This window comes from Eubalaena glacialis, chromosome 1 (genome assembly GCF_028564815.1).
Source record: "Eubalaena glacialis isolate mEubGla1 chromosome 1, mEubGla1.1.hap2.+ XY, whole genome shotgun sequence".
Lineage (NCBI taxonomy): Eukaryota > Metazoa > Chordata > Mammalia > Artiodactyla > Balaenidae > Eubalaena > Eubalaena glacialis.
The window spans coordinates 178,408,629-178,480,717 of record NC_083716.1 but is presented as its reverse complement, the minus strand read 5'-3'; the positions used below and the strand labels follow the sequence as shown (position 1 = coordinate 178,480,717).

The 72,089-nt window shown below is 42.7% G+C and overlaps 1 protein-coding gene across 3 annotated transcripts; it reads right to left on the bottom strand.

Annotated features, from left to right (window-relative positions):
* Window positions 1-34,766: 34,766 nt before the first annotated feature.
* On the bottom strand, window positions 34,767-71,860 carry GAD1 (glutamate decarboxylase 1). Of its 3 annotated transcripts, none has more exons than XM_061201770.1 (16): window positions 71,755-71,860; window positions 68,311-68,373; window positions 62,518-62,676; window positions 60,953-61,195; window positions 56,273-56,363; window positions 49,340-49,452; window positions 48,077-48,192; window positions 47,916-47,995; window positions 47,634-47,688; window positions 46,246-46,362; window positions 44,978-45,042; window positions 41,667-41,745; window positions 40,279-40,428; window positions 38,077-38,184; window positions 36,520-36,609; window positions 34,767-34,940 (listed from the first exon to the last, which is right to left on the bottom strand). In XM_061201770.1, exons 1-16 carry the CDS (start codon window positions 71,834-71,836, stop codon window positions 34,767-34,769), a joined length of 1,785 nt encoding a protein of 594 aa, XP_061057753.1. In that variant the 5' UTR covers window positions 71,837-71,860. The 3 variants fall into 3 exon arrangements, with proteins under 3 accessions (XP_061057753.1, XP_061057745.1, XP_061057761.1); XM_061201762.1 differs by lacking the exon at window positions 71,755-71,860 and adding an exon at window positions 68,745-68,844; XM_061201778.1 differs by lacking the exons at window positions 34,767-34,940; window positions 36,520-36,609; window positions 38,077-38,184; ... (6 more) ...; window positions 48,077-48,192; window positions 49,340-49,452 and adding an exon at window positions 51,017-51,053 and having other exon boundaries at window positions 71,755-71,836.
* Window positions 71,861-72,089: the final 229 nt, after the last annotated feature.

The following is a 72,089-nucleotide window of genomic DNA, read 5'->3' as shown; positions in this document are numbered from 1 at the left end:
GAATTTGTGGATGTATTCTAAAAGCATCACCTAGGCCATGATAAGAGACCAGTTGAAGCAGAACTTAGGGCTTTGCTATAGGGCTGCAGGGGGAGCTCATGGAACCCTAGGGAAGGCAGAAATGAAGCTGAGCATCAGCCAGGGCTGAGCCCAGGGGCTGGAGCGCTCTCAGAACACTGCACCTTTATCTCTAGTCCTCTCCTGTTCACTTCATTCTCCTTTCTCTTCAGATTGGCTTTCTTGCTTCCCCTGTCCACAGGGTGGCATGTGACATGCACCTCCCACCCCCAACCCCTGCTCCTGAGATTGCAAAACATACACAGACCAACTAAGTTCTCAGTCTGAATTCCAAATTCCTGGGCCAGAGAACTGGATTAGCCCGACTTTGGTTAGATGTTTCCCTCAGGTCCAAGCAGCTGTGACCAGGCAGTGCAGACTTGTAGTATAAACATGGCTGCCAGTGCCCAGCTCTGTGAAAGGGGGTTCCTGAGAGAGGGAGAGCTGGGCGGCATCCCAGCAGTGTCTAACCGCAGCCTTTCTATCCGTCTTGTCAGTCTGTCATTTCATCCCACACAGCCAGTAGATTTTCTACAGGTGGTAGTTCCATCAGTTGGAGCCTTCTAGAAGTAGATGAGTTTGATCACAAGAATTTTGAAAGTGCAGTAGGTCCTGCTCATTAAAAAGGCCCCTAGAAAGGACTCATGAGCATTTTATGGGGTACTTTTGGAGACTGTTAAATAAAATGGTTTAGTCATAAAACAGTTGGAGTTAATCAGTTGAATAAAAATATAAGAGGGCTGTTTCAGTGAGTTAGCTAGTGTAAGTCTCATTAAAATTAGAAATGGGAGCCAATACCAGCAGCCAGACAGCACATGAACAAAGATCTTAGTAGACATATTAAAGTGGTTCCCAGGGCAACCTACCAGTGAAAGGCAGGAGCTTTTATTTTGGAATAGCTGCTGCAAAAAATGAGGGCACCAAAGACTCAATCTCAACGTCGTCACTGGGCTGTTTTCAGGCAGGGACTTCCATTCTTCCAGCAGGGAAGTTAGGATGGTGGGCAGTTTCACGGGCTACACACATATTAATAGTTGCAGGAAGGTAACTTGACATCAGATTTCAGAATTTCATGTGACCTCCCCATGGTTGAAGTACTTTTAGATGCGGAAAGAATCTTTTATTCACTCCCTAGAGGTAAATGTACAGAGCAATTACCACGAATAAAGGTAGCACAGGGCCTGGCACCAGAGACTATCATAAAAGCAAGCTTTGCTCAGATGTGCATTGAACGCATAAAGTTGAGAGGAGGAGAAGGCAGAAAAGGAGTTTAATGGGACTGAAAGCAAACTTTAAATTCCTAACACTTTAGCCTGGGGTCAGTTTTGAATGAGAAGTGTGTTTCCTTGCATAAAAAAATGTCTGGGGATAAAATAGGTAAACAACAGGAACCTACTGTATAGCACAGGGAACTATATTCAATATCTTGTAATAACCTATAATGGAAAAGAATCTGAAAAAGAATATATGTGTGTATATGTATAACTGAATCACTTTGCTGTATACCTGAAACACTGTAAATCAACTATACTTCAATAAAAAATGGAAAAATATATACATAATAAAAACATATGCAAATAAAAAATGTCTGGGGAGAGTCTACTACGGCCTAGTTTAAAAGGGAAAAAAGTAGAGGAGAAATATTGTTTTTGAGTACTTAAAAGTTAGAACTCTTTTAATGGGCTTCATCTATAGAAAATATTTTCTGAGATGTGGGCCGTAGTAATACATTCTAGTCTGGGGTCAGATAGCTGAAAGGAAATGGTGGTGGTAGGTGTGGGCACCATAGTCAAGGAACTTTGAAGGGAGGACAGGGCCAGGTTTGTTTTGGGTAAGGTAAGGGGAGCTGACTTAGTTTGAGTCATCTTTGTGGCCTATTGTGCTTTCACACGATAAACACAATCTCAGAACTCTTCCCTTTAATTTCACTGATTGTTCATCTAATGCCATTCACGAGTCAAGGCAATCCATCTAAAGGTAAGTGTACTTGTATAGGCAGGCGTTCCCATTAGAGAAATAAAAAACAATGGAAGAGTGTGTTAATTTTCACAGCCAACAATATTGGTCCACATTATTGGACTATTATTATAGTTAGTTTGCTGTCTATTTATGTGTTGGTTACTTTTAAAAAAAAATGATAGCATCAAGTATAATTATCAAGTAATCTTCAGGGCATAAAAAGGAGCTTCATTCAACTCCTCAATAATAACATTCATTACTGTACTCTCTAAAAACAATTGGCTAGCTACTTGCAGCTTCAAAAAAGCTCCCAAATCTGGAAAACTGCAAATTACATAGTAATGATTATTGAGGTTCTGTGGTAACTTCAGTCATAATTTCAATGTAATTGGTAGAGCACAAATGATTATGAATTATGTGATATATACAACCTATTTACAGGGAACTCACATAGTTATTTGTGGTATGAATAAAGCAAAGCTTAAACTGAATGTTAATTTTAATAAAAATCACTTTTAAACTTCATTTTCATTTGAATGGATACCATCTGTTTCAAGGTACTAGCACAGAGCAAAATAAAAATGAACTTCAAAAATACAATTATTTGTTATTTCCCACCTTCTCAAATCTAATGCTGAAAGCTCATGAATGAAACAAGAGACGTTGATCCAGCATTACTTTCCAGGGCAGGGGATTATCAAAGACATCAATAGGCACTCACTAAGAATATTAGGACAACAAAAAAGCAAACAACCCAATCGAAAAATGGGCAGAAGACCTTAATAGACATTTCTCCAAAGAAGACATATAGATGGCCAGTAGGCACATGAAAAGATGCTCAACATCACTAATTATTAGAGAAATGAAAATCAAAACTACGATGAGATACCACCTCACACTGGTCCGAATGGCCATCATTAAAAAGTCAACAAGTAACAAATGCTGGAGAGGGTGTGGAGAAAAGGGAACCTTCCTACACTGTTGGTGGGAATGTAAGCTGGTGCAGCCACTATGGAAAACAGTGTGGAGGTTCCTCAGAAAACTAAAAATAGAATTACCATATGATCCAGCAATTCTACTCCTCGGCATATACCCAGACAAAACTATAATTCAAAAAGATACATGCACCCCTATGTTCACAGCAGCACTATTCACAATAGCCAAGACATGGAAATAACCTAAATGTCCATCGACAGATGAATGCATAAAGAAGATGTGGTACATATATGCAATGGAATACTACTCAGCCATAAAAAAGAACAAAATAAGGCCATTTGCAGCAACATGGTTGCAACTAGAGATTATCATACTAAGTGAAGTGAGAAGGAGAAAGACAAATACCATATGATATCACTCATATGTGGAATCTAAAATATGACACAAATGAACTTATCTCTGAAACAGAAACAGACTTACGGACATAGAGAACAGACTGGTGGTTGCCAAGGGGAGGGGGTCAGGGAAGGGGTGGGGTGAGGAGTTGGGGTTAGCAGATGTAAATGATTATACATGGAATGGATAAACAACAAGGTCCTACTGTATAGCACAGAGAAGTATATTCAGTATCCAATGATAAACCATAATGGAAAAGATCAATAATATAAAAAAGAATATATATATATGTATAACTGAATCACTTTGCTGTACAGCAGAAATTAACACAATATTGTAAATCAACTATACTTCAATAAAAAAAAAATTAGAAAAAAAAGAATATCAGGACTTTTTCCTAAGCTTACTAAGCTAAGAAAGCTCTTGAATTCCAGCTTAAGTTTTCAGATTTTTGGTCATTGTTTAGCTTTAGAATCATCTGAGCAAACTCGAGACTGAGATCTGATCACAAGTAGTTTTCTTGTGAGGCAACTCCAGGAAACACCAGTGAGGGGCATGAGGTCAGGAGGGCAAGGAAGTGAAGGAAGTGGGCAATTGGGGGTTGATGCCGCTGAGGCATCTGGAGATGACAAGGAAGGAACCTCAAAGTTGTCCCAAACAGGGGGCAAGGAAGTTGGGGTATTTATTCACTAACACCTTATCTGGAAGTGTCTAAGGGATGTTTCCAGGGCATTAACTCTCCAGGCTTGCCTTGTGTAGAAGAGGACAAGCTGGCGAGATTGCTTCCTCAGACAGAGGATCCCATTCTCCAAAGCACCCCTAAACTGAATGTTGTTCATATGCAGCAGACTTTTTACTAACATTTTGGGGTAACAGAGGGGATTTATATCTAAATGAACATATTTATTCTAAATACACAGAACATTACACTGAATATTAAACACTGCTATTCTTAAAGGTCCTTGCTATCCGTCCCCAGAGAATTTCTCACCAGCCATCCTTTTCCTTACCATTTATTATATGTTGAATTGTGTCCCCCCCAAAAAAAAGATATGTTGGAGTCCTAATCCCCAGTACCTCAGAATGTAACCTTACTTGGAGATAATGTTTTTACAGAGTAAATCAAGTTGAGGTCATTGGGGTGGGTCCTAATCCAATATGTCTGGGTCCTTATAAGAAGGGGACATTTGGACACAGAGACGGATGCACATAGAGAGAAGATGATAAGAAGAGACACAGGCAGAAGATGACCATCTACAAGCTAAGGAGATAAGCCTGGAATGGATCCTTCCCTCAGAGCCCTCAGGAGGAACCAACCCTGCCAATGCCTTGATCTTGGACTTCAAGCCTCTAGAGCTGTGAGACAATAAATTTCTGTTGTTTAAGCCACTCAGTTTATGGTACTTTGTTAAGGCAGCCCTAGGAAACCAATACACCATGGTACCCAGATCCCCCCTCTACCAAGACTGTTCTCTTTCTCTCCTATATTCCTGCAATCTTGCTCTTTTGCACAACAGAGAAAGATTCTAATTTTCTCTGATTTTACTGTGAAAAGCAACTGAATTCTCTTTAACTAACTCTTCCCCATGTAGGTTAATCTGCAAGGAGCCTACTTGTTCATAACCAATTCCATCCATTAGGCTGTTTTTGTAAAACAAAAGAGTAGTTCTCTTCCTACCAGTCAACTTCTGGCCTACCAGAATAAAGACTTCTCTTTGCACCTAGATTTGGCCATATAACTATGTTCTGCCCAGTGGAATATAAACAGAAGTGTCCTCTGGTAGCTTCCAGGAACATTTCAAGGAAAATGACAGGAGGTATGAGCCCTCTATGCTCTTCTTTGTCCTGTCTTCCCTCTTATTAGTTAGATTATTGACTTTGGCTGGACATGGAATTGTCATTGAGGACCAGGAGGAAACCATTCCTTGGGAATGGAGGCCATGCCTTCTAAAACAAGATCGAAGGAGCCTGGATCCCTGAGGACTTTATGGAGCAGAACCTGGGCTGCTCATTTTGGGACTTTTACATATGAGAAATAAACTTTTTTTTTTAAGTTGCTATTTACCCACCCCTCTCCCTGCCATTCACAACTCAACCCAATCCCAACTGATACATTCCTTTAGCTACAGCTCTATCACAAATTAGAAAATTATTTAGTGTTCACCAGTTGGAATTTCTTAGAGAAAGATAGATCTGTCTGGCCTCCTCTTTTAATGCTTGCAGTAGAGGTGACTGGCTTCCACCAGAGATTTTGTTCCCTTTCCACTGTGTAAAGTTGTGGTTGGGAAGGAGCTGTACAGTCTGGACTACGTTTCCTAGTCTACCTTGCATATAAGTGAATCTGTGTGTGTCACTTATGAACCAAAGCTCTTAGGAAGCACCTGTTCTCACTTCTGCATCCTTTCTTTCCCTGTGAACCAGACAGAAGAGAACTCTGAGGCCACCGGAGAGGGTAATTATATGGGAGGAGACTGGTATCCTGAGTTACCATGTAGAAAGCTGCCTGCCAAATATCACATAGAATTGTAATATGAAAGAGAAATAATTAACACAAAATTGTAATCAACAATAAAATTTTTTTTAAAAAAGGAAGAGAAATAAGCATTCTGTGTGTTAAGCAACTGAAATTGAGAGGTTTATCTGTTACAGCAGTTAGCGTTACCCTACCACAATGCAAATCTGTACATCAGGGTCCCCCTTCCTGACTATGGATTGGCTGCCTGTGGTAGACTATATCACTGTTTAGCAATATCTGGTTTCCTTCCCCAAGGAAGGATTATACTTCCCACCCCCTTGATTCCAGGCTTGGCCATGTGACCTGCTTTGGCCAATGAAATGTGAATAGAACTGATATGCTTCATATCCAGATGGAAACCTTTTTAAGAGTCAAAGCAGGATTCATCACCAGAAAGGAAAAGATTAGCAGCTGGCCTGCGACCCATTCTCTTTCTCCTGGGGATACCAACAGGTAGTAGGGGGGATTCAAAGACAGAAACTATTCCTTGTAAATGTGCTAAGCACACCTCCTGATGGCAGATAATGGAGAGTCTTCACCTATAGAATGTTATTAGCAGGAGGGACTTGGTCTGTTTGGTTGCTTATGGTCAACAAATCTGGAATTTATGCATTCACAGGGCATGGCCCACTGGGAAACTCTCAGTCAGCTATGTCATGACTAGAGTATAAACTGGAGATATTTCATAGCTGAAAGGCTCCCTTTTTCCAAGTGATCCCTTCTTAAAACCTAGATTTAGATTTTAAATCTAAACAAGAATATTTTCTAATCCAGAAAGAAAGGGAGAACTGCAGTGACAGTCCCAAATTTCTCCATGTTCACTTGTATCTTAGAATTGCCTATATCTTTTTTTTTTTTGAATTTTAGAATTTTATTTATTTTTTATACAGCAGCTTCTTATTAGTTATCCATTTTATACATATTAGTGTATACATGTCAATCCCAATCTCCCAATTCATCCCACCACCACCCACCCCCGCCACTTTCCCCCCTTGGTGTCCATATGTTTGTTCTCTACATCTGTGTCTCACTTTCTGCCCTGCAAACCAGTTCATCTGTACCATTTTTCTAGGTTCCACACATATGTGTTAATATACGATATTTGTTTTTCTCTTTCAGACTCACTTCACTCTGTATGACAGTCTCTAGATCCATCCACATCTCTAAAAATTACCCAATTTCATTCCTATTTATGGCTGAGTAATATTCCATTGTATATATATACCACATCTTCTTTATCCATTCATCTGTCGATGGGCATTTAGGTTGCTTCCATGACCTGGCTATTGTAAATAGTGCTGCAATGAACATTGGGGTGCATGTGTCTTTTTGAATTATCGTTTTCTCTGGGTATATGCCCAGTAGTGGAATTGCTGGGTCATATGGTAATTCTCTTTTTAGTTTTTTAAGGAACCTCCATACTCTTCTCCATAGTGGCTGTATCAATTTACATTCCCACCAACAGTGCAAGAGGGTTCCCTTTTCTCCACACCCTCTCCAGCATTTGTTGTTTGTAGATATTCTGATGATGCCCATTCTAACTGGTGTGAGGTGATACCTCATTGTAGTTTTGATTTGCATTTCTCTAATAATTAGTGATGTTGAGCAGCTTTTCATGTGCTTCTTGGCCATCTGTATGTCTTCTTTGGAGAAATGTCTATTTAATGTCTATTTTTTTAATATTGAGCTGCATGAGCTGTTTATATATTTTGGAGATTAATCCTTTGTCCGTTGATTCATTTGCAAATATTTTCTCCCATTCTGAGGGTTGTCTTTTCATCCTGTTTGTAGTTTCCTTTGCTTTGCAAAAGCTTTGAAGTTTCATTAGGTCCCATTTGTTTATTTTCATTTTTATTTCCATTACTCTAGGAGATGGATCAAAAAAGATCTTGCTGTGCTTTATGTCAAAGAGTGTTCTTCCTATGTTTTCCTCTAAGAGTTTTATAGTGTCTGGTCTTACATTTAGGTCTCTAATCCATTTTGAGTTTATTTTTGTGTATGGTGTTAGGGAGTGTTCTAATTACATTCTTTTACCTGGAGCTGTCCAGTTTTCCCAGCACCACGTATTGAAGACACTGTCTTTTCTCCATTGTATATCCTTGCCTCCTTTGTCATAGATTAGTTTACCATAGGTGCGTGGGTTTATCTCTGGGCTTTCTATCCTGTTCCATTGATCTATATTTCTGTTTTTGTGCCAGTACCATAGTGTCTTGATGACTGTAGCTTTGTAGTATAGTCTGAAGTCAGGGAGTCTGATTCCTCCAGCTCCGTTTTTTCCCCTCAATGCTGCTTTGGCTATTCAGGGTCTTTTGTGTCTCCATACAAATTTTAAGATTTTTTGTTCTAGTTCTGTGAAAAATGCCACTGTTAATTTGATAGGGATTGCATTGAATCTGTAGATTGCTTTGGGTAGTATAGTCATTTTCACAATACTGATTCTTCCAATCCAAGAACATGGTATATCTCTCCATCTATTTGTGTTATCTTTGATTTCTTTCATCAGTGTCTTATAGTTTTCTGAGTACGGGTCTTTTACCTCCTTAGGTAGGTTTATTCCTAGGTATTTTATCTTTTTGTTGCAATGGTGAATGGGATTGTTTCCTTAATTTCTCTTTCCGATCTTTTGTTGTTAGTGTATAGGAATGCAGGAGATTTCTGTGCATTAATTCTGTATCCTGCAACTTTACCAAATTCATTGATTAGCTCTAGGAGTTTTCTGGTGGCGTCTTTAGGATTTTCTATGTATAGTATCATGTCATCTGCAAACAGTGACAGTTTTACTTTTTCTTTTCCAATTTGTATTCATTTCTTTTTCTTCTCTGATTGCCGTGGCTGGGACTTCCAAAACTATGTTGAATAATAGTGGCGATAGTGGACATCCTTGTCTTGCTCCTGATCTTAGAGGAAATGCTTTCAGTTTTTCACTATTGAGAATGATGTTTGCTGTGGGTTTGTCGTATATGGCCTTTATTATGTTGAGGTAGGTTCCCTCCATGCCCACTTTCTGGAGAGTTTTTATCATAAATGGGTGTTGAATTTTGTCACAAGCTTTTTCTGCATCTATTTGAGATGATCATATGGTTTTTATTCTTCAATTTGTTAATATGGTGTATCACATTGATTGATTTGCGTATACTGAAGAATCCTTGCATCCCTGGGATAAATCCCACTTGATCATGGTGTATGATCCTTTTAATGTGTTGTTGGATTCTGTTTCCTAGTATTTTTTTTTTTTTTTAACTTTGGGTTTATTTATTTAATTAATTAATTTATTTATGGCTGTGTTGGGTCTTTGTTTCTGTGCATGGGCTTTCCCTAGTTGTGGCAAGTGGGGGCCACTCTTCATCGCGGTGCGCGGGCCTCTCATTATCGCGGCCTCTCTTGTTGCGGAGCACAGGCTCCAGACACGCAGGCTCAGTAATTGTGGCTCATGGGCCTAGTTGCGCCGCGGCATGTGGGATCTTCCCAGACCAGGGCTCGAACCCATGTCCCCTGCATTGGCAGGCAGATTCTCAACCACTGCGCCACCAGGTAAGCCCTGTTTCCTAGTATTTTGTTGAGGATTTTTGCATCTGTATTTATCAGTGATATTGGTCTGTAATTTTCTTTTATTGTAGTATCTTTGTCTGGTTTTGGTATCAGGGTGATGGTGGCCTCATAGAATGAGTTTTGGAGTGTTCCCTCCTCTGCAATTTTTTGGAAGAGTATGAGAAGGATGGGTGTTAGCTCTTCTCTAAATGTTTGATAGAATTCACCTGTGAAGCCATCTGGTCCTGGACTTCTGTTTGTTGGAAGATTTTAAATCACAGTTTCAATTGCATTACTTGTGATTGGTCTGTTCATATTTTCTATTTCTTCCTGGTTCAGTCTTGGAATGTTATACCTTTCTAAGGATTTGTTCATTTCTTCCAGGCTGTCCATTTTATTGGCATAGAGTTGTTTGTAGTAGTCTCTTAGGATGCTTTTTATTTCTGTGGTGTCTGTTGTAACTTCTCCTTTTTCATTTCTAATTTTATTGATTTGAGTCCTCTTCCTCTTTTTCTTGATGAGTCTGGCTAAAGGTTTATCAATTTTGTTTATCTTCTCAAAGAACCAGCTTTTAGTTTTATTGACCTTTGCTATTCTTTTCTTTGTTTCTATTTCATTTATTTCTGCTCTGATCTTTATGATTTCTTTCCTTCTACTAACTTTGGGTTTTGTTTGTTCTTCTTTCTCTAGTTTCTTTAGGGGTAAGGTTAGATTGTTTATTTGAGATTTTTCTTGTTTCTTGAGGTAGACTTGTATTGCTATAAAGTTCCCTCTTAGAACTGCTTTTGCTGCATCCCATAGGCTTTGGATCATCGTGTTTTCATTGTAATTTGTCTCTAGGTATTTTTTGATTTCCTCTTTGATTTCTTCAGTGATCTCTTGGTTACTTAGTAACGTATTGTTTAGCCTCCATGTGTTCATGTTTTTTATGTTTTTTTCCCTGTAACTGATTTCTAATCTCATAGCACTGTGGTCGGAAAAGATGCTTGATATGATTTCAAATTTCTTAAATTTACTGAGGCTTGATTTGTGACCCAAGATGTGATCTATCCTACAGAATGTTGCGTGTGCACTTGAGAAAAAGTATAATCTGTTGTTTTCGGATGGAATGTCCTATAAGTATCAACTAAACCTATCTGGTCTATTGTGTCATTTAAAGCTTGTGTTTCCCTATTAATTTTCTGTCTGGATGATCTGTCCATTGGTGTGAGGTGCTAAAGTCCCCCACTATTATTGTGTTACTGTCGATTTCCTCTTTTAGAGCTGTTAGCAGTTGCCTTATGTATTGAGGTGTTCCTATGTTGGGCGCATATATCTTTATAATTGTTATACCTTCTTCTTGGATTGATCCCTTGATCATTATGTAGTGTCCTTCCTTGTCTCTTCTAACAGTCTTTATTTTAAAGTCTATTTTATCTGATATGAGTATTGCTACTCCAGCTTTCTTTTGATTTCCATTTGCATGGAATATCTTTTTCCATCCCCTCACTTTCAGTCTCTATGTGTCCCTAGGTCTGAAGTGGGTCTCTTGTAGACAGCATATATATATATGTCTTGTTTTTGTATCCATTCAGCGAGCCTGTGTCTTTTGGTTGGAGCATTTAATCCATTCATGTTTAAGGTAATCATCGATATGTGTGTCCCTATTACCATTTTCTTAGTTGTTATGGGTTTGTTTTTGTAGGTCCTTTTCTTCTCTTGTGTTTCCCACTTAGAGAAGTTCCTTTAGCATTTGTTGTAGAGCTGGTTTGGTGGTGCTGAATTCTCTTACCTTTTGCTTGTCTGTAAAGCTTTTGATTTCTCCATCAAATCTGAATGAGATCCTTGCCGGCTAGAGTAATCTTGGTTGTAGGTTCTTCCCTTTCATCACTTTAAGTATATCATGCCACTCCCTTCTGGCTTGTAGAGTTTCTGCTGAGAAATCAGCTGTTAACCTTATGGGAGTTCCCTTGTATGTTATTTGTTATTTTTCCCTTGTTGCTTTCAGTAATTTTTCTTTGTCTTTAATTTTTGTCAATTTGATTACTATGTGTCTCAGCGTGTTTCTCCTTGGGTTTATCCTACCTGGGACTCTCTGCGCTTCCTGGACTTGGGTGGCTATTTCCTTTCCCATGTTAGGGAAGTTTTCAACTATAATCTCTTCAAATATTTTCTTGGGTCCTTTCTCTCTCTCTTGTCCTTCTGGGAGCCTTATAATACAAATGTTGTTGCGTTTAATGTTGTCCCAGAGGTCTCTTAGGCTGTCTTCATTTCTTTTCATTCTTTTTTCTTTATTCTGTTTCACGGGGGTGAATTCCACCATTCTGTCTTCCAGGTCACTTATCCGTTCTTCTGCCTCAGTTATTCTGCTATTGATTCCTTCTAGTGTAGTTTTCATTTCAGTTATTGTATTGTTCATCTGTTTGTTTGTTCTTTAATTCTTCTAGGTCTTTGTTAAACATTTCTTGCATCTTCTCAATCTTTGCCTCCATTCTTTTTCCGAGGTCCTGGATCATCTTCACTATCATTATTCTGAATTCTTTTTCTGGAAGGTTGCCTATCTCCACTTCATTTAGTTGTTTTTCTGGGGTTTTATCTTGTTCCTTCATCTGGTACATAGCCCTCTGCCTTTTCATCTTGTCTTTCTGTGAATGTGGGTTTTGTTCCACAGGCTGCAGGATTGTACTTCTTCTTGCTTCTGCTGTCTACTTTCTGGTGGATAAGGCTATCTAAGAGGCTTGTGTAAGCTTCCTGATGGGAGGGACTGGTGGTGGGTAGAGCTGGGTGTTGCTCTGGTGGGCAGAGCTCAGTAAGACTTTAATCCGCTTGTCTGCTGATGGGTGGGGCTGGGTTCCCTCCCTGTTGGTTGTTTGGCCTGAGGTGATGCAGCACTGGAGCCTACCCAGCCCTTTGGTGGGGCTAAAGGCGGACTCTGGGAGGGCTCACGCCAAGGAGTACTTCCCAGAACTTCTGCTGCCAGTGTCCTTGTCCTCACAGTGAGCCACAGCCACCCACCGCCTCTGCAGGAGACCCTCCAACACTAGCAGGTAGGCCTGGTTCAGTCTCCTATGGGGTCACTGCTCCTTCCCCTGGGTCCCAATGCACACACTACTTTGTGTGTGCCCTCCAAGAGTGGAGTCTCTGTTTCCCCCAGTCCTGTCGAAGTCCTACAGTCAAATCCCGCTAGCCTTCAAAGTCTGATTCTCTAGGAATTCCTCCTCCCGTTGCCGGATCCCCAGGTTGGGAAGCCTGACGTGGGGCTCAGAACCTTCACTCCAGTGGGTGGACTTCTGTGGTATAAGTGTTCTCCAGATTGTGAATCACCCACCCAGCAGTTACGGGATTTGATTTTCTTGTGATTGCGCCCCTCCTACCGTCTCATTGTGGCATCTCCTTTGTCTTTGGACGTGGGGTATCTTTTTTGGTGAGTTCCAGTGTCTTCCTGTCGATGATTGTTCAGCAGTTAGTTGTGATTCCGGTGCTCTTGCAAGAGGGAGTGAGCACACATCCTTCTACTCCACCATCTTGAACCCATCTTGGAATTGCCTATATCTTTTTAATTATTAATACATTTTAGTATCAGGTAGGATCTGTGATCCCTGTGTGTTTGGTCTGACAATTCAACCCCTTGTATTATCTCAGCCATTTTCTTGTTTTTGTTTTTTTGGTTTTTGTTTTGTAGTGACCAGCAATGCTCCAGTAGGTGGTTGTCCCTGCAACCTCTCCTGGATTGAGGACAATCTGGAGAGGAACCCCCACCTGACATGTTATGGACAGGGAGTATGATCAGGAAATAAGCCTGTATTCTTCCCCCGTCCCATGTTCTTTTAAGCCACTAATAATGTGGGTGTTGTTTCTTAAGGTAGCATAACCTAAACTATCTAGACTGTCCTGGCATCAAGCACCTGCTCCTGGCCAAGTGCTGGGTTGGAATAACATGCTTAGGCCCATACCTTCATCAAGATTGTCTAGGCAGGACAGTCCCAGAGAAGGGGATGTGGGCAGGTAGGTATAGGTCATGTTTACTGCCTTACTGCCACTTTATTTCTGACCACTGGCACTCTCCAAAGTCTTCTGCAATAGGACTGAGCAGATGTATTAGTTAGGATTTTTTTGATTGTGAGTGTCATAAACTCAATTCAAATGAAACTGGACCACTATCTTACACCATACACAAAAATTAACTCAAAATGGATTAAATACTAATACATTAAATAATGTAAGAAACCATAAAACTCCTGGATGAAAATATGGGTGGTAAGCTCTTTGACATTGGTCTTGATGAGGATTTTTCGTATCTGACACCAAAAGCAAAGGCAACAAAAGCAAAAATAAACAAGAGGGACTATATCAAACTAAAAAGCTTCTGCACAGTGAAGGAAACCATCAACAAAATGAAAAAGCACCCTACTGAGTGGGAGAAAATATTGTGTATCTGATAGGGGATTAATATCCAAAAAAGTATAAAGAAGGCATACAACTCAACAGCAGAAAAGCAAGCAATTCGATTAAAAAATGGACAGAAGATCTGAACAGACATTTTTCCAAAGAAGATACACAGATGACCAACAGACACATGAAAAGATGCTCAACAACACTCTTCATCAGGGAAATGCAAATCAAAACCACAATGAGATATCACCTCATACCTGTGAGAACAGCTTTCATCAAAAAGATAAGAAGTAACAAGTGTTGGTGAGGATACAGCAAAAAGGGAACCTTTGTGCACTGTTGGTGGGAATGTAAATAGGTGCAGCCACTGTGGAGAGCAGTATTGAGGTTCCTCAAAAATTTAAAAATACAACTACCATATGATCCAGCAATTCCACTTCTGGGTACTTATCTGAAGAAAAGAAAACTAACTCAAAAAGATAAATGCTCCCCCATGTTCACTGCAGCATTACAATAGCCAAGACATGGAAGCAACTTACACGTCCATTGATGGATGAATGGACAAAGAAATTGTGATATATATATGACTATTATTTAGCAATAAAAAAGAAGGAAATCTTTCCATTTGCAACAACAAGGATGGATATTATGCTTGAGGGCATGAGGGCATTAACATGAGGGCATTATGCTAAGTGAAATCAGCCAGAGATAAGTCAGAGAAAGACAAATGCCACATTATCTCACTTATATGTGGAGTCTAAAAAACAAAAACAAAAAAATCCCTAAGCTCATAGATGCAGAGGACAGATTGGTGGTTGCCAGGGTTGGGGGTTGGGGAGTGGGAAAAATGGGTAAAGGGGGTCAAATGTACAAACTTCTAGTTCTAAAATAAATAAGTCATGTGGATGTAATGTACAACATGGCAACTATAGTTAATACTACTGTATTGCCTATTTGCAAGTTGCTAAGAGAGTAGATCTTAAAAGTCCTCATCACAAGAAAAAACATTTTTTTGTAACTATATATGGTGATGCATGTTAACTAAACTTATTGTGGTGATCATTTCACAGTATATCCAAATACGGCATCATTACGTTGTACACCTGAAACTAATATAATATGTCAACTATACCTCAGGAAAAAAACACCTCAATTCACACCGGCTGAAACATTCCTTATACCCACACTCCTATGGGCCCCAGAAGTTTTGGCCAGGCCCAGAATGTGCATGCAGTGGTATAAAATACAGAATGGGTCAGAGGACTGATGGTCCCTGGCTAGAATGAATATACTGTATTTCTGCTGGCCGGTGCCACTACCTTGAATAATAATGACCTTCTAAATGTCAGATCTCTGTCTTGAGGACCAATGAGTTCCAACCTGCCTCATCAAGCACCTCAGGTTCCAGACCCTCGGCTTGTTGCTGATCATAGCTAGCTGTAAGCCCCCGCCAGTCCGCAGCTTCTCTGGTTCCCAGCTCCTGCCCTGAGTCTGGCAGCCGCGGAGTCTCCTTTGTTTACCCCAGCTCTCGGGGCTCTCTGGCTCTCCTGGGCCACTCTCTGCCAGCCCGAATCATCTGCTGCCTCTACCGCAATGTGAGGGGCAGCTTTTGAGAGGCTGAAACACCGTTTACACCCCTGCGTCTGGTAGGTGAAGCAAGCTAAATAGGAAATCAAACCTGGGCTGGCCACGGCTGCCGACTGAGTGTGAGTCCGCTGTTTGCCCACTAGGTGGCGTCTATTGAGCCTGAGGAGAGAAGGAGAGCTTTTCTGTTAAAACAGCACAAAGAAAGTGTTCTGCTGCTTTTCTTTTTCTTTTCTATTTTCTTCCACCCACCACCATCGCCACCGCCACCACCTCCAACCCTAAAAATAACATTAAAACAAGGCACCTTTCTACTTCTCCCTCCCGGGAGGATTCCAGCTTCTCTGACTGCCCGGACTAAAGTTAAGGCAAGAAGGCTGTTCTTTTATCAAGTCCGAAACGACGGCCCAGTGAGTTTCATTTGTTGTTAGGTTGTAACTGGAGCCCGCTGAGAACCTGTAACCCTCACCCCATTCCATTCCTTCCTTTCACCTGATTTTCTCCAAGGCCCACAACTAAGTTTAGCCACAGGTGTTATTTTTTTTCTCTCTCTTCTCTCTCCTCCTCTCCCCTCCCCGCTTCCTCTTCCACTCCTCTTCTCGTCCCTTCTCTCCAGGTGTTGTTTTTTCTTTTTTTCCTTCTAGGAAAGGGTAGGGCAGCTTGCCTACTATCAGGAGAAAATAAGATTCTTGGTGCTTATTCTGCCATTATTGTAAATTCGTTGTAAAGATTTCTAATAACCCTAACTCTGGGGGGGGGGGGGTAAAACATGAACCTGTTCTATTTGTCTTCCAATCTGTAGCCCCAAATGTTGAAACTTTCTTTCTCACTATGTAGGGGGTCCCTTGGCAATAGCTTAGATTCCGTAACTTGCTTTTCACTCTTGATTATTAAAAGACAGTCCAGCTTTGAAAAGCTGTCCACTCCCCCATCCGTACAGGCTGGCGGCTCACCGACCTGCTTGGGAGGGGCAGGGCCGCGAACTGCTGGTTCTTCTTCCTCCTGCCCTCGCCTCATCATGGAAGGGCTTGTATCTCCTCTGGGAGGCCGACACCCCTTCAACCTCCAGGCTCCAGCTGCCCCGGGGTGCTGGGTCTCAGCTCACAACCCTGACAAATCCCTTCTCTCCTCTCTGGAAAGGTGGTGGGCCTGGAGGGCTGGTCTGAGGCTATGGCTGCTGTTAGAAGGGCCGGTTCTACCACCTCCCAGTAAGCTCTGGGCAAGGTGAGCGACCTGGCGGTGGTGTAGCATGTGAAGGACTTACGGCTTTTTTATCTCCCCAGTTGGATCCTAAGTACCGATTTTGGGGCAAAGAGAAAAACCCCACCTGTTAACCTGCCACAAAGTACAGAACCATCCCTCACACCCTCTTCCCTCCCCCTTCCACATGCTATGAGGACCAGGAGCACAGGCAGACTCCGAAACAGCTCACCAAGCCACACCCTCCTGCCATTTGTTCACGCCTGCTGGAGCGGCCTGAGTAGCGCAATGATGGCCAGGTTGTCCTGGTGTCGGAGCAGAAGCATCCAGAGCCCTGGCGGCAGGATACCTTTGTCCTTTTTCACCCTTTTCTTGGAGGCCTTGCAATGTACTTATGAGTGGGGAAAGTACCCTCAAAAGTTAACCACTCTGAAGCCATGTCATTGGAATCTTTGTTCTAGCCAAACTTAACCCAGTAACTTGAGGTCCAGGCAGAAGGCAGAGCCCTTCCCACAGAGCCATTGGACTCTAGTCCCCAAACACCCCCATGGGGGTTCCACTCTGCTATGTGGCTCCAAAGCTATGCCAGCTTGTGTTCTAAATTTCTCAGTTTGTAGTGAAATGAATTCTTTTCTTACCACCTCCTCTTCACAGATTTCTGGTATTAGTTCTCAGGAATAACCCAAGGTCTCCTTTTCCAAAAAACTAATCTCAGTAAGACATTCCCTGATGAACTTCACAGATTCCTCGTCACACCAACTCATTGTCCTTGGACCATTAGCTGTCTCTTCTCCTCAGATGAGGATTTTGTCAGGAGGTACCTTGGCCTCAGTGCACATTTAACTCATGGTGGATCTTACCCATAGGCCCCCCAAAAGCTTCACATCCTTATCCCTGGAATCTATGAATGTGTTACATGGTAAAAGGGAGTTTACAGGTGTGATTAAGTTATGGATCTTGCAATGGGGAGATTACCTTGGATTTTTTAAGTGGTCCCAATATATTCACAAGGGTCCTTATCATGGAAGGAGCGAGGCAGGTGAGTCAAAGATGGAGATGTGAAGTAGAGCCATGAGCCAAGGAACTCAGACAGCCTCTAGAAACTAGAAAAGGCAAGGAAACAGATTTTCCCCTAGGGCCACCAGAAAGAATGCAGCTCTACCTTCAGAACTGTAAAAAAATTAATTTATGTTGTTTTTTAAGTCACTAAATTTGTGTTAATTAGTTACAGTAGCAATAGGAAACTAATACAGCCCTCCAGACAAGTTCAGCCATTATTAAAGAATCTTGGAAAAACCTAGTCTAGGCTTCCAAGATGGGGCCTCCGTTCCATCTGTTGTGTCAAGGCCAAGATTGCTAAGGCTTCTCACATGTTGCTTTGCTCATGGAGTCCTTATTGACTAGGGCTTCATCACCTCACCTGACAGCCTGTCCAGGGTCAAGAGTCCATCCCTGTAGCCCAGGGGATGGAATACCCTGATTGGCCACACTTGAGTCAGATGACCAGCTCTGGAATCAGAGGGTGGGCTCATTCCTCCAATTACATAGGGCAAGAATGAAGAAAGGATATCCTCTCAAAGGAAAATTAGAGTGTTATGATCAGAAGAAAAGAGAATAGATGTAGGGCAGGCATAAAACACAGATGTCCACTATGGAGACTGAGGGAATCAGGAGATGGAGTTTTGAAGTGGTTTTACTGGAATATTAAAGCAACCTTGTATTATGAAAAATTCCATTCTTCAACCCAAAATAAAGTGAGATTCCCTTTATTAAACTGCTTTACATCATTTGGTCAGATTAAAGAATTTTAAGATTCTTGCAGGTAAATTTGATGCATGTATCTAGTTTCTTTTATCTGTAAGAGATAACAGAATCCTCATAAAGCTTAGAAGCAGGGCCCCTTGATGTGACTGGAACATTTTCTGTTTAACAAAGTCTGCCTTATCTAAGAGTTACCTTTTCCAGCTTCAAGGCAGCAAATCGCCTGAATCACTATGCTTTCAAACCAGCCTCACAAATGATGCCCAGGAAGCAATGTTAGAGAGCCCATTCTCAGAGAGGGGTTATTAACAAGCTTCAATAAAGAAAAGTTCAAACACGTGCAGATCAAGGAAAAAGAAAATGACCCAAATGGAAGGTCTGAGATGTAAAAAGGAATCATGCACAAGGGAGTGGTAAACATGTGGGTATATCTAAGCAAAAATCAATTGAATAAAACTATTAATAATGTATAAATTATAGGGTTAAAAAAGAGATACCTAAAATACTGGATAACAATGGCGTATATATTGGGAGGAGAATGATCAAAGCAAAAGAATTCTAAGGTTCTTTTGTGATTCATGAGGAGAGTAAAATTATTAACTTTTGAAACGGTAAAGTATTCATGCTAATATCTTTAGGGGAGACATAAAGAGTATAATTTATCAGCAATTATACCCTCATAAGTTAAAACTGAAAAGCAAGAGAAACAAAAAACAAACCTCAATTAATCCAAATCTTTTACAAGAAAGAAGAAAAAAAGAACAGAAAAGGTGGAACAAATGGATAGCACAAAATAAGATGGTAGAATTAAATCCAAATATATCAGTAATCACAATAAACGAAATTCTTCAGTTAAAAGACAAAGATGGTCAGATGGAAAAGATGATAAAATCCAGTTATTTATATGAGACACACCTAAAGCATAAGGATACAGAAACATTATAGTTCAAGGAAGAGAAAATATATATTAGGCAAATTATATCTGCCTGTCAGACAAAATAGACAAGAAGGCAAAAAAAAGTGGGTCACCACATAATGATAAAAGTTTTAGATAACCAGAAAAATATGACAATTATAAACTTGTTTATACCCAATAAAGAGCAAAAATTAAACTACAAGGAAAAATAGACAAACATCATATTTAGAATTGAATGATAATTATTGTGTGTCAAAACTTGTAATATACTGCTAAAGGAATGCTTGTAGGGAAATATATATCCTTAGATGCTTCCATTAGAAAAGAAGATACGTTCAAAATTCATGACCTAAGCACAGAACTTGAGAAGTTAGAAAAAGGAATAGCAGATAAGCCTCAAAAAAGTAGAAGAAAGGAAATAATAAACATAGAAGCAGAAATTAATGAGGTAAAAAGCAATCATATGATTGAGACTGTTGACCAAGACAAATATTTTCTGAACAGCTTAATGAAACTGACAAACTTCTGCTAAGGCTAATCAATAAAAAAAGAAAGAAGACACAAATTACCACTATTAGGGGAAAGATGGAGAATATAAGTACAGATGCAACAGATTGAAAAAACAGAAGATATTGTGGACAACTTCATAATAACCTGAAAACTTCAAAATATGTATAAATTCCTGGAAAAATGCAAGTTGCAAAAACAGACTCAAGAAGACATGGAAAACTTAAATTGTTTATGTATAATACAACATTAATTAAACATTCATATATTAGAGAAACTCTTAGCAAACTAGGAATAAAAGGACACTTCTTTAACCCAATAAAGTGTATCTACAAAAAAAAAAAACCCTAAAGGAAACATAAAGCATCATGGTGTCTGGTGAAAACATTCCCTCTAACATCAGAAATAAGGCAAGATGCCTGCTACCAACACTTCATTTCCTCATCATACTGGTTATCCTGGCCAGTGCAGTATATCAAGGAAAAGGGGAAAAAAAGATACAAGGAGCGCAGAGCAACTAAGCCCGTGTGCCACAGCTACTGAGCCCACGTGCCACAACTACTGAAGCCTGTGGGCCTAGAGCCCGTGCTCTGCAACAAGAGAAGCCACCGCAATGAGAAGCCTGCACTGCAACGAAGAGTAGCCCCTGCTCGCCTCAACTAGAGAAAGCCCACGTGCAGCAACGAAGACCCAATGCAGCCAAAAATAAAAAAATAAATAAATTTTAAAATAATAATAATAAAGAGTAAAACAGAAAACAGGACTTAAGGGAGGGGCAAGATGGCGGAAGAGTAAGACGCGGAGATCACCTTCCTCCCCACAGATACATGAGAAATACATCTACACGTGGAACTGCTCCTACACAACACCCACTGAACGCTGGCAGAAGACGTCAGACCTCCCAAAAGGCAAGAAAATCCCCACGTACTTGGGTAGGGCAAAAGAAAAAAGAAATAACAGAGACAAAAGAATAGGGACGGGACCTGCACCAGTGGGAGGGAGCTGTGAAGGAGGAAAGGTTTCCACACACTAGGAAGCCCCTTCGTGGGCAGAGACTGCGGGTAGCAGAGGGGGGAAGCTTCGGAGCCACGGAGGAGAGCGCAGCCACAGTGGTGCGGAGGGCAAAGCGGAGATTCCCGCACAGAGGAGCGGTGCCGACTAGCACTCACCAGCCCGAGAGGCTTGTCTGCTCAGCCGCCGGGGCGGGCGGGGCCTGGGAGCTGGGGCTCTGGCTTCGGTGCTAGCCGGGAGGGAGTCCGGGAAAAAGACTGCAGCTGCCAAAGAGGCAAGAGAATTTTTCTTGCCTCTTTGTTTCGCGGCGCGCAAGGAGAGGGGACTCAGAGCGCCGCCTAAACGAGCTCCAGAGACGGGCGCGAGCCGCGGCTATCAGCGCGGATCCCACAGCAACAGGGACGCAGAGGGAAAAACGGAGAGATTCCCGCACAGAGGCTCGGCGCCGAGCAGCACTCACCAGCCCGAGAGGCTTGTCTGCTCACCCGCCGGGGCGGGCGGGGGCTGGGAGCTGAGGCGCGGGCTTCGGTCGGATCCCAGGGAGAGGACTGGGGTTGGCTGCGTGAACACAGCCTGAAGGGTCTAGCGCACCACAACTAGCCGGGAGGGTGCATGAGAAAAAGTCTGCAGCTGCCGAAGAGGCGGGAGACTTTTTCTTGCCTCTTTGTTTCGCGGCGTGCAAGGAGAGGGGATTCAGAGCGCCACTTAAACGAACTCCAGAGACGGGCGCGAGCCGCGGCTATCAGCGCGGACCCCAGAGACGGGCATGAGACGCTAAGGCTGCTGCTGCCGCCACCAAACAGCCTGTGGGCGAGCACAGGTCATTCTCCACACCGCCCCTCCTGGGAGCCTGTGCAGCCCGCCACGGCCAGGCTCCCGTAATCCGGGGACAACTTCCCCGGGAGAGCGCACGGCGCGCCTCAGGCTGCTGCAACGTCACGCCGGCTTCTGCCGCCGCAGGCTCGCCCCGCCTCCTCCGTACCGCTCCCTCCCCCCGGCCTGACTGAGCCAGAGCCCCCGAATCAGCTGCTCCTTTAACCCCGTTCTGTCTGGGCGGGGAACAGACGCCCTCAGGGGACCTACATGCAGAGGCGGGTCCAAATCCAAAGCTGAACCCCGGGAGCTGTAGGAACAAAGAAGAGAAAGGGAAATCTCTCCCAGCAGCCTCAGAAGCAGCGGATTAAAGCTCCACAAACAACTTGATGTGCCTGCATCTGTTGAATACCTGAATAGACAACGAATCATCCCAAATTTAGGAGATGGACTTTGGGAGCAGGATATATTAACTTTTCCCCTTTTCCTTTTTTTTGTGAGTGTAGATGTGTATGCTTCTGGGTGAGATTTTGTCTGTATAGCTTTGCTCTCACCGTTAGTCCTAGGGTTAGGTCCGTCCTTTTTTTTTTTTTTTTTTTTTTTTTTGGCTTAAAAATTTTTTTTTCCCTAATAAATGTTTTCTTAATAATTTTTTCCTTATTTTCTATTTTTAAAAAAATTTTTAATAAGTTTTTTCATATTTTTTATTTTAAAAAATTAAAAAAATTTTTTTTAATAAATTTTTTCTAAATAATTTTTTTCTTATTTTTAGTATAAAAAATTAATAAATCTATTTTTAAAAATTAAAAAAATTTTTTTTTCTTAATAAATTTACTCTTAATAATTTTTTTTCTTATTTTTTATTATAATTGCTTTATTTTATTTTATTTTATCCTCTTTTTTTCTTTCTTTCCATTTTTTCTCCCTTTTATTCTGAGCCGTGTGGATGAAAGGCTCTTGGTGCTCCAGCCAGGCATCAGGGCTGTGCCTCTGAGGTGGGAGAGCCAACTTCAGGACACTGGTCCACAAGAGACCTCCCAGCTCCACGTAATACCAAACGGCGAAAATCTCTCACAGATCTCCATCTCAACATCAAGACCCAGCTTCACTCAACGACCAGCAAGCTACAGTGCTGGACACCCTATGCCAAACAACTAGCAAGAGAGGAACACAGCCCCATCCGTTAACAGAGAGGCTGCCTAAAATCATAATAAGGCCACAGACACCCCAAAACACACCACCAGACGTGGACGAACCCACCAGAAAGACAACATCCAGCCTCATCCACCAGAACACAGGCACTAGTTCCCTCCACCAGGAAACCTACACAACCCACTGAACCAACCTTAGCCACTGGGGACAGATACCAAAAACAACGGGAACTACGAACCTGCAGCCTGTGAAAAGGAGACCCCAAACACAGTAAGATAAGCAAAATGAGAAGACAGAAAAACACACAGCAGATGAAGGAGCAGGGTCAAAACACACCAGACCTAACAAATGAAGAGGAAATAGGTAGTCTACCTGAAAAAGAATTCAGAATAATGATAGTAAGGATGATCCAAAGTCTTGGAAATAGAATAGACAAAATGCAAGAAACATTTAACAAGGACGTAGAAGAACTAAAGAGGAACCAAGAAACGATGACAAGCACAATAAATGAAATTAAAAATACTCTAGATGGGATCAATAGCAGAATAACTGAGGCAGAAGAACGGATAAGTGACCTGGAAGATAAAATGGTGGAAAAAAAAAAATGGTGGAAATAACTACTGCAGACCAGAATAAAGAAAAAAGAATGAAAAGAACTGAGGACAGTCTCAGAGACCTCTGGGACAACATTAAACGCACCAACATTCGAATTATAGGGGTCCCAGAAGAAGAAGAGAAAAAGAAAGGGACTGAGAAAATATTTGAAGAGATTATAGTTGAAAACTTCCCTAATATGGGAAAGGAAATAGTTAATCAAGTCCTGGAAGCACAGAGAGTCCCATACAGGATAAATCCAAGGAGAAACACACCAAGACACATATTAATCAAACTATCAAAAATTAAATATAAAGAAAACATATTAAAAGCAGCAAGGGAAAAACAACAGATAACACACAAGGGCATCCCCATAAGGTTAACAGCTGATCTTTCAGCAGAAACGCTGCAAGCCAGAAGGGAGTGGCAGGATATACTTAAAGTGATGAAGGAGAAAAACCTACAACCAAGATTACTCTACCCAGCAAGGATCTCATTCAGATTTGATGGAGAAATTAAAACATTTACAGACAAGCAAAAGCTGAGAGAGTTCAGCACCACCAAACCAGCTTTACAACAAATGCTCAAGGAACTTCTCTAGGCAAGAAACACAAGAGAAGGAAAACACCTACAATAACAAACCCAAAACATTTAAGAAAATGGGAATAGGAACATACATATCGATAATTACCTTAAATGTAAATGGATTAAATGCTCCCACCAAAAGACACAGACTGGCTGAATGGATACAAAAACAAGACCCATATATATGCTGTCTACAAGAGACCCACTTCAGACCTAGAGACACATACAGACTGAAAGTGAGGGGATGGAAAAAGATATTCCATGCAAATGGAAATCAAAAGAAAGCTGGAGTAGCAATTCTCATATCAGACAAAATAGACTTTAAAATAAAGACAATTACAAGAGACAAAGACGGACACTATATAATGATCAAGGGATCGATCCAAGAGGAAGGTATAACAATTGTAAATATTTATGCACCCGACATAGGAGCACCTCAATACATAAGGCAAATACTAACAGCCATAAAAGGGGAAATCGACAGTAACACAATCATAGTAGGGGACTTTAACACCCCACTTTCACCAATGGACAGATCATCCAAAATGAAAATAAATAAGGAAACACAAGCTTTAAATGATACATTAAACAAGATGGACTTAATTGATATTTATAGGACATTCCACCCAAAAACAACAGAATACACATTTTTCTCAAGTGCTCATGGAACATTCTCCAGGATAGATCATATCTTGGGTCACAAATCAAGCCTTGGTAAATTTAAGAAAATTGAAATCGTATCAAGTATCTTTTCTGACCACAACGCTATGAGACTAGATATCAATTACAGGAAAAGATCTGTAAAAAATACAAACACATGGAGGCTACACAATACACTACTTAATAACGAAGTGATCACTGAAGAAATCAAAGGGGAAATCAAAAAATACCTACAAACAAATGACAATGGAGACACGACGATCCAAAACCTATGGGATGCAGCAAAAGCAGTTCTAAGAGGGAAGTTTATAGCAATACAAGCCTACATCAAGAAACAGGAAACATCTCGAATAAACAACCTAACCTTGCACCTAAAGCAATTAGAGAAAGAAGAACAAAAAAACCCCAAAGCTAGCAGAAGGAAAGAAATCATAAAGATCAGATCAGAAATAAATGAAAAAGAAATGAAGGAAACAATAGCAAAAATCAATGAAACTAAAAGCTGGTTCTTTGAGAAGATAAACAAAATTGATAAACCATTAGCCAGACTCATCAAGAGAAAAAAGGAGAAGACTCAAATTAATAGAATTAGAAATGAAAAAGGAGAAGTAACCACTGACACTGCAGAAATACAAACGATCATAAGAGATTACTACAAGCAACTCTATGCTAATAAAATGGACAACCTGGAAGAAATGGACAGATTCTTAGAAATGCACAACCTGCCGAGACTGAACCAGGAAGAAATAGAAAATATGAACAGACCAATCACAAGCACTGAAATTGAAACTGTGATTAAAAATCTTCCAACAAACAAAAGCCCAGGACCAGATGGCTTCACAGGCGAATTCTATCAAACATTTAGAGAAGAGCTAACACCTATCCTTCTCAAACTCTTCCAAAATATTGCAGAGGGAGGAACACTCCCCGACTCATTCTACGAGGCCACCATCACCCTGATACCAAAACCAGGCAAAGATGTCACAAAGAAAGAAAACTACAGGCCAATATCACTGATGAACATAGATGCAAAAATCCTCAACAAAATACTAGCAAACAGAATCCAACAGCACATTAAAAGGATCATACACCATGATCAAGTGGGGTTTATTCCAGGAATGCAAGGATTCTTCAATATACGCAAATCAATCAACGTGATACATCATATTAACAAATTGAAGGAGAAAAACCATATGATCATCTCAATAGATGCAGAGAAAGCTTTCGACAAAATTCAACACCCATTTATGATAAAAGTCCTGCAGAAAGTAGGCATAGAGGGAACTTTCCTCAACATAATAAAGGCCGTATATGACAAACCCACAGCCAACATTGTCCTCAATGGTGAAAAACTGAAACCATTTCCACTAAGATCAGGAACAAGACAAGGTTGCCCACTCTCACCACTATTATTCAACATAGTTTTGGAAGTGTTAGCCACAGCAATCAGAGACGAAAAAGAAATAAAAGGAATCCAAATCGGAAAAGAAGAAGTAAAGCTGTCACTGTTTGCAGATGACATGATACTATACATAGAGAATCCAAAAGATGCTACCAGAAAACTACTAGAGCTAATCAATGAATTTGGTAAAGTAGCAGGATACAAAATTAATGCACAGAAATCTCTTGCATTCCTGTATACTAATGATGAAAAATCTGAAAGTGAAATTAAGAAAACACTCCCGTTTACCATTGCAACAAAAAGAATAAAATACCTAGGAATAAACCTACCTAAGGAGACAAAAGACCTGTATGCAGAAAATTATAGGACACTGATGAAAGAAATTAAAGATGATACAAATAGATGGAGAGATATACCATGTTCTTGGATTGGAAGAATCAACATTGTGAAAATGACTCTGCTACCCAAAGCAATCTACAGATTCAATGCAATCCCTATCAAACTACCACTGGCATTTTTCACAGAACTAGAACAAAAAATTTCACAATTTGTATGGAAACACAAAAGACCCCGAATAGCCAAAGCAATCTTGAGAACGAAAAATGGAGCTGGAGGAATCAGGCTCCCTGACTTCAGACTATATTACAAAGCTACAGTAATCAAGACAGTTTGGTACTGGCACAAAAACAGAAATATAGATCAATGGAACAGGATAGAAAGCCCAGAGATAAGCCCACGCACATATGGTCACCTTATCTTTGATAAAGGAGGCAAGCATATACAGTGGAGAAAAGACAGCCTCTTCAATAAGTGGTGCTGGGAAAATTGGACAGGTACATGTAAAAGTACGAAATTAGAACACTCCCTAACACCATACACAAAAATAAACTCAAAATGGATTAAAGACCTAAGTGTAAGGCCAGACACTATCAAACTCTTAGAGGAAAACATAGGCAGAACACTGTATGACATAAGTCACAGCAAGATCCTTTTTGACCCAGGTCCTAGAGAAATGGAAATAAAAACACAAATAAACAAATGGGACCTAATGAAACTTAAAAGCTTTTGCACAGCAAAGGAAACCATAAACAAGACCAAAAGACAACCCTCAGAATGGGAGAAAATATTTGCAAATGAAGCAACGGACAAAGGATTAATCTCCAAGATTTACAAGCAGCTCATGCAGCTCAATAACAAAAAAACAAACAACCCAATCCAAAAATGGGCAGAAGACCTAAATAGACATTTCTCCAAAGAAGAGATACAGATTGCCAACAGACACATGAAAGAATGCTCAACATCATTAATCATTAGAGAAATGCAAATCAAAACTACAATGAGGTATCATCTCACACCGGTCAGAATGGCCATCATCAAAAAATCTAGAAACAATAAATGCTGGAGAGGGTGTGGAGAAAAGGGAACACTCTTGCACTGTTGGTGGGAATGTAAATTGATACAGCCACTATGGAGAACAGTATGGAGGTTCCTTAAAAAACTAAAAATAGAACTACCGTATGACCCAGCAATCCCACTACTGGGCATATACCCTGAGAAAACCATAATTCAGAAAGAGTCATGTACCAAAATATTCATTGCAGCTCTGTTTACAATAGCCAGGACATGGAAGCAACCTAGGTGTCCATCATCGGATGAATGGATAAAGAAGATGTGGCACATATATACAATGGAATATTACTCAGCCATAAAAAGAAATGAAATGGAGGTGTTTGTAATGAGGTGGATGGAGTTAGAGTCTGTCATACAGAGTGAAGTAAGTCAGAAAGAGAAAAACAAATACAGTATGCTAACACATATATATGGAATCTAAGGGAAAAAAAAAAAAAAAAAAAAAAGTCATGAAGAACCTAGTGGCAAGATGGGAATAAAGACACAGACCTACTAGAGAATGGACTTGAGGATATGGGGAGGGGGAGGGGTGAGATGTGACAGGGTGAGAGAGTGTCATGGACATATATACACTACCAAATGTAAAATAGATAACTAGTGGGAAGCAGCCGCATAGCACAGGGAGATCAGCTCGGTGCTTTGTGACCACCTAGAGGGGTGGGGTAGGGAGGGTGGGAGGGAGGGAGATGCAAGAGGGAAGAGATATGGCAACATATGTATATGTGTAACTGATTCACTTTGTTGTAAAGCAGAAGCTAGCACACCATTGTAAAGCAATTATACTTCAATAAAGATGTTTAAAAAAAAAAAAAAAAAACAGAAAACAAAACACACACACACACACACACACACAAAGGTATAAGGATCAGAAAGGAATAAACAAAGCTGTCATTGTCCATAGACGGTATATTTCTCTATTTGGAAAACACTGGAGAACCGAAATTATTTGAGTTTTAGAAAGTTTTCAGGATACAAAATCATTACTGAAGAAGGCAGTTACATTTCTATTTATCAGCAACAATCAGTTAGAAAATGTAATTTTAAAAAGATGCCATTTAAAATAACAACAATATAAAGCACATAGGAATAAATCTATCAAAAGCTGTGCATGTCCATTATGAAACTTTATTGAAAGACATTAAAGATGACCCAGTTAAATGGAGATATAAACTTTGTTTAAGGTTATGATATTCAATATTGAAAATATGTTAATATTCTTCAAATTGATTCACAGATTCAATGAAACTCCAATAAAAATTCCAACAGGATCTTTTGGTGGAACTTGATGAATTAATTCTAAAGTTTATATGGAAGACTAAAGGGCTAATAATAGCCCTTTCATTCTTGAAGAAGGACCAAACACAAACATCAATTCCAGGTGGATTAGGACTTACATGTGAAAGGTATAAAACCATAAAACTTAGAAGCCATTATGAATATGAGAATATCTTTATGACTTTGGGATAGGGAAGAATTTCTTAAAGAAGGCACACAAAAAAACAAAAACTGTAAAGAAATATGTTGATAAATTCTATTACATTAAATTTAAGAAATTATATTTTCAAAAAAAGACCATTAGTTAAATGAAAAGTCAAGCCCCAAATTAGGAGAAGATATTTATCAAACATACACTCAGAAGGAATTAGTACTTGGAATATACAGAGAACTTCTAAAAACTATAAGAAAAAGGCAAACAACTAAGTTTAAAATTGGACAAAGGGTATGAATTAGGCGTTTCAAAGAAGAGAGAACACAAATGGTTCATAAAATGTGAAAAGATACTCAATCTCATTTGTAATCAGGGAAAGACAAATTAAAACCAAGGAGAAACTCTTTTGTACCCACCAGACTGGCAAAAATTTTGGGCTAAGTGATGGTGAGGTTATGGAAAATGTGCATTGCTGGTTGATATGCAACTTGGTTTGACCACTCTGCTTTACTCAGTCAAGTTCAACAAGTACTCTAAGACCCAGCAATTTCACTTCTAAGTATTAAACCTTAGAAAAAATTTTGCACGTGTGCACCAGGAAACAAGTGCAAAGAATGCTCATGGCGGAAAACAGTACGGAGGGTCCTCAAAAAACTAAAAATAGGGTTGCCATATGATCTTGCAATCCCACTCCTGGGCATATATATGGAGGAAACTATAATTCAAAAAGATACATGCAACCCAATGTTCATAGCAGCAGTATTTACAATAGCCAAGACATGGAAACAACCTAAATGTCCATTGATAGATGAATGGGTAAAGATGTGGTATATATATACAACGGAATGCTACTCAGCCACAAAAAGGAATGAAATAATGCCATTTGCAGCAACATGGATGGACCTAGAGATTATCATAGTAAGCAAAGAAAGTCAGACAGAGAAAGACAAACACCATATGATATCACTTATATGTGGAATCTAAAATATGAATGAACTTCAAATATGAACTTCAAATATGAATGACACAAATGAACTTATCTCCGAAACAGAAACAGACTCACAGATGTAGAGAACAGACTTGTGGTTGCCAAGGGGAAGGGGGTTGAGGGAGGGATGGAGTGAGAGGTTGGGATTAGCAGATGCAAACTATTATGTATAGAATGGATAAACAACAAGGTCCTTCTGTATAGCACAGGGAACTATATTCAATATCCTGTGATAAACCATAATGGAAAAGAATATGAAAAAGAATGTATATATATGTATAACTGAATCACTTTGTTATACAGTAGAAATTAACACAACATTGTAAATCAACTATACTTCAATAAATTTTTTTTAAAAAACTAAAAAAAAAAAAAAAAAGAAAGAAGAATGCTCATAGCAACGTTGTCCCTAAAGGCAAAAACTGGGGAAAAAAATCATATATCCACCTTCATAGAAGGAATAAACCAACTTAAGTATATTCATACCAATGAATAGCATCAAAGCCATAGAAATGAATGGATTACAGCATAATCAAAGATGAATCTCAAAAACATGAGGCTGCCACATAAGGCTGTGCTTGCAAGTTATGGGAGTGGGCTCAGTAGGTGCTAGAATCTACTACATGCTCCACATGCCAAGCTGAACACACTGGCACAGGGATGCCTATCCCTGAAGGAAGGGGTGCCTTTAAAAATTTTTTAACTGTCCAAAGGCTCTTTATGGGTTAGCTCTGGCCCTACAAAATCATAATGTTGAAAGACAAGTCAGAAGTGTATATATTCTGTAATCTTCCATTTATACAGAGTGCAAAACCAAATAAAACTAAACCATAATGATTCATATACGTGTGTTAAAACTATATAGAAAAACAAGAGAGTGTTTAACACAGAATTCAGAATAGTGATCATTTCTTGGGGAAAGGAGAGCAACCAATTATGGAAGAGTTCCTGATGGGGGTGGAGAGCTCTTAAGGTACTGAAGATGCTCTATTTCTTTGGCTGAGCAGTGGGTAGTCAAGTATTCTGTTATCGTCATTCTTTATCCTGTACAGGTATATTTTAAAAGCCCTCCTTATGTAATCCACATAATTGATTTTAAATAAAAAAGATTCCACCCAGGAGTACTGCCTGGAGAAGGGGTATCAACATAAGGGCTGGACAGGGTATATTGCTAGGGGCCCAGAGCTGAGAGTCTGAGTCCTAAGTGGTCACAGGAGGAGAGACTTTGATGTCTCATGTGCGATGAGGTGGGAGGACTCCAATGGGATCCTTCAAAAGTGCTCCAGGAAAAAGCAAATTAAAACCACAGCAAGATACCACTATTAGAGTAAAAACAATACAAAACGTCAATACAAAAACTTGTACACAAATACTCATAGTAGGTAGTGTTATTTATACTAGTCAAAAAGTGGAAACAACCCCAATGTCCATTAACTGATGAATGGATAAATAAGATGTATATCCATACAATAGAATATTATTCAGCAATAAAAGGAATGAAGTACTGATAAATGCTATATCATGGATGAAACTTGAAAACATCCTAAGTCAGATGTGGTCACAGAAGACCACATATTGTGTGATTTCATTTATATGACATGTCTAGAATAGGCAAATCTATAGACAGAAAGCAGAGTAGTGGCTTCCAAGGGCTGGAGAGGATGTGTGTGTGGGAATGAGAAGTGTTTGCTGATGGGTATGAGGTTTCTTTGTGGGATGATTAAAATGTTCTAAAACTGATTGTGGTGATGGCTGTAGAGCTACATGAATAGTCTACAAGCCAGGGAATTGTACACTTTAAATGGATGAATTACATGGCAAGTGAATTATATTTCAATAGAGCTGTAACAACAAAAAGAATGGCTAAAATTTTTTTAAATTGACAATACCAAATGTCAGCAAAAATACAGAGCAACTGGAAGATTTGTACATTGCTAGTGAGAACGCAAAATGGTACAGCCACTTCAGAACTAGTTAGTTTCTTATAAAGTTAAACATACTCTTACAATATGATGAAGCAATCTTACACCTAGTTAATTACCCAAGTTAAATGATAACCTGCATTCACACAAAAATCTGTACACTAATGTTCATAGTGGCTTTATTTTAATTGCCCCAAACTGCAAACAACCCAAATTTCCTTCTATGAGGGACTGGATAAACAAACTGGTACATTCATACAAATGGAATACTACACAGTAATAAAAGGAACAAACAAATGATACAGACAACAACATGGATGAATTCCAAATGCCTTGTGTTAAGTGAAAGAAGACAGACTCGAAAGGTTACATATTATATGATTCTATTACCAAAATGGGAAAAGCAAAACTCTAGAAACAGACAACAGAGGTTGCCAAGAACGGGGACTTGGGGAAGGTGCTACACACAAAGGATATGGGGGATTTATTGGTGTGATGGAACTCTTCCAGGTATTGTGGTGGTTACATGACTGAATGGGTTTGTCAAGACTCACAGAACACTACACACAGTACACTATAAAGAGTGATTCTTACTGTACCTTAATTATATCTTAATAAAAAAATAAACCATTCCCCTCAAAATATTGTCCCATGAGAAGAAAATCTCAGACCAGGGGCCCGGATGCCAGATGCCAATTTAACAGTTACCTAAAATTGTGTCTTTGTTACTTTGACCCCTTCTCCTCCTAGACCTGACCCTAGATGGGAAAATGCAGTAGCTAGGGAGTAGAAATGAGGCTGAAAGAGTAAACAAAGCAGCTGACTTTACCCCACCACCAGCCTCACACCCATCCCCTCCCCCCCCCACCCTCAAGCCAGGGATTGCAGCCTGAAAGGTACCAGAGGGAGGAAGGGGAGGAGCTCTATATTGTATACAAATTTGAGGTCTTGCTTATCACAGTGACCTGGACATTTAGTTGCTAAAATGAGACTGTTCTTGTGACTGAGAGGCCAGGAAAGCTATGGGATCGGCCTGAATTCAAATGGAGGCGTGGAAACAATCAGCCCACAGAGGGGATTTGAAGGAACAGTAAGAGAAAGAATAAAGTGACTTTATCATCACCTCCTTATGGAGCCCAGTTTGTTTAATACAATAGTTACTTGTACAATCAGTATGTTAATTACAAATGACTCATTTAATCCCTACAAGTGCCAAATAGGGAACTCCTTGTACTCCAAATGAGTGAGATAGTATTATCATAGCTTAATAGAATATTGTAGAAAATGGACCCTATTTCATAATGATCCAGCACCAAAGTATGTTTCCTGAGAAAGTGAACTGGGCCCACTGTACAAGCATAAACAGCAGGAAGGCACAATTCTGTGCTCTCAGATGTATTCAGATACCACAGACACCAAGTGATGGAAGATCCCCACGAGAAGGAAAATTTGTCTGCCATGCACACCTCTGCAACCCTAGTGCTAGAACACTGCCTGCTACAGAGGAAGAAAACATTTGTTGAATAACTGAATGAATGGAACTCCAAGATGCAGATAGGAAAATGAAAAACAGGAATGGCTTTTCTTTTTCCAGGTGTGAATTGCAAATTTTATTCAATTAGAATCCCAATGCTTTTTAGACAAGGGGCTTGGGAACCTAAGACTGTGGGTTGAGTCCCAACTTTATAAAGGTACCGAGCATCACCTAAAGCCAGCTAGTGGAGAGTGAATGGGCTGTGGTGATCCCAGTAACTATAACTGGAAACCTCTCTTTCTGCATGAAACAGATACTAAAAGAAAATTTGTTCAAATTCTCCACGGAGAATATTTTTATTTGTTTATATTCTTCTTGCATACTCTAAAACGCACAGTGTGAATTTCCTTTCTTCAAAAACAGTTGTGAGCCTGGTCAGTTTATCTGACTTCAGAAGGTCTTCGGAAACATTGCCTTAGGTTTGTGCTAAGCAAGTCACAGAGATTGGTCATGAGCTACTACAAAATTACAGGGCATCTAGTTATTACGCAACAGTTACTAGAAAAGCGTAGAGAACACCAGACATACAGCCAGACAGAGAGGATAATAGAAGAGCAGATGCTATGTAAGTAACAGGATTTCCATATATACGTTATGTACAGTATCAGAGTTCTCTTACAGACAGTAAACTTATGCTTAAATCATTATTTTAAGGGCACTCTAATATAAATACAAGTCTCACTAATTTTAGTCTTTTCTCTTTGGCTCACAAGTGCACGAAAATACCATAATCAGTTTTCAGAACTTACTGCATTAATATATAAATAAGATACATTACAAATGGGAAGAAAATACAAGATGCCTCTTTAACATGGTAAATCTGTGAATATAAATAAGCAAATATTTCATATACCTACTGTTAAACAGTCATTGAAATCATTACATGTGTTCTTCCACTCCGCCCCAAGGTCAGACAACAGAAATATCCACAATCTATACAAATTAATCTCTAAAAATACAGCAATAGTACACCTGAAACAATGACTCTGCTACTGTTTTCCCCTCACAGGATACTAATGGGAAGGGTGGGACTCTTGTCAGCCAGTGGTGCTTTTTCTCATCCATCATCACTTCAGGCAGGAGAAATACCGACAATGAAGTCAACTCCTGCCAACAGCATTTCCCTTGGTCCCCGACACCTGGCATTTTGAAAAACATCTTTCCTGGGGTTGTTGCGCAAGCTGGTTTGCAGCATGTCTGGCCCCTCAGTAACTGCTGAAGGTAAAGTGAATTCTCTTGGAGTGGGAGACATACTGTGATCTATTACTAAGCCACACTCACTATACAGACATATATTTATAGAGAGAGGTATATATAGCTGTACATATATACTGTGCTCCTAATGTGCAACTTTTGAAAAAGAACATCATTTCCTGCTAACTCTAACAAGCTTAAGTAAGGTTTTAACAGTATTCTTCAAGATATTATGTTTTCCCTCAATGAAATGGCCTATGTGTTTCAGTAACATATAGAGTTTGTTCTAGAATACCAGAGGGGAAAGGGAAGTCCCAGAAACTCATGTTCTATGGACGGCAATTACAGATCCTGGCCCAGCCTCTCTATTTCCTCAATGAGGAAGTCGATATCAGACTGGGTAGCGGCTGGGTTGGAGATGACCATCCGGAAGAAGTTGGCCTTGTCCCCCTGAGGCTGGTAGCCAACCATGGTTGTGCCAGACTCCATCATCAGGGCTTTGATTTTCGGGGCCACCTTGTGAGGGAAAACACAAAACAAAACTCAAGACTGATACATCATGCTCTTTTTCAAAATGCAACCCATTTCTTAGTTGGAAAAAAGAGCAATTTTCTTTTTATTACTTGTACAAGTTTCTTCCTTGGCTAGTATCTAATGACTAATTTTTTAAATTGACATGTAGTTGATTTACAACATTGTGATAGTTTCAGATGGACAGCAAAGTGATTCAGTTACACACACATATATATATTCTTTTTCAGATTCTTTTCCATTATAGGTTATTACAGGATATTGAATGTAGTTCCCTGTGCTATATGGTAAGACCTTGTTGTTTATCTATTTTATATAAAGTAGTTTGTATCTGCTAATCCCAAACTCCTAATTTATCCCTCCCCCATCCCCTTTCCCCTTTGGTAACCATAAATTTATTTTCTATGTCTGTGAAGTCTGTTTCTGTTTTGTAAGTTCATTTATATCATTTTTTTAGATTCCACATTCACATTCCATGTGATATTTATCTTTTTCTGACTTACTTCACTTAGTATGATAATCTCTAGGTCCATCCATGTTGCTGCAAATGGCATTATTTCATTCTTTTTTATGGCTGAGTAATATTCCATTGTATATATGTACCACATCTTCTTTATCCATTCCTCTGTCTATGGACATTTAGGTTGTCTCCATGTCTTGGCTATTGTAAATACTGCTGCTATGAACAATGGGGTGCACGTATCTTTTCGAATTAGAATTTTCTCTGGATATACGCTCAGGAGTGGGATTGCTGGATCATATGGTAACCCTTTGTTTTTTTAAGCAACCTCCATACTGTTCTCCATAGTAGCTGCACCAATTTACATTCCCACAAACAGTGTAGGAAGGTTCCCTTTTCTCCACACCCTCTCCAGCATTTATTATTTGTAGGCTTTTTGATGATGGCCTCTAATGACTGTTTAAGTCTACCCAATCACACATTCCTACAGAAAGTACTGTGCAACTGAATTTTGAAAGTCGGACATAGGACAATGATAATAAATTCAAAATCAAAAACAAAAATGAGAAATTCACATGGCCAACAACACAAATTAGGGCTTCTGTATAATCCAGTGCCTAGGATACTGTCTGGCGCATGGCCTCTGCTCAACAAATATTTGCTGAATGGTTAGATGAATGAAATATTATATAAATTAAATACAATACAAACAACTATAAGTAATATATAAACTAGATATAGAAACCGACAACTAGAATGAATCAGCATTAGAGCAGGCTTGAACTTAGTAAAAGATATTTTAACAGACATAGTTTAATAGGAAAGTTCCTAGGAATATGTATATTATTCAACTGCCCTGCATATGACCCCTCTAATGACGAACACCAACCTAAGGCAGGGATGCGTCCCCCAGAGGCTCCCACGGATCTGAAGCACAGTGAGGGGACAATTCAGACCCAAGAAGACTATAACAAGATGTTTCCTTACCACCCCAAGCCTTTAGCTTTTATTTCTCCTCCGTTAGAAAGACACATCAGAGTGAGTATGTTCTGACCAGCCAGAGAAACTGCAGAGGGTTAGATGAGACAAGGAGTGATTCCATACCTTGTGTAGTTTTTCCCGTCGCTCAGGGCTATCCAGACGGCCCCTTAGGCTTTGTGGAATATACCAGAAACAGACATTCGTGTGCTCAGGCTGTGGAGATGTTCACAGACAAGCATGCATACAAACAAAACAGAAAAATTACGAGAACTTGAGAGAAAGCTGTCCCAAAACCCCTATGGACCCTTGGCGGAAGTCTCTCAGACAAAAAAAAAAAGGATAAAAAAAGGCTTCATGTTACTTCTACACTTGGGAGAACAAAGCCTGGTTAATCCCATCATATCTGACAAGAGAGCTGTTTCCCATAACCCATTTTCTAGGTGACTAAAGTTACCCACCTTTCAACACTGAAATGTTAAAAAAATTACATTTGGGTCATTTTAAAAAAGGGTATTATCCATCTTGCCATTTTGTAGTGCCTCGTGTATAGAAGATGCTCAAAACATAGTTAATTTTATTGGTACTGAATACTTTTGAGTTTACTCTATCGATAATGAACTTTCTCTGAAGACTCAGGATTATCATAATGAACATTAAAACTGGTTCTCATCTATAAGACAGGGCTTATTGAGATGCCTAGAACTGTTTAGTGTTCCTGCCCTAAAGACTCTCATGCTTTTTAAGTCCTTCTGTATTCTTGTTATAGTTTTTCAGTTTCCTTCCTAGTTGCTGTCTGCCATCACTGTGCCTGCCTCTCATGGTCTAGAGACATTACATGTGTTTTAACCTGCTAGTAGAATGTTTAAATTAGTGTAAATGATGAGAGTGAGGTCCCAGAGGTGAAACGCGTGAGCACTGTATCACTGATTTGAACTGCTCAGGGCTCTCTTTTGCTCATTTGGTGACTCTCCAGTGTGTTCCTAGTAGTTTAGGTGCCTGATAAATAGACTGAATTGAATGCAGGTGGTGTTTTATTACACTGAATTATGAGTGGATTTCCTTTTGTTCAGCACTGGCTCCTATTCCAACTTTCTTCATTCAACTGTGAGCTCCAATAGGGCAGAGACAGTACCTGTTTTGGTCACTACTCTATAAACCAGCTCCTGGCCTGGGGCAAGGCACACCGCAGGCACTCAGCCAACACTGGTATGACAAGTACCTTACTGTGTGCAATGCGGATCTGAACTCAGGGCAGAGACAATTGTATCTTGCTCTCTTCATAATGAATCTATTGTAAAGTAGAACTTCATTTTAGAACCAGTCTTGGAAGACAAGGATATACCCATCCTATAAGCTTCTTGGAACTGAGGAACACTTTATCATGGAGGTACAACACCATAATAAGACCCCAGAATTATACAGGATTCAGACCTGCCAAGGAAAGACCTCTTGCCTACGAAGGGCTGGCTGAGAACTGTATCTTTTTAGAAGAGGTGAAGGGGAAAAGTCATCCCAATGCTACCGGAAGAAACATTCATGGACACAGAGGGAAGTAAATGAAGAGTGCTAGAATGAAAATTCAGAAGCAGCTTCTGGCAATGTGGGACACTACAGCTTCAGGAGCTTCCCTCAAAAGATTTTCCAGAAATGCTATACATCTAGTCCAGGATGACAACTTACCTCACCATCAAAAACCATCTCAAATTCCTCTCTGTTTTTAATCTTGGCATAGAGGTATTCTGCCAGCTCCAAGCATTTGTTGATCTGATTTTCAAAGCCCACTGTGCCCTGTTTTAAAAAAGGAAAAGTCATGTTTGTTGGTGACAGGCTGAATTTCCCTGTGATGGCATTGAGAGGGCTATGCTGTCTTCGTCTATCGGAAATATACATAAGAGTATTCTTGGAGATGGTTAACAAGAACCATCTCATTAAATGTGTATGGCTTTCTCATAGCCCTGCATGCGATAAAGTGTGCCTCATCTCTTTTGAAGGCACTCTAGTCTCTGGGCAGTTATTCTCAACAGAGCTTTTAGCTTCTTGCTAGTAATTCACAGCCTGAAGCCCATTTCTGGTTTGCTTTAGGATAATGCCACCCAAACTGTTGTCTATGGACTGAGGCCAATCCACAAAATGTAACCAGTCCATGATAAGATGAGTCCAAAAACTGAGATTAAGTAATAAGAAACTTTTATGGTTATTTGACAGAGTAATTTTATGCCTACTGAATTGCATTTTTAAAACCAGTGTTCATACTTTGTATGGCTTTTTATTTCACCTTTCTAGCAATTCATTTATTGTAGTATACAATAAATGAATTTAATGAAGACCAATTTATTGCACTGGTCTATGAGAGGTTAGAAAAACCCCAGCTGGTTCTTCACCACAGATAGTTGGAGAAATACTACTTTAGAACCCACCTTCCGCAGCAGGAAATCCTGGCCAAACACGTCCCCCTCACTCCCAGGCAGGCTACCTTCCACGTAACACGGTATTACCCCTTTTTGGTGAGAGGCAGGCAGGCAGATGGGGAAGCACTGGTCTCAGGATGTGCCCTGAGATGGCAGTAGCTCCATCTACTGACAAACTGAGCATGAGTTTCCAAAGCCAGCATGGCTGATTAGTAACAGCAGCATGGGGGTTGCTGAGTGGGTCGGTGTTAACAAGGAGAGCAGATGCACGAGGCCTGTGGGTTGCTAATGTGTCTGGGCCAAGTCCAACACTGGCAAAGCAGCGGTTGCCTCTGAGCATGTGCTCGGGCCAGTCCACTTCCTTCTTGGGAAGGAAGCCCGCACCAGGTCCCACCTCGGTAACCAATACACTTTGAGCTAAACTTCCAGCAGACGGTTCAAACGGTTATTGTTAGGCAAAACCAAGGCACAAATTACTGAGACAGGCCATGTGGTTATCATATTTCTGAATGATAGGGCTCTTTCTCTTGTTGCAATTTATGGCTATTTATATGCTTAAAATACCTATGATTACTTTGTGGTAGAAATCAAATTCAGACTATTTCTATATTAAGACAAAAATAACTTAATGAGGAAAAAAACTAATGATCCATCAAATTCTTCTTACAGAAAAAACATTGGACTAGATGTTTGGCTGGAAAGCCTTTTTTGTTTTGGTATTAGGTGACCTGATCTTATATATGGAAATTTATTAAAATTACTTTACAGTAGAAGAATAAAACGATGGTTGCAATATAAAGCTGTGAAATAAAAAGTGCCCTTACTTGACTGCATACAAATACTTTTGAAATAAATAGTCCCATGGTATTCCTCTCCCTCACCCTCATTGGGGGAAATTCCAGTAGTTTGCTTTTTTTTCTAGACACAGAAATGCAACCTGAAAGACTGATGAATGCAGACATAGCATGCCTCAGTCTAGGATTTCTTAGAATAAAGTATGCATTTTCTAGAAGAGAGTATAGAAGTACAAATAATGGGAAAGCCATTATTTAAATAGAACTTAAAACTGTCATATATATCCCATGATTTGAGGCCACATAAAGGAACTCGGGTTCTGCACAGAATAATGTAGTAATTTTATCTTTATCTCTTTCTCTACATCTGCACTAAATAATTTCAGCATCCCTAAGGACTGCTGTGGAAGTCCTTATCTTGGCAAAATTTTTAGTGCTTATAAGAGAAAGTTATAAGAAAAGTCATGCTAATTCAAATTGAGGAGACTGAATGGAAGGAGAGAGAATTTGACATAAGGGATAAAGTGATTTCATTTGCAAAGAAAATACAGTTAACTCTATTATCTAGATATTGATTTCGCACATAATGAATTATCTGGGATATATCTTTGCCTCTCTTTTGCCAGCTAGCCTGTGCAAATTACATTTCTGCTCTGTTTCCTGAATGCCCTCCTTCGTACCTTTGCTTTCCACATCAGCCAGAACTTGAAGATGTCCACATGGCGGCCACACTGAATGGCTTTATCCCCAGTGTCGTAGGAGACGTCATACTGCTTGTCTGGCTGGAAGAGGTACCCCGCGCACATCTGGTTGCATCCTTGGAGGATACCCTGTTATGGAAATCAAGACAGGTGTGCATCTGTATTCACAGGGCAGAGGTGAGGATGGTTTTGAAACAGGGCAGGCCGGACTTAGGGCCACATACAACCTTTCTTCTAACGTCTCATGAGGCCGTGCACTTGTTCTGATGTCCTTCTCCAAAACCACCCTTGGAAAAACCTTTGCCCCTTCTCCTCTATCACTCTGATTGGAAACCGATCTTTTGTCTCAGATGCCAACAACAAGGGCCCACCCTACTGTCCCTCTAAGGAGCATCTGGAAATGTGCATGGGCGTTTTGGGTCATTTCACAGGCTGGAAGTGCTATGGCATTCAGTCAGCAGGGGTTGGGGACATAAACTTCCTGTAGGGGGTGGGACAGTTTCATGCATGGAAGAATTTTCCTCCCCCAAAGCACCCCCTAAAAAGTGTTCCAATCCTTTCTGGGAGCTCCTATGAAGTTAACAGGCGTTCTACTTAGGAGTGGAGTAAAAAGCTTGTACAGGTACTGGCCCCCACAGGTTGGTGATAGGCTTTTGGGGACGCCTCAGTGTGCAACAGTTTTACTGGAGGAACAAGGCCCTCCGGGGCAGGGTCCTATTAGAGTCTTAGGAAGAGAATATACTATCTATTGTTCTAAGTGCCTTACAGGCATTTTATCAGTGCGTTGACACGGTTAAGAACTCAAGCTTTGGAGCCAGAGTACCCAAGTATGAAATCTGGCTGACATTTGCTAATTTGGGCAAGTTACACAACTATCGTCATTTACAGAAGCTTTTTGGTCAATATTCCTTGTTGCCCTAGGTTGACATTTGTAGCTGTGGTTCCAAATAACTTGTTTCAGCTCTTGGGACCACAAACTCATGCTAAGAACTAAAAGTATGTCCCAGTGACCACTTTTTGTCCTCACTGAGGTGAGAGCTGGCAGATCACCCAATCACTCTCACTTTTGTTTGAACAAACACGAAGGAATGTGCAATGAAACAATGCCCTTGTAGTTTCTATCACTGGCAGGGCCCTGGGGGCTGAACAAGGAAGAAGGACAGTTCAGAGCAAGGGCCAAGAGGATATGCTGGGTTAGCCGAAGGCTAACATATGCAGGTGGGAAAGAACAGCCGTGGCAGGCCCAGTGGGGCCGTCAATGTTGTGAGTGCCTCAGCCAGTACTGTAAAAAGACCCCACGCTTTTCTCTTTTTGTGCCTTCTCAAGGGTGTGCAGGCCACCAGCTCATCTCTGGGGGGAGGGCAGACCTTTTCCTTGACCAGGATGGCGGAGCACTGCAACAGCACGCCCATCATCTTGTGAGGATTCCAGGTGACTGAGTTGGCCCTGAAAGAAACACGTGATGCTCTGAGGAGGAGGTGCAGGAGTCAGCAAGAGGCAACCGTTCTCTCGAGGAAAACATCACCCACTGCAACTCAAGTCAAGACAAGTTTTCGACACCTCATCCCCTAAATTGACTAATCAAGTGGCAAACAAATATTTTGCAGGCAGTCTCAGGTACTAAGTGGCAGACTGCCTCTTCTAAATAACTGCTATTAATACTAGCTAACATTTACGAACAGCATTTATTACGTATCCTATTGTTCTAAGAGTGTTACAGGCATTTTATCAGTGCGGTGTCACGGTTAAGGGCTCAAGCTTTAGAGCCAGATTACCCAAGTCTGAAACCTGGCTCTGACATTTGCTAGTTTGGGCAAGTTACATAACTCCTTTGAGCCTCAGTTTTCCTGTCCGTAAAGTGGGGAGAACAGTATCTGCCTCAAGGAATTGAATAAAGGATAAAATGAGTTAGTAAATATATATTGCTAATAACCATGCTTGAATATTTAATTCTCACAACAATCCTATCATATAGGGACTATTATCACCTCTATTTTAGATAGAGACACTGAGGCACAAAAGGGTTCAATACATCACCCAAAGTCACACAGCTGGGAAGCGCTGGAGCCAAGATTCAAGTTCAGGGAGTCTAACTGTCGAGCCAGTGTTCACATCCTCTCCACTAGACTGCCTCCCTCTAGGCTACAGACTCAGCTTCTTTCTGCCTTTCCATTCTTACTAATAAATTGGACTGGTGATGCTGACCTACCAGCTTATAAGGTAGTAATGAAGACTGACACATAAAAGCAAGGATCAATTGGACAATTCTAGACTTTGGCTACTTAGCAGCATTGTTTAAATGTTAAATAAACATAATCTTGCCTGTTTAGCCTGCAATGATAGCTTAACAAGCACTGTCTCCTAGCAACTACACCACTCCGTCAGACACAATTAAATGGTTAAGGAGCACACTAGCTAGGACATTATGGAAACAACTACGTGTAATGTATGATGATTAAAGCTTAGGTAGCTCCTTTCCAATGGCCTAGCCCACAGCTGGGCTCTATGCTTTAATACCTGTGAAGGATGTTTTCCCCAGACATAGCAATTGGCTCGGAATTATACTGTCTCTGCTCTCCCTGGAGCTAAATTCCTGCTGCAAATTTTTAACCTCTTCATCTTGCTTAGGTGCATAAGAGGGAAAATAATTTAGTGTATACATGACCACAGGCGTACATTGTATCTCAAGGAGAAGAAAGAAAGGCATGATGTACTTTCCCCCATGTGCATAATAAAGAAAACCTTTATGAAAGAGACTGTGAAAAGTTCTAAGAAAAGTTGACTAAATGTTTATCTCATTAAAAAACATCAGTGTCGGACTTCCCTGGTGGCGCAGTGATTAAGAATCTGCCTGCCAATGCAGGGGACACGAGTTCAATCCCTGGTCCAGGAAGATCCCACATGCTGCAGAGCAACTAAGCCTGTGTGCCACAACTATTGAGCTTGCGCTCTAAAGCCCGCGAGCCACAACTACTGAAGCCTGTGCGCCTACTGCAGCCTGTGCTCCACAGCAAGAGAAGCCACTGCGATGAGAAGCCCGCGCATGGCAACAAAGACCCAGCACAGCCAAAAATAAATAAATAAATAAATTTATTAAAAAAAAAAAAAAATCAGTGTCAAGCCTTATTTAGAAGGTAGTGAATTTAATCCATTTTCTCATTGCTATCATTCACTGAATCATTAAACAATTACACATAGGGACTTCCCTGGTGGAGTAGTGGTTAAGAATCTGCCTGCCAATGCAGGGGACACAGGTTCGAGCCCTGGTCCGGGAAGATCCCACATGCCGCGGAGCAACTAAGCCTGTGCGCCACAACTACTGAGTCTGTGGTCTAGAGCCTGTGAGCCACAACTACTGAGCCTGCGTGCCACAGCTACTGAAGCCCGTGCGCTTAGAGCCCGTGCTCCGCAACAAGAGAAGCCACTGCAATGAGAAGCCCGCGCACCACAACGAAGACCCAACGCAGACAAAAAAAAATTAAATAAATAAATAAATAAGTTTAAAAAAACCAATTATACATAGATCTCACAAAATGTCTTAAATGTTTTTTGAATGTCCTAAAGGTCTGAAGTAAATGATTCTTTGGTGCTACAGGTGGAAAGTAATAAGACATGACGTGGATTCAATTTCCTTCAGAAGACATATGTACTTTAAAATGTTAGAAAAGAAAAAGTCTAGTGCAAAATGTTTCAAGTTTTCCTCGACTCAAAGACGGAAAATGGAAATTGCCCGAGAAATCTAAAGTACAGCTGGACTGGCTCATCTACATTTAAGATCTTGTCCTCCAAGTTAAGGGTCATATAACTATGCTTCAACGAGTCAGTTTCACTCGCTTCAATACTGGCCTTTCAAAACTGAAATGCAAGGGAAGAGGCACAGGAGAGGTAACAAACACTCAAGCCACGGGAGCGCTCTCCCTGATGCCCGCTCCCCGTCCCCTTCTCCACCCTCAGTCTGCTCTTACTGCTGTCACTCTGCTCCAGCCACAGTGGTCTCTGTGACGGTCCTTCCTCCAACTTGCCAAGAACAGTCCTACCTCCGGGTCTTTGCATTGGCCCTTCCCACCGCCTGGAACACTCTTCCTTGTATTCATGCTTCCTCTCTCCCTTCATCCCAGTATCTGCTGAAACGCCACCTCCTCAGAAAGGCCTCCAACTACCCTGTCTAAAATAGCATGGCTTGGCAGATGAAATATCTCTCTGTTTATGAGACAAGTAAGTTAGGCAAGCTGAGTGTCTTACCCTTTTCCCAGCTTAATGGGAAATGTAAGCTTAGTGAGAAAAAAGAATGAAATAAATCAGCGCCCCTTTCTGTGCCCTTGACAAACTCCCATTTAGCCTCCAAATCCCCACACTGGTAAGTCTCTCTTCTCTCCTACCCGGGCACCTTGCAATCACATCTATTGTTGAGCTTAGCACATGGTGTGGTAACTATCTGCATACTTGTCTTTTTCTCTTTGTAAATCGTGAATTGAGGCGAGAACTCATTTGACTGGGAAATCCATCATCTTTGATTTCCCAGTGCCTGGCACACAATAAGTGCTCAATAAATGCCTACTGAACAACAGTGAGCTTAGAGTGAATAAGACGTTGGGAATCGGGGCAGGGACATTAGGGACTCAGCGGCACAGCGTGTTGCATGGCCTGAACGGAGGGAGGCCCTGTGCTCAGCCCTTACCTTTCTATGCCGCTGAGTTTATGGCGGTGCTTCTGAGACATGAGCAGCCCGCCACCCCAGGCAGCCTGTGAGGACAGAGAAAAAGAGAGGGAGAGGGAGCAGTGACACTGAGGAGTCCACGCCCGGTCACTTCACATCTCTAGCGAAACATAAGCGAGAATGTACACGGCGAAAAACGTAAGCTTCTCTGACAAAAGGAACCCATGCTGATTGTTCCACCAGGGGCCGTTGTGCTTATTCATCGTTTATCACTTCCTCAAAAGTTCCTCCTGGTTAACGTCAGAGTCGCAGTGCAAGTGATACAGGTAAATAGGGGCTGAGCCTGCGGTGCTGAGACCCAAGGCCCAAAGTGCTCTGGAAAGCCAGGGACACTTGAGGAGCCAAGGGGTGGAGCTCCAGGAGTGACACAAAGGACTAGAGACTGCTGGCTGATTCTGCCCAGAGCAGAATTCTAAGGGCTCCTGAAAAACTCACAAGGCAGCAGCCCTGGTGGGCTTGGAGGTCCCACAACCACTCCTGCAATAGCAAGACATTTTTATGCGTCCCCTGATGCATGTTGATCGAATATCTTGGGACACCATGTGACACAAGAACAGCCTTTGTTATCATTTGTCCAATAGCAGGGCAGATCACCCCACTGTCTAGTTGTGAGAAGTTAAACCCATGAGAATGGAGAGAGAAAAAGGAAAAAACACACCCAGTCACACGTGTGAAAATGTACGTCTTATGTTCCTAGGAAAATTTGGAACTAAATCTCTTAATTGATAACACCTTCCATATACTGCCTTATTTTTCCTACATGTACCAGATATGCATTTCTTTCTTTCTTCTTTTCTTCCTTTCTCCTTCTTTCCGTTTTTTTTTTTTTTTTTTGGAAGAAAAGTGTCATAGATGGCTGGACTGAAGGCAGATAGCTGAGTGCCCAGATTCAGACTCATGGTCACTTTCTATACGTTGTATCTTACATCTTTACCCTCTGAAATCAGTTGTCCTTCACTCTTAGACATTTGTTCAGACAAAAGCTTTCCGGAAAAGTGATAGAAATGAAATTCTAGGATGAATCACAGATGACAGCAATTGGCCAGTAAGGACTGGGTGAGACCCAGAGGACGGACAGGCGTGTGGTGTGCACCTGTCATGAATGGCCTGCTAGGGGCCAGAGAAATGTAGTGGGGAGAGAGGCAATGGGAGAAGCTGGAGGCAAATTATAAAGCAGAGCTGCTTCCACCCCACGACGGGACCAGGCCACTCTGAGTTACAGCACTTACATCGACATGCAGCCAGAGGTTGTATTTCTCACATATATCTGCAATCTCCTGTATGGGATCAAAAGCGCCATAAACAGTCGTGCCGGCAGTTGCATTGACATACAGAGGAATGTATCCCTATAAGGTAAGAGGGACAAGCTGATTAGTCTTTCTAACCTCCCTCCTTTCCACATGAAGGAGAATTACTGTAGCGTTTATTTCCAGCAGAGATCAGCTAAGCTGGTGTGTTAGCAGATACTATATCTGGGACTATTCTCTGTTAGCTCATTTACTCATTCCTTCATTTATTCAACAAATATTTTTGATGACTTTCATGTGCCAGGCCCTGTTGTGGATGCTGGGAATACAGCAGTGAGCACAAAAGACGAATATTTCTGTCCTCGTGGAGTTTGCATTCTCGTGGGGAGTGACTGACAGTCAACAAAATTAAATAAGCAAAATAAATAGCATGTTTAGTAGTGATAAGTTCTATGACAAACAATAAAGCAGGAAAGAGTAATAAGTGGAGTGATGGGCAGGTATCTGAGTGTCATCTGGACATTCTACATTTTAGAAGCTGTGCTGTTCTAAGTGTATTGATGTAATAATAATACTGAAGCATTGTTTGGTTATTGAAAACAGGTCTATACACCGTTTCCCTAAGAGTAGATACAGTAAAATTTTGGTGTGAACAAGAAATAGATGAGAAAGTGAAGTAATAGAGCTCAGACAGGGTTGGGGAAATCTATGAGTTCTAGGAGCTCCCCCTCTGCCCCTTGCTCAGTCCTAGCGACATTTCTATCCGTCTCCTCTGCTGAGACCCGGCAAACAACCATAGTTAGAGAAGGAGGTACAAGAATGTAACCAAAACAACGAGTTGGTAAATGGCCTGACAGCTACTTGGCAGTGCCTCGTGGATATATCTGTTCTATGCGATTTTTCTGTTTAAGAGAATTTATTGAGGCTGGATTCACCAAGTATCATGGGCCAACTGCCAGGGCATGCAAGCGATTTGCTAAATAGAATCCTAACCTTAAATGATATTTGTTAAAATGAGATTATACCTAACAAGTAGCAAGTGAAAACCTCAATTAGGCTGCATCTTCATGAGACGCGGATAGGGGATTTATTGAAGTACATCGAACTAGTCATTTGGCACAGTGAAGACAGAACAAGTGGTTTAATGACTGAATTTTCCACTTTTCAAAAAAAATTGATATTGTGTAGACACAGCTTTAAAGCCATGTCAACACACAAGTTGAAAATAAGCAAACATCTGAGAAAAGAATTTTAGAAACACAATCAAATTATCTCTTATATTATCAAACACTTTTATTGTCTAGGGCAGAAAGAAGGTATTTTAAAAAATCTATATTCACCAGAGTTTAGATGCACCATAGAGTACATACCTTTTGCTTGGCTTCAAGAATTTTTGCCTCTAAATCAGCTGGAATTATCTTCCCCCTGTAATTATTGTAAAAAGAGAGAAATGAAAATGAACAATCAGTGAGATTGCACATGGAAAAAAACTTCAGCAGCAGCAGAAGAAAGTAATTTAATCAGATATTTTCAACAGACCATTAGCAGCTTGGCACACTGTACTGAGTCAGTCCTTAAGCACAATAAAACAAATTTAACAGATGAGCACATTTAATACATCAAGAACCTAATATTCACTCTCCCCTGCCTACCTTTCATTGCACTTTATCAAAATCACATTGTCGGTTCCAAAGCCAAGTGCAGCCCCAGCTTTCTTTATGGAATAGTGACTCTGCAACAGAGGCTGGAGGTTAGATGTTAAGACAGTCCCTTGGAAAACACCACAATGCATGAGCAAGAGCACCCAACTCACGTGTTCTGAGGTGAAGAGGACCAGCTTGGGTACGGCCGCCATGCCCTTTGTCTTAACTTCCGGGAAGTACTTGTAGCGAGCAGCCATGATGCTGTACATGTTGGATATGGCTCCCCCTATCGGCAAGCAGACACATTGGGAGCTGTTGGGACTCCCTCAATACTGTTTCTAACAACAAAGGCTGACGTGGTGTCTCAAGAGACTAGGGAGGTCAGAAAGGGGAAGGACAATATCATGCATGATAGGTTTTGCTGGCTTCCTTATTGCCAGGGCTTCCCTCTGGCCCCTTTGTCCTGGAAATACAAATAATCACACTTATTACCAAAGCCATTTAGGCAATTTGGCTGGAGGTGATTCACGTACTCTGCTGCCTGCCCCACCTTGAAGCCTAGACAGGAATATAAGGGGTGGCAGAAGCAGCGGCTGCAAAGAGATAGGTGAGTTACAACCCTCCTGCTTCCATTTTCTGCTCAATCTATTTACTGAACAAAGATGAATCTTTTCTCTGAGTCAGAAAGACAGAGAAAGAGAGAGTGATAGAGCCTATGGAAGGAAACAGTGACATTGCCTGGATACTCTCCTCAAAGAACAGCCCAACTGAGTTATTGAGTCATTTAGAAGAACTCCAAGTGTACTAAAATAAAACCAAACTCGTGTTTACTTAAATCAAGATGAAAGGAGAACTGAGGTAACCAGGTACGTCTGGCCAACACAAACGAGTCATGTTTGCATCAGTTACCTGACAAACAGGCAAATTCATGGACTGATTCAATTGCCTGAACAATTGCAATTTTTATTTTTTCTCTTCCCTTTGTACACAATCACACTGTCTCTGACACCACTCCAAACTCCCTCCTTTCTACAAGATTATCTGTCCTTGTTTTAAAGATTCTTATTGTATCTATATTGAACTAGAGATTTAAAGTAGATATACTATTTTGGCCAAAATTGATCTGTCCACTGATAATCTTGATTCTCTGATCCCCAGCTTAATCAAACTGCTATTGACAGACCAGAGCTGTTTAGCATGATTTAGACACAGTCTTTGTCAGTTTGTACAGGTTTAGGCACAGCCTTTGTTGGTTAGTACACATAGAATGTAGCATTCTTGCTAGCCTTCACTCTGACAAAGCTAAGAAGGCAGGACTATTGAAAAAATTGTTATTCTTCTACAAACTCACTTTGTGTTTAGTGTTCTCACGGATCCCAAGGATCCATACTGCAAACCTTGAGGAGAGTCGGGGAAAGAGAACCGAAACCTACCAGGAGAAAATATCCCATCACCATCTTTACTTGACCATCCAACTATCTCTCTCATCTTCTTAAGTGTTATTTGCTCCATGAGGACAAACACTGGTGCAATTTCATATGTAAACCTGGAAAGGTGGTGAGAACAAGAATGAAAATAAAGAAGTCAAACCACTTATTTGGGAAACACAGATAACTGGTTTAGTATTTGTACTTGGGTTCGAATAAAAGATGTTTAAAACCACTAAAACAATTAATTTCCTGGTAATGCACTGTCATCAATCATAAAATGTCAGAAACCAGCCTGGGTTACCGAGAGAGGTGGTGGAAGTACCTGCTCTGTGATTCTTCACCAACAAAATAGACTTTCATCTCAACGGAATGTCTTAGGTGTGGTCCACCCAGAGAAATAGAAGGAAAGAAAATGACTTTTCTGGGTCCCTTTCACCTCTAAGATTATATAGGATGATGCAAATGCTAATTGAAAAAATGTATTCTAAATTCTATATAAATGGTTTGCAACATTTTAAAAAAACTGATTGCCAACTTCACACCTGTAGAATTTATAAAACCCAGAGCCAAAGTCTGTTTTCTAATTTTTTTTGGCCGAGGTAGGTGGCTTGCAGAATCTTAGTTCCCCGACCAGGGATTGAACCCGCGCCCTCAGCAGTGAAAGCGCGGAGTCCTAACCACTGGACCATCAGGGAATTCCCAAAAAGTCTATCTTTTAAAAACAATGTAAATATCTGAAAGCTAACCATGAAGATAATTGGAAGTATTGACCTAGGTTTTAAAGATCTCAATATAATTATCTACATGGTTTTTCTACTGATAATCCCTAAGGACAGCAATGCTTCTATAATTCTCTGAAGTCGATATCTGTCAAGAATAATTATAAGTGATGATTTTCTAATTACCAATTACAAACAAACAAGAAGAATGTCAACTGGCATACACAGCTAACTGTGGGCATCAAGATATTCTGGTAGGTTAGCTTTGTCTTCTAACTAACTGACTTAAAAGTAGCAAGCCATGCTCTTCTCAAAGCCGTTCAAAACAGAAGCACAGTCTGGTGACTAATCATTGAAACAAAATCATGGTACCAAGGCATAGGGCTTAAGAGAAATCAAAGAAAGTCCATCTACAGAAAATTAAACCAGAAAACAAAAAGATATTTACTGACTGTGAGACTCTTTGTCTTTCTTCTTTTTGCTTGGCCTTCTTAAGCATTAGAGTTTGTGGGCTTGGCTCAGACAATGCTCACCGAAGGGAGATTCCTAGATTGACTCAGCCAAGTGATATGGGGAGACTTCATCCCTGGTTAGGGTGTTTAGGCTGAATGCCAGTGCTGAGAGTTAATGGGAATTTTTGCTGGCTTCATGATTTAGAAAAGCTATTTGCAAGGATGAGATAACAATTGTTGTACAAAGACCCAGGTGAAGGTACTAAATTTTAATCATGGAGAAAAATAAAGCAATCAAATTAATCACATGGTGGTAAAAGAGGACAAAAAGATCCTGAAGGATCCTCAGGGTATATCTCTTGGTAGAAGAATTTTGTTTGCAAAAAGAATATATCCATTTTCCTTCGGAGGACCCTTGAAATTTAGGAGGAAGACCCTTGGAAGTCATGTGTTCAGTTACCATCACCTCTGGAGGTCACAATCATGCTTTGGTTCTGCTCTGAGCCCCATCACCGTAGCAACCAACACTCCCTCATGTCTGATGGCCTGATAAAGGAAGAAGAAGAGAAGGATTCCTGGTTTAGCCTGTGCTGCTGAGTGTACCAAGGGGCAAACTCATGATGTGGTTCTAACCATTCTTGAACAAATGCGTTATCAACAGTGCCACTGACTGATGGAAATGTTGGAATGGCAAAAATGTTTGCATGGTGAAGAGGTACTGGTGGTAGTGTGTGTGTTTAAGTCTCACAGTACCAAATGAGAAGGCTCTCTAGGGTAAGGCAAGGAACCAATGGAATCATACACCATAATATCAGAACCTTATCAAGGATTGGATGAAAGCTGGACCAGAGTCAAGTCAGTGCAGGAACCACATGGGGAAGGGAGAAAGGATGGGGTTGAAGGCCAGAAGGTTGGTCCACTTCAGGATTTGAATCAATTTAGGCCCCAGGTTTGCATGAATTAGTCTTCTTACCAGGAATATGGCTATTACTCTCAGGATCAGGAGGAAGAGTCTAGAGAGTTTGATCGTGAGATTATCTGATCTCATCTATCTCAGGTTCCTTATTTATGCTAGGTTCCTGATTCTGAAACCTTTCTTTCAGTTCTTTTCAACAAATATTTAATGAATGACTACTTTCTGCCAAGTGGCTTTTTACGTACTGAGGAGACAAAGATGCCATAAGACACAATTCCAAACCTTGAGGAGGAAGCTTACTAGGATGAATCCAGCATCTTGGCCTTAGCTGCATCCTATTTGACAGTCGCTACCTGGGTCTGAAGGACCAGTTACCCCACAGCTAACATCAAGCTTATTGCGATTTGTGACCTTAGTCCTGACATCCTCTCCTGGAAGCTGGTAGATTGCCCCACGGCTGTTGATCCTCAGCCAGGCCTGTCACATGGGCTAACGTGGTGCCCCCGTTCCTGACACTTCCTCTGAACTTGCCTTCTCATCCTGGACCGTGTTTACAACTGGGAGTCTGCCTGCACCCAAAGCCTTAGAGAAGACCTTGAAGTTCACCCTAGAGCAGTGGTTCTTAACTTAATTGAGATCACAGACACCTTTGGGACTCCCAGGAAAGCTATGGTCCCTCTCTCCAGGAAGAAAATGAGGATATGCACATCATTTTGTATACCCTTGTAGGAGAGTCTCCTCTTGCACCTGGGACTCCAGGTTTGGTACCCCTTCCATAAATGACAGATGAAAGTGGACAAAGTCAAGAGATCAAAGGTCAAATATGGATTCAGAAGAAGCTGGTTTGATGCTAAAGTCATAGTACAAGATGACATTTCAGAATCGGAGGATAAGAAACTAAACCTGCTAAAAGCTCTAGGTTGAAGCATAAGAACATGGGATTGAAAGTAAGGGTTTAAAAACAGTATGATTGTGACATTCAGGGAGTGACACTAAAGGAGAGTTTTTATATTCTGAGTAGGGTAGTGAGTCAGCCCTGTTTTAGTAGTTCAACTCACCTTCCCAGTGGGATTAACCGAGGCAAATTGATTGTTAAGCTGATTTTCTCTGATGGCAGAATCTGCTGGTTGCTAACCAGTATCAACATTTCCCTTCCTTCATTCAATTTTATTTGGAGTTGCAATTCATCCAGATCAAAGACTGTATTTTCTAGCCTCCCTAGGTGTGGCCATTGGATTAAGTTCTAGCTAAAGAGATGCTAGGAGAAATGTCTTGTGGAGCTTCTGAGAAGGTTTCTTAGAAGGAAAGAGTGTGTTTCCCTTTTGCCCTTCTTCCTTCCCTCTTTTCTTTCTTTCCTTCCTTCCTCCTTCCTCCCTCCACTTGCACTCTTTCCTGAGATCTGGAACACAGAAATGATGGCTGGAACTCCAGCAGCTAGCTTGCACCATGAAGTAACTTTGCAGATGAGAGCCACATGCCTCAATATGAACCAGGAAGGCACAAGGATCCTGCATCCTTGGTGACTGCCAAACCAGGAACTTCTTTAATGAGAGGAAGAAATAATTTTCTATGTTGATTCTCTAACTTGACACTCCTCTTAGATTTTATCCTCCTTATGGATGTGGTGGGTGGCCCATCTTTACCTTAAAAGATAACACACCTGAGGGGGAGCTTAGTGAGCCCCTTTGGTGACCAGAAATGATGAGACACAGAAACAAAAGAGCTGGGAAGTTGAAGGGAGGGGTTGCAAATGGCAACAGTGACCTGTGGGTTGGCTGCCTTTCCTGGGTGTGTGCATTGTACCTTGTATACACTGGGCACTTAAGACTGGTGTCTTTTTTAGTCTTCAGAAGCACTATGTAAGGTGGATACAATTATTCTTCATTTTTCTAAAGAAGAAACTGGGGTTCAGAGAAATTCAGTGAGTTGTTTCAAGATCATGCAGGATGTTTCCAAGCTGGAATTCCATGTCCTTTACATCACAGCTGCTTTTCTATGACAAATGAGAACTACTTACTGCAGGCTCCTCTGTAACAACCTGCCTACTAGTATAAAATGACTGATAACCCCCATAGAAAATTTCTCCTGTGTAATTTCTATGAAAATAAAGTGCTAGATACTTGAAATCATAACCTCATAACAAAGGGCTGTGATAGATCTTGCCACTAGGATTATGTATTAACGTCAGGTGCTTGAGGGCAGGCTGTTGTTTACACCTGCTCGGTGGCCGTGTTTTGGAAGAAAAGAGCTGTACATGCCATGGCCAGCTACACACTGGTGACGTTTTCTTTGGCTCTTCACTGAGTCCTAGCTTGGAAGAATATATCTCAAAGCTGAATGCACAGGCAGGTGTGAAAGCATGGGCATAAATGTTCCTTCTATTCTAACCATCAGATACCTTACACTTTGCCACTTGGATTAAGATATTGGATAGTTCTTTTAGAGAGAGTATACTGAGGAATGTAGTTATTATTCTCTATTACCAGTGCCATCCAAACGCAATGAAGTACAGGTCAAAAAAATGAGTGTATCACTAATTAAATCCTACTCTGCCAAAAAAGATCCTTTTGCCATTCTTCCCCAGGCTTATTTTGAACACTGTTCCCAGCTGGAGAAGGAATTGTCACAAGGGAGCAAATTTCTGCACAAGCTCCTGACAGCGCTGCCACATTTCATAATCTTCCAGGGGAACCGGCTTAGAACAATTTCTAGATAATAGTTATTACTTCTTCAGACAATGCCTTGTCTCTAGAACTGACAGAAACTATTTCAGTATTTTAAATAACCTTTGCTATCGATCTGTTGGAATTGGATCATATTTTATAAATATCCACTGTTCAGTACAGCTGCAATTACTATGTGCCATTTAGTTGGACTGGCCTTGACCTCAGATGGTTGGACAATATTTTAGCGTTTCATGGCTGAGCTGAGGTAAGGAAAGAGTAAGGGACTTTCATTTTACGAACACATACAAAAAAAAAAAAAAGGAGAATTTGTGAGATTTCCCTGGTTAAAGAAAAGACTTTTAGGAGAATGTGTGGTCATAAATGGTTCAACAGGGTGAATTCCTTTTATTTACCTTGAGACTGAGCTATATATATTAGGAAATCACAGCTGAGAGGCCTACAGAATACACACTTAAAGACACTGGCTGAATTTGGTGCCTATATTAATAAGGGTACTTGGGCCTTAATGGGTATGTACCTTTATTTTTCTCATTTATTTTCTAAATAGTTAAGTTTTTTTTTTAAAGCTGTGCTTTCTAATTAAAATCATTCCTTAGTGTGAGATGTTTCAGTTAAACATTACTGTCTTTTTTCAAGTTATAATTAATGTATTATGATGTCTGTGCTTGCTGATATATTTTTATCTCACAAACCATAAACATAAAGACTGCAAAGGGGAGTTTTTTGTTGAGGAGATCATACAGGTGATTGTATCTTTGACCTGAATTCCTCCCAGCCCTTCAGAGCCTCAGTGATCCAACATGAACATTCTGTGACGTTAACCTTGACTTGCAAGTAGGGAGCAGGAAAACCATTTGACTTTTCAATCAATTTAATCTTTTATGCCTTTTAGCACTAATGGTTTCACTTGTCACATTTGCTTTTTAAATGTTGTTGTTGTTTTAAATTAGCAAACAAAGCAGGAGGCCTTAATTAATAGAAACTTTTCTGAATGTAGTTAAGTATTTTGAGTCACAGCATTAAACAGCTTTGGAACACACACAAATTAATATATAAGTTTAAAATGCCCTTTCAGGTTCTGTGGCTGGTAGTAGTCTAAGAAAAATAGAATACCTTGAACTTTAATAACTTACATTCTATCTTGCATCAAATGGAATTTCTCATTTTAAATAATACCACCCTTTCACCTAAATTCATTTTTCAAATCTACCACGAACTTAAAAAGCGTACGGTTATTTTCCAAATATTTCCACAGTGACTAAACTACATAATTCTTATGTAGTTATTTTTAACTTACTGCGATAACCTTGTTTTATTATTTCCCTCTGGCTACTTTCATAGAATGTGGTACCGCTGTCTGGATACAGAGAGAGTGGTAAAACATTATCTTAGCGTTGAAAGAAAAGACAGTACTTAGTAGGCTATGATGCCCCTCCATCAACTTGTAACCTGTCCTTGTCTCCAAAGATGGCACGTGTGTGTAGAAGAAACTGTGGGGTGATTACCAGAAGACTACCCAGGTATTACTTGCACACACAACCCTCCTACCGCCAGGACCTTAGAGACAGTTTCAAATAAATTTACAAGAACTTAGAAACAAAGGCTTTGCCTACTCAAGTATGAAAAAAATTTCACATTCAGAAAAACAATCAGTTATTTTGAAAGGGGTATATAATTCCTTTCAAAGGAATATCACTACATGAATTGTTTTAGAATTTTTAGTTGAACAATAGGCTGATCAAATTGGTTTGTGGCTTTATGGCCCCTTTAATTATGAAGAAAATATGACCTAAATGATAAGGAGCAATATGCTTGGGTGGGAAAATGGACCAAGATTATACCCCAGAACATGATCTCTTTAAATATATCATTAAGAAATATGGAGTCTTTTAACATGAAGTTTCACACTAAACTTTGAAAGCTAGAGTTATTACTTCTTATGACCATGCTCTTATTAAACTGCATTATTCAATTAAAAAATAGTTTATCAAGTATCTATCATTAACTCAGAGCTGTGATAAACCTAAAAGATTTTAAGAGAAAAGATGACTAGGGCAAACTGTAATAAAATTATTATAGAACCATTGGAATTGGACTCCTAATACAACAAGCCATACTCAGACATCATGTTTGCTTACATGAAAATAATATGTGGGACTTACATATTGGTATTGGCAGTTGATGTCAGCCATTCGCCGGCTAAACCAATGATATCCAATCCAGTGGAGAGCTGGTTGAAAAATCGAGGATGACCTAAAGAGGTAAGTAACAGACAAGCATCAAGGCAAATCCAGACTTTTCAAGCTGTCTTCAAATCAAAAGGTCCACTCCACTAGGCCACAGTGATGGGACCTCTATCCCAATGGTCTAATAGGGCTGCCCAAGAATACTGAAGGAAGGGCACGTTGACCCACCCTATACCAACCTTTAACATTGAAGATGTCTCCCAAACTTACATGTTTCTAAAGCATTATGCTTTTAAATTTAAAAAAATCCAAGGTCATAAAACAAGTAATCTGTCCAGTATCGTTGATTTCCAGATGAGCTCCTCTGTTGTACTTTTTAAAATACAAATCCGGATGTGGTGGTCCTGTTTTTCTCCATAAATATTTCAATTTTTAATTTAACACCTCAAGCTTTTATTCCCCAAATCAAGGTATGCTGATGGAGGAGGAGAGGCTGCAGGCCTCAGAAGGGGTCAGTGGCTCTGTGAACCGAACCAAGCCCAGGGTAAGTGCCAGCTCTGAGGCTGATGCCGAGGCATGACATCACTCTCTGGGCCTCTGTGTCAGTCAAATACGATGTCAAGCATTGGTGTGTTTTGCCCACATATAGTCAGGCGACTGTTAAACTAGATGTATTGCTGAGATGACCTGGCATCTGCTCTGTGAAACAGGGGCAGACACAGCCTCATTCACTCATTGAGTTGTTGATAGAATAATTTTTATTATTACGTAACTCAAAAGTCCTTTTCAACCCACTCTATGCTTTATCAGGCTTTGTTCTCAGCAAATTCAGGATTACTGCCAAATTTTGGCCAACTTGGCGTTCACAGAAAAACTCAACCCCATAGAGCAGGCTTGGCTTGGCTGTCACGAAGGAGTCAACGCAATAGATTATCTAGGGGTGTGTGACAGAGAACTGGTGTTAGAAAGATGTGCTGACTGCTGTGTTTCCAGCGGAAATTGCTTTTGCCTCTGAAATAACTGTCAGAGAGCTAATGTTGGAATGTTCCTGGTCTAAGTCCCCTCTCTGAGGAAGTCTATCCTTCCCTCCTTGTGATAAGGACTCATTCAGAACATCTAGACTAGGACTTCTAATATACCGATCCCTGCACCTCAAGAGTCCTCGAAAAATAATACTGATCTTTAGAAAGAATAAAAGAAGCATAAGCAGTAAGCTTAGTGTAAATTCAAGACCAGATTTCAGACATTCATGTAGATTACTCTAAATAGCTTAAACTGGTCCATTTTGCTCTACTCGGCTCAGTGCCAACAAAATCTATGAGATCTCCTACAACATAACTAATTTTGTTGAAGTCCATTTAAATATAAATACGTATATACATATATATATACATATATGCGCACACACACAATACCCATTTGAAAACTTTTAACAACAAACATTTCATTTTAAGACAAGATTGAATGATAAATAAATGCAATCACACCATTTGACAATGTATCAAAATCACATCGCATAGCAGAGACAAAAGATGGACACGGACAGACAGACAGACTGACACAAATAACCCTCAAACAAAAGCGAAACAGTATCTCATGGTCTATTAAAATATAAAAGGACACAAAGTCCCCCCAAACCTTACTTTCCTCTTATGGCTATAGCTTAATGAAGCCAAAATCTCATACCAGAATTTCTATCAAGCAACAAAATGACCTAATTTAAATTTCAATTTCAACTGTCTATAGTCAACAAAAATACTAACAGATGATAGACGTGGTACTGAGCAGCACACGGCTTAGAGTCAGGTTGGAGAGAAAGAAAGAGTAATTTTTTAAAGTAAAATTTTTGAACAAATAAGCTTCAAAAAAAAAAAAAGAGATGGAGGAAGAAATCTATTGATTAAGAGACATATTAAGCAATTGCAATGTGGAGGACTTATGTGGATCTTGATTCCAGCTGTAACAAAATAAAACATTTATGACATTCATGAGACAATTGGAAATTTGAACACTGACTGAATATGTGATATTAAAAAATTATAAATTTTTTTGGATGTACCAATGATAATGTGGTTTTTTTAAGAGTCCTTGAGGATAAAAAATATTTATGAATGAAATAATATTATGCTGGAGATTTGCTTCCATATAGTATAGAAGAGAGGGGAGTGGGTGGGGTGTCAGGTGAAACAACACTGGCAAGAGCTGCTAATAGCTGAAGCTGGGTGTTGGGTATACAGGGTTCATTACATTATTTTATTTTTGTATAAGTTTAAAATTTCCATGATAAAAAGTTCAAAAAAGGAAAACTAAGGAAGTCAGCATGTCTACTGTGACTGAGGGCTGACTAGCGTTTCTCTCAGTTCTTGGAGAATGTATATACATTGGTTCCTTTTTCAGAAGTCTTTGTTAATTTGTAGGGAAATTTCCAAAGGCCATCATCATCCCTCCACAGACGCTTCCCAGATCAGTATGTTTTCATTCTAAAACCCTATTCATTATTCTGGCTGTGCATTAATACTCTTAAAAAATATCTTCCACTTCCATTGCACAATACCTGTGGGTTTACTCTATTGCTCCAGTAACTACATCTAAACTACAGACCAGCAACTAGGAAATGTGTTTTCCCATGAAAGCAACAGTACACTTTGCCAGGGTCAACACCCTGTGATGCAGGTTTCACATTGCCTGAAGACTATTGCCTGAACTCTACAAATGCAAATATCTGCTTCTAGAAGCTGCTCTGAAGAACAGGGATGAATGGCTCCAGGCTAAGTATCTAATTGGATTCACACACTCGACTCTAGTAAGAGTCCATGCTTCTCTGACCACGTGCTACTTCAGTTTTGTAGGCGATAGGAGTTGCTATTATGACAAATCCATGTATTTTTCTTTGAGGGGCAAAACTATTCTGAGCTTTCATGATAAACGTAAGTGGTCTCATCTCTCTGATAAAGTGTTTGTGGCGTGAACTGACAAAATAAAAATAGTGGACCAAAGCTAGTCAAGCTAAAACATACATGGAGAATTCTGACTCTGTTTTTTTTCCTAGCCAAATAACAACTTGATCTCCACCAGGAACAGATTAGCCATCAGACCAAGGTGAGATGTAACTAAATGGATGAGCATGCTTTTCTTTAAAAAGCAAACACAGACTTTGTAATATAGTTGAGTCTTGTCCATCTTGCAGTTATTCAAGGAAGCTACACCTATACCAGTGGTGTTGGCAGACTTCAAAACCTGTTTGGGATTCATTATTTAAAAATGCCTCTTTGGCCAGCCTCATTATTTCATTATAACCCTTGTTTTTGACATCCAATAGCCTTACTCAGTCCTATTACGACACCCTCCCCAGTCATATCTTCAAATGACTAGGAAGAGTGAGCAGGATAATAAAGGAGAGAGAGAGAAAGAAAAAAGAACAAGAGGCTACCAGTCATGACCTCAGGGGCTCCTCTGTGGGGACAACCATGCTATGGACTGCCAATTCCTGTACATCAGTCTGCCCAAGAGCTCATGAGAGCCAGGCTGCAGTGGGGAAAGACGGTAGGGAGAAGAAACCACTGCTTGATTCCTAGGCTTAGAAAGAGCCAGACAGAGATCCCAAAAGTCCTTGAACTTGAGGTAAATGGAGAGTAACCACTTGGCCAGGATTGCTGAGTAGAGAGAGTTCCTATAACATGGAAAGGAGGCAAGAGGGCGTCCTCCAGGGCTCCCTGTTGGAGATAGGATTTGGTGCCTCAGGATACCTGAACTCCAGAGGATGGAGTAGAATGCAAAGGGTGTGTAAGTGTGTGGCTTTTGGGCCTAGCAAATAGAGGGTGTGGTGGGTTGAGTTGTGTCCTGTAAGAGATTGTTCAAGTGTTAACCCCTGATTCCTGTGACTTTATTTGGAAATAGGGTCTTTGTGGATGTAAACAAGCTAAGATGAGGCCATACTGGATTGGGGTAGGCACTAATCCAAAGAAGAGAGAAACCTGGACACAGATTCTTGGAAAATGTCATGTGAAGATGAAGGCAAAGATTGGAGGGATGCATCTACAAGCCAAGGAATGCCAAGGAATTCCCACAACCATCAGAAGCTGGAAGAGGCAAGGATGGCTCCTTCCCAAGAGTCTTCAGAGAGAGCATGGCCCTGCAGACACCTTGATTTTGAACTTTTAGCCTCCAGAACTGTGAGATAATAAATTTCTGTTGTCTTAAGTCACCCAGTTTGTGGTCATCTGTTGTGGCAGCCCTAGGAAACTAGTACAGAAAGAAAAGGAAATGGGCCCAATTCTCCCCAGTTTCAGGGACAGGCAAGGGTTGGATTTATCAGAATGAAGTAGGCGTGAAAATGGAAGCGAGAAAAGAAGTAGAGAATGGATCATTCTGCTTTCTTTAGGTTGTGAATAGCCTCAAACCAAGAATTAAAACTCTTTATACAGAACTTGACACAGCACGGAGTATCTGTATCTTTTAAATCTATTTTTACAACAATAGATAATGATGGGATTTTGTCACTGCGTCTGGTGGTTCTGAGGTCATGGAGCGCTCTGCTGCCTTCCTTCACCCGGGTTTGTGTTTCTCCTTCAACATGACTTTGACATCCTGGCAACTGGCAAAGGTCTGACACAGGGCAAGGTTGCCACTGCGTGTCCACCTGGCTCTCACCCTTACCTGTGCGGACGCCATATTTCAGGGTGTCTCTGCAGTCGACCAGGATCTGCTCCAGGGACTCAGGGTGGTCAGAGAGTTCCAGGTTGAAGCCCTCCATGCCTTCCAGCAGCTGGTGGGGGTGGTGGAAGTCCAGCACCTTGGTGGAGCGATCGAATGTCTTGCGGACGTAGTTGAGGAGTATGTCTACCACCTCCAGCAGGAACTGCACAGTTTGCTCCTCCCCGTTCTTAGCCGGAAGCAGATCTGGTGGGGGGAAGCCCATGAGTGGTTATCACCTGACTCGTATCTGGATTTCCTCAGTCAGCTTAGAAATCCCTAATATGCGTATCTTTATAGGACTGATTTTCTTCCAGGATATGCATGCATTGAGAATCTGCTGTACCATCTCCCCAGAACAATGTACATCGGCGTACACACAGAAGCGCTGCATATGTTCTCTGGGGGTTCACAGAGTTTCTGATAGTTAGGCTGCTCATAAATGAAACGCTTTGAGAAGCCACAAGCAGCCTGCCCCTGCAGTTATCCATTTGGGCACCTGTCAGGCGTGTGACAGACGGGGCGTCTGTCTTGCTCCCCTAGTACCAGGTGTGTCTCTGTACATCTGGCTCAGACACTGGGCTTTCGGTTTGGTGTTATGATGTGCTTGATATGTTGCTGGTGGCGGGTGAGGCTTCTGTGGGTAGAGGCTGAGGTCACACCGAAGAGGATGGTTCTTTATGTTGTCCTTAGACAGAAAACTAGAACTGGAAGGTGGGAGAGGGAACTCCTGCCTCTCTCCTGACCTTACCTTTTAGGGCTTGGCCTCTGGGATGCCAGAAGGTGACTCTGGGTTCCGGCCTCTGTTAGGCAGAGTCAGGCTGGGGGATAGCCAGGGGGGATAGCTGTAGGGGGCCCCAACTGAAGTTGTCAGCCATAGCTCAAGAACAGACTGGCTGTATATGATGCTCTGTGTCTATTCTTTGGATTAGCTCTCCAAGGTTTAGTGAATCTTGTTTACTGTTCTGGTTTGGCCTCCATGGCTTGTGGGGAGTTCACGGAAGGGGGAGGGGGGTGGGTTTACCTTTGAGCTGGTCGGGAAAGACTGGGAAAGCACCTCCTGAGACCCTTGTTGTAGGGGCAGCGGTAATGAGTGAAAGATCTTCAAAAGGAAAATGACCTTCAGGACAGCACCTGGTCATGAGGCCCAGCTACACAGCTTCCCACAGGGTGATTTTGTTGCTGTGGGCACCACCCTTGGAGGATAAATGCTATGGAGGGAATAGCTGGATTTTCTTATATGAAAGATTTCTTTGGATTCTGAGATTCTATGACTGTGTATTTGTCCCTGCAAGTATCTTTAGAGTTGGCTGTTTTACTGATTGTCCTCATCCAGCTTTCAAATGATGGAGGCCTGGGCAATAGGGAAGGAGGGAGTATATTATATTCAAATGTTGGGAAAGCAGTTTCATGATGGTTCAGAGAGAATAATGACTTTTTTTGTAAAAGAAGCAAGATTTCAGGAAAAAGTAAAGAAACTCCAATAAGCAACCTACTGGATAGCACTAGGGCTGGGGGGTGGGGACTACCTCGAGCAAACAGGTTGGAGAAGTCGGTCTCTGTGCGCTGGAATCGGCCATCCCTGTCGCTGTTTTCACAGGAAAGCAGATTCTTGGAGGACTGCCTCTCCTTGAAGGCGCTCACAAGCCTGCTCTTCTCTTCCAGGCTGTTGGTCCTTTGCAAGAAGCCTGTAGCACAAGAAGCTGGGTCAGAGGAAGGGCACCAAACTCCCAGCCTCGGAGGGTCAGCTGCTGGCCCAGGTCGACTCTCCAAGCAGGGTTCTCACTTTTCCTGAATAGAAGCTGAGTGTCTGTTTTATATGTAAGGGCTCTGGCACTGCTCGCCTCCAGGCGGGGAGGGGGCAGTGCCAAGTGTCATCAGTGGCACAGACCCAGTCATGCAAGAGAGAAAAACAGTAAGTGAAGCCCATTCTCCTCTCTGAACATGACAGTGAACGCAGAATTAAGTCAACTGGACAGCTTCCACTCCAGTAACCAGCCTCAGGATGGGGTTTTAAGGGAAGAGACACAAACGGAGAGGATGCTGCCAGGTCTGGGTTTATGGGCTGTGCAACCAGAGGGAGGAGGGGGTGAGGACCAGCACTGAGGATTGGGGAAGATGCTTTCCTTGGACACCAGGTAAATGCTACCAGGGTTGAATGTAAGTTTAATTTTTCTGACCCAAAACTGAAGGGCAGCTTTCCCTGTACCACCCCCTCTCCTTAAATAAAGGTATTGGAGAAAGAGACAAGAAAGCCTAAAATTTTATGTGTGGTGACATTTAATTCCGTAAATACTTATTGAGCACCTCTTGTGTAAAGGACTTTACTAAGCATTTAGGACCAGGGACAGATAAAGATAAATGAGACAGATCCCCTCTTGTCCAGGAGCTTGCAGATTGGCAGATGGTGACCAACAATGTAATAAAGCTAGAAAGCCATCCAAGAACTCCACAGAGATGAGCTCTGAGCCCAGGATGGGAGTCAAAGCACCTCCCCCCTGCCCCTCAGAAGGAGGGGAAATCTCTCCTGCCTGAGGTGAGCAGTGCAAACACTACCAGTGGCAAGGCTGAGCTGAAAGGGCTGAGGCTCTGCCAACCAGGAGCACATTTCCTCTCTCAGTACCTCCACCTGTCCCTTCTGGGGCTCGGGACCTGCAGACCCGCTCCTTCCCTCAGCATCTCCTCCAAATCAGCCTCAATCTTAGTCCGAAATGCAACACCCTGAAAAGAGGAAGAAGGTTCTAAGCTTCTTGGTGACCCCAAAGCTGTATTTGTAGATACCAAGATCCTTGGGGAGTCACATACGTCACAAGGCAGGCTTGGAGGAAAGTCCCGGGAGGTTCGACGAGAGGCAAGTTAATCTGGGGAATTCAGCTTTACTTCCCCAGGGCTGCAATTCAGTGGTGAGGGGTGGAGGAAGGAGGGATGCAGGGGGAAGGTTGCAGTGATTAGAATCCTCCCACACACAGAAGCAGGGTCTATTTTTGGAGGGAAGAATAGGAAGGCAGAGGCACCAGGCCTTTCATTGTTCCCAGCACCTTGAAAACTTATCACTAAAGCTCTAAAGGACATCAGAAGGGGGAAAATACATTATAATAGAGCTCCACACTTGGATATAAAGATGGGGGGGGTGTATCCTCCCCTTCACCTCTGCTCCTACTTTCTGAATTCCTCCTCCAAATCCCCAGAGTCCAAAATGAGAAGCTAGCACTCATTTGCCAGAGGGATGCAGGACCACCGGGCTCCTGAGTGAGACTGGCCCCCTACACCCAGAACAGGCAGCAGTGGAATTTGTTTCAAGCAGGCTGAAAAGACCAAGTGCCCTAATGGAGGTGAGGTCCTGCCTAGCTGAACTCCCGCTCTTTAGGTCTCTGACCTCTGGTTGGTTCTGACTCACTCCCTGGGAAAGTCTCTGCCTTGAAACCCCTTAGCAACTCCTTTCCTAGGTGGGAAAGGACCTAGGACCTGCATTTGGGCTTTGGATATTATCTCCAAAGGAGTTCTTCTCACAGGCATTCCCAGAGGTGTCCTGATAGGAATGAAAGATGACAATTAATGACACAACTTTAAACCTGCATCCCATTCCTGGACCACACTTCCTGGAGTGCACAAGGAATTAGTGTTTTCTATACATCTTATAATTATCCTATGCAAAGCACACTTATATTGCGTTATAATTTGTGTTAAAAACCATTAATTTGTTAATATAAACACTTAATGGATATTATTTTTGGAATATCACTTTTTTGGAAGGTATTTGTTTTCTAAAATATTGGGAGCCTCAAAAATAAGGTCAAGGACCCGGGCCTCTCTGGGCTCTGAGAGGCTCTGGAAGTTCGTATGCTTCTCCAAGGATAACGAGGTGGTGGATGACATTGAGGTCAGTGCTTTGATGACCTCCCTGGCTAGCAAGGGGTCCTGGAAGCAGAGGTCCCTGAGACTAGAGCAGACTGTACTCCCTTTTGCTCTATACCTCAGCTATAAGGACCTAGTTTAAGGTAACTTAGCTGAACATTCTTAAGAGGCACAGAGGCAAGCGGAGGGGAGCCGAAGCTGCGGTAAGCTTTGGCCCCGTCGTAGCACCCTGGCTAGCTTCCACCTATGAGCCGAGGGCGATCCTGCTGCTGGTCCTCACAGCTGCCCCCAAACTCAAAGGCCTAATCAGCCCCGTGAGAGGGGGGAGGTGTGAGGAACTAGAGCACCTGGGTCAAGCTGGTTGTTTCCAAGTGGGGTTTCAAACTGAGCCTGGCATAAGGGCACCTGGCCAAGGGGGCAAGTGAGGCCTGAAGCCCAACCCCCTTGCTGTCTCTCACCAAGCTGTAGCATGGAGTTGCATCTCCCTAGAGGAAGGGGCTCTTTTCCTGATTTTTCTGGGCTATAAGTACCCTGCCAGATCTCTCCCCCACCTCAAACTTTTTTTTTTTTTTTAATTTCAAAAGAAGCCATAATAAATACAGAATATTTGAAATGTATGTTTAAAAGTTGGTGACTGACACAAAATTAAACACACACACAAACACAAACACACACACTGCATGGGCTAAATAAAACAGCTCAGGGGCTGTAACTGGCAGCCAGTCTGGGACCTCTGAATACAGAAGTGATTGAGGCCCAAGGACACACTGGGAAGTGAGCAGAGCCCAGAGCCAGAACTTAGGGCTCCCTGCAACTCCTTCTATTTAGGTCATGCTATCATGCCTGTAGCCACCCGGCTCTCTACCTCTTGGCAAGACCCTGGGTTTCTTCTGGCTGACTGCTTTCCCATGGGATTCTGCCTCCGGAGCTAAGGGTTCCACTGGTGAGACCAGGGGCCTTCCTTGCAGCTTTGTCTTCCTGGGGGGTGGGGGGGTGGGGATCCAGGAGAGGGGGTAGGAGAGGGGGTGGGGTGGAATCTTGGCAAGGGCAATGGAGGGGTCCCCCAGGGCAATGGATCTGGAAGTGAGAAGATGACCATTAGTCCCTCAACTCTCTTAAGGTGAAAGGTCAAACCAACCTGGAGAGTGTCAGGTCAAGAGGGCACCTTTCAAGCCCGTGAAGGTCTGGGATGAAGGGAGTGGGGGAATCTGTGTGTGGAGGAGGAGAGGGGTCTGTGGATTCAAGTCAAAACCAAAGACTGCACTTTGCCTCCGGTAACTAGACTAAAATGGAAAGCCAGAGTTGGCGCAAAGTATGGAAAACAAATCCTCCCGTTGTTTTGTTTCCTTTCAGAATCAAACCTATTGTAAATCCTCCTAACCTGTGGCCCCCAAAGCATGCGTATTAGCAGAAGGCAATTGCCCCTCAACACACTACCAGCCCTCTCCTGTCACAGGGGTTTCAACTTTCCTGAAATTAATGTTGGGGAGGTGGGTAAAAACAGAGAAGAAACTCCCTGAGGATGGTAGCCCCCAAACGCCCAAGAGCTCTCCCTCAGGGGAAGCTGATGCAAACCTCTATTCCCCAATTCCTGTACCTGGACATCTATTCCCGGACCCAGGGATGCTCCTGGCCCTTTACCTTTTCGGGTCACTTCGGGTGTGTCCCCAAAGCGGCGTTTAGACCTTCTCTTCTCCCCAGACCCTGAGGGTCTGCAGTCGGGGCAGCAGGGGGCACCGCCCAGGGCCGAGGCCGGGAAGCGGGGATGGGGATGGATGAAGGCCGCTGGCTAGGCAGGCCTAGGACCGCGAGGAAAGCAGCACTCACCCCAAGCCTCGCCCACCCTGTCCTCGACCGTGTGGGCGCCCAGGGCTCGCTCAGTTCTGCTTGCCCGGCTGCATGACAATGACGGCTGCTGAAGCCGAGCGCCGCGGCCGCCGAAGGGACCTGGCGCGAAACGGGCCATTAAGCCGGGAATGGCGGCTGGGGGGAAGGGGGCTATTTATAGAACAAAGCTCGGCTGCCCCCAGCTGCCCCCGCGCGGGGACGCTGCCCAGGCCTCGCGCCGCGGGCCTCGCGTGCTGGGGAGAGGGCCAAACCCCGGGGCCTCCCCGCCGCAGGGCTGGGCTTTCCCTGCAAAACGGCTAGGTCCTGGAGTCGAGCAACCCTTCCTCACCGTAAAGCTGCTTCTGGGATCAAGGGGACAGAGCCCCAGAAACGCAGGGAGGGCGCCGCGCCGCAAGGCGGGGAAGGGGGGGTGACTCCCAAAAGCTGCTAAGTTAACTCCTCTCGCTCCGGCCACAAACTCTCGCCTCCCTGGAGCCCCGGGATGCAGGACAGCTGGGAAGATCAGGCCCGGAGACCACCGGCTCGCCGGCCCACTCTCGGGCGCTCCGGGGGCTGGGCGGGCGTGCCTACGCCTGCGCCGCCACTATCTCCAGCGCGCAGCAGCTGACGGATGGCCTTTTAATAAGCCCCACGTTAATCTTACCCCGCCTCTCCACCCCCTGACCCGGGACGTCCGTATTTTCTGGCCCGATAAGGCTAGAAATTTTAGACGGTGAAATATAGCAAGGAAAGCAAGTTCTCATTGTTCAGCCGGAGCCACTCAGCTGTGTCCCTTCGAACAAATCTCCCTTTTTCCTTAAAAAAAAAAAAAAAAAAAAAAAATTACACCCCTTGGGCGTTTTCATTTTAGATCCTTACGTCTCCGGAGAGCAGTTCTTTCTCCCGTCCAGCTCCCAGATCTATTTTCCTTCCTCTCTAGCAAATCGCGCCCGATACCCCCTTTCCGTCTTGCGGTCCCACGCCCCCTCTGCCCCCTTTCCTTTCCCTCCTCTCCTTCAAGGGCAAGCTCCGCAAACCCTCTAGCTTGCACCGCCCGCACCTCCTCCAGGCAGGCCACCGAGGGCTGCAGGCAATCCTTTCTCTTGGCCTCCAAGGCCTCAAAGAACGAAACCTGAATCCGTTTTGACATCTCGGGCAAAAATATCCAGCCGAGGAAGCCACTTTCAACGCGCGATGGTGGAGAGGGAAGGAATACGACGCGCCAGCTACCGTCTAAGGCGGATGTCTTGCCTTGGGCCTGCTCTCCAGTAAACCCGGACCTTTTTATGCCGCCTTCGCGTCGCTTAGGCCGAGCGCATGGGTCAGAACAGCCAAAGCGCCGGGCAAGATGAGCGGGGCTGTGGCGCGGGGGCTCTGTGCTCGCGCCCAGCTAGGGGAGCCCCGAGGTCTCAAGTAGCCCAGGACCCCCCATCGGAAAAGGTCCCTCGGGGGCACGTCAGGAGAGGGCAGAGGAAGGTCAAGGCCAGTAGAGGAGCGTCTCTGCCGGGCGTAGGGGCTGTAGACACTAGAAAACAGACCCAAGAGCCAGGATTCCCTTCCGCGTACGTCCCACTCTCCCAAACCCGCAAAGCCCGCTCGCCTCGCAGCCCTTTGGGGCCCCAGCCGGCCCTTTCACTTACCACAGATCTTCAGCCCCAGTTTTCTGGTGCATCCATGGGCCACGCCGCACCAGGTGTCATACGCTAGAAACCAAGAGACGTGCGATCAGTGAGGCTCGGACAGTCCGGCACCCGGTCGAGGGCAAAGGTTTTCTGGGGAGGGTAGGGGCAGGTCTTCGCCAGTGCGCCTCATTAAAAAGCTCTTTCCCGAAAGGAGCTAAGAGCCAGATCTTTGGGCCGACGGGGAGACTCGTGCCCCCCGAGACCCCACCACACTCCCTTCCTGCTCCGACCTCAGGTACAGAACAGTGTCTCTGAGAGGCCACGCACCCAGCGCCCCGCCCGGCCTCCCAGCGACTACGATGGGGTAGCCGCCAAGGCGGGGTCGGAGTGGGACAGGGCTGACTGCAGGTGCAAAGGGCCAGGCCCGGCTCCTCGAGTTGCCCAACACCCACCCGCAGGCCCAGTCCCTTGGTCTCCGCCCCGCAGACTCGAAGGGCAACCACAGCGGCTGGGAAAGGGAACACAGAGACATCTGGGACCAACACGTCTCATAGTTTCTTGGCGGGTCTCCAGCCGAGTGGCAGCTTAAAATAAACTGGCATGAAATGGGGTCGCGGAAGAGTTCAGGAATTAATTGGGTGAAAAATAGTATTTGACTAGATGATCGGGCTCGCATGGCTGCTCTTCAGTGGGACCGGGGAGTCGGCAAGACAATAGTGCGCCTCGGGTCCTCATCCCCTGCCCCCTCTTCCCAACCTGCCCCTCATTAACCCTTCCCTCGGACGTCTCGGATCTGGAGCAGGCGAAGGCGAAGGGAATCAGACACTTTTTCTCTAGGTCTGAATCGCGGATTCAGGCGCTGCCGTGTTCTCGGACTCCTCAGCGTCTATCCTGCCCTCGGGGTTCAACTTCCAGCCAGAAGCACGGGGGTGCCTGCAGAGCCTGCATGCGAGCCGGTGTAGTGGGCCTAGCCTGAAATTCCCCTCGCATTCCTCATAGCAAGGCGCCTCCAATCACTCCCATCCCCCACCCCATCCTGGCCGGTGCCTTCAGCCGGGCGCGAGTGTTTGCTGCGATAAGGAGAGTGATATCCATTAAACCCGAGGCACAACAGAGCCCCAGCGGGGAGAAGAACTAGCCCGACGTCAATGAGAGAGCGTGTCACAGATGGAGTTCCTGCAACAGACAGTAGTAAATCGGTGCGAAAGCTAAACCCTAATAAAAATGCCTGGCAGGTAAAGAGCTATTTTCATCCGATAGAGTGCTTTCATTTTAAACGCCATCTCACCTAATCCTCATAATCCTATGAAGCAAGAGGAGTGTTAATCTAAGACTCACTTTTACAAATAAAAACACTGAAGCTCAGAGAGGCTAGGAGAGTTTTCCAAGGTCACTCAGCTGTGGCGTTGGAGTTCAGACCCATTGCACTGCCTTTTAGAGTTGGGGATTGCAGTGAAAGAAAGGGAAAGAGAGATGGGAAGAGGAAGTGAGAGAGATCCTTTGACGTAGCCAGAGTAAGGAAGACCGAGTGGCTGAGAACAAGGAGGAGGCGTCGCTGGAGCAAGAGGTCGAGTAAGGTTGTGCGAATTGAGCAACGCCACCTCCCAGGAGACCCTGGAGAGGCAGAGAAGCAGAGCCAGCTGGGCGGGAGAGGATGTGTCTGCAAGGGAGGGCAAGGATGGGTAGAGAGCCAGGCGTGCGCACACAGCCTAGAATGCTCACGGCGGCTGGGCTGTCAGGGCCGGCGGCGGCGTTCTCAGGACAGGTGCTGCAGGCTCTTCCTGGGCCCAGTTTTCGGCTATCTTCCCTCCGCCCTGGCGAATTCCGGGCGCGCCCGGCCATGAGCGAACTCGGGTCAGCTCCTCTGCTGGGTCTGGGACCCGCGGTTGGGCACATGGGCTCCGCTGCTGGTTGCCTCTGGGAAGTAGGGGCGCAGTAGGGGTGCAGGACTCGAGGGTGGGTGAACACAACGGCCGCCCACCCCTGCCAGACAGCAAAGAAAGGGGCAGGAAATGTGGAGAGAACTGGAAAAGAAATCCATCAGGGCCAGAGCAACAGACAAAGGCGCGCAGGCCTCCCGTTTCTCTTGGCCTGTTCCGACCAGCTCTGGTAGCCAGTGCCCGGCTCTCGCGCCACCAAGGCTGGCGGCTCTCCTGAGCCCCTCTTTGTTGTGTGGGTAATTGTAGCTTGCCTCGGGGGCGGGGAGAGGGAGCTGCAAAGGGAACTGGAACGCCGCCTAAGAATTTAAGAGAAGGCCTCCAGCCGGGAAGCCAAGGGCAGCACCTAGGGGTTGGATAGAGGGCTTACCCAATACCCCCCCCCCGCGCCAACCTTCGTTGATGGGAACAGTTGATGTTTTCTCAAGCTTATAGAAAGTGCTATAAAAGCGAAGCAATGAGCCCTCCTTCTAACCACAATGCCATCCCTAAGCCCTTTTATATAGAAATTCTGGGGCCGTTACTATCTGGAGCTCATGGATTTGGAGGGAGCGCATTTCAATCCAAAGTGGAAAAAGGAAAACAATTCCCTCATCTCCACGCCTCTACAAAGATGTTGGAAATCAATCCGAATTAAAGACAGATTCTGGAAATGGGTTGAGGAGTCGCACGGAGCTAGGGGTGGGGAAGCATACATCTCCCCACCCGCTTTTATCTGGTTCCCCTTTTCTTCCTCTCTCTTAGAGAGGTGTTCATTGCTGACAGGTCTCCTGCCCGGGAGAAAAGAGAGGGCTGCTCTCTCCTCCCGCCCTGGCAAACCTTCTGGACTCCTCCTGGTTCCCCACTTCTTGCCACTCAGGATGCTGCCCGCTTTTTTTTTTTTTTTTTTTTTTGTCTCTGAAATGTAATTAATTGTCTAAAATGTCGAGGCTTAATCTCAAACCATTTTATGCTCCCTTCTCGCCCCTGGCTTCTTCCTCACTCGTCAATAGCTCGACGCAAATTTGGAGCAATTAGGGACCCCGAGTTTTCTAAAAGCTGCAATTAACGTCGAAATTTCCTCTGATTATAGACTTCGAGCACAACGCAGGGGTAAAGGAGGGGGGGAGGGGTCGGATCTCGGCTCAACGAAAGCCGAAGACAGAAAACTCTCTATTCCCGCTGAGGCTCCCAGCTCCTCACACCGCCCCTTGCGCTGACCCCCGTCGTCCCACCTAGCAAAGAAACCACACACAACACAATAAAAACAACACTCTCGCCGCGCGTCCTTCCCCCTCAGCGAAGCCTCCAAGGATCGCCGCCGCTCCGACCCTGCGTGGTTCCCACTCCCTTAGCGCCCTGGTATCGCCTAGCATCCCTGGCAGTCGAACGACCTTTGGTCGGGACCTGGGTCAGGGCCCCATTTCTTTCTAGCCTCCATCATCTCCGCGCTCCACCTTCCCTTTCCGCCAGCGCAGCCTCCTCACGTCCCAGCGCCCCCATCTTCCCCGCAGTCCATTTGATAGGAAACTGGAGCAGGACCTACTTGTGGGACGCAGGTTGGTAGTATTGGGGTCCGCTCCCGCGTTCGAGGAGGTTGCGGACGAAGAAGGGGTCGAAGACGCCATCTGCTCGGTTGTCCCCGGTCCTCTGCTGTCCGGGGTCCTCGGCCGGCCGGGCTTAGGAACAGGCTGCAAAGAGAAGCGAGAGCTGTACGGGGAGGGATTCAGGGGTCCGGCGCGCGGGAGGCGATTGAGCGGTCGGGGGCGCGGACGCTCCCGCTGAAGTCCGGGCTCGGGAGAGAGAGGCTAGAGGAACGGCAGCCAGCGGGCTGGGTTGGGGTGCGCCGGGCTGGGGACGGGGGTAGGAAGAGACGTGCGC

Coding starts and splice junctions, on each gene's coding strand:
- GAD1 (XM_061201762.1), bottom strand. CDS start 68,844: ATGAGACGTGTTGGTCCCAGATGTCTCTGTGTTCCCTTTCCCAGCCGC. Junction 68,374..68,744: donor CCAAGGGACTGGGCCTGCGG/GTGGGTGTTGGG, acceptor CTTGGTTTCTAG/CGTATGACACCTGGTGCGGC. Junction 47,996..48,076: donor TCCTCTTCACCTCAGAACAC/GTGAGTTGGGTG, acceptor CCTCTGTTGCAG/AGTCACTATTCCATAAAGAA.